We start from the raw sequence: 66,080 nt of genomic DNA on the forward strand, positions 1-66,080 counted from the left end.
TCTCCCACTTGTGCTCTCTTTTTCAAATCAGATAAATAAACTTAATAAATAAAGAAAGCACCAAGGCCCAGTCGGACCTGCACGTGGATTGGTGACCTGAACGTAAAGATTTCCGGTAATTGAAGCAGACGACATCCAGAGGAGACAGCTTTCCCAAGACGAGTGGGCCAGGCCTGTGTGCCCCTGTCTCACTGTTGTGTCTTACTATGTTTTCTCCAGACAGATAACACTCCCATCTGATTTCCCAATCTACTGCAAAAAGGGGAAACCTCTCTGATCGCCGGATTTGTCACCAGAAACCTCCATCTGTTTATGACAACAGCGATCCCTTAGTTCACTCTTTAAGTGAATTCACCAGAATCCCAAGTTCCACTGTGTGCCTAGATTGTTCCTGAGGTCCCTTTTATAAGGTTAGAGTACTGAACCCACCAAACCCCATTCCTTGCTTCAATTTAACCCTCCCCTGGGATGGGAAAGCAAGATCTCTCAAACATATATAAATGTAAATAATATCTGTCTGCCATCTATCTATCATCTATCTATCTATCTCCAACTGTATCTATTGTGGGGCAGCCAATATAAATAGGGCCATTTGTCAGCATACTGACAAACCCATACATCTAGGTACTCTTTAATATGTAATAATGCAGCATCGAAGTCTTGGCTGAAGAGTGCTAATTCTGTATACAGGTCAAGGGGTCCATAGACGGTGCTTGTGAGGGAGCCTTATGCACACCCCCCAGCTACTCCTCTAAATGTGGGGTTTCTCACAATGATGCCCGGGCTGGGGCAACGCCTTGTCTTGACAGCTGGAGGCCAAAAGGGCGACGTGCTCTTGCCGTGTTTACGATTCTCTTTTCTCTTCGTAACAAATCAGAAACCCCTCATTGATCTGTGCCATTTCTTCTCCACGGCTGCCTTGCACAGGAGCTCCCAGGAGACGGACAGGATTCCGAGTTTGCCTCCCCAGGCAACTTTTCTCCCCAGGGTTGGAGTGGGTGCGAATGCGAACGTGATTGGAAATCTCTCCCTAACGTCAAGAGAGCAGGCCAATTCCACAGCAAATACAGGAGCAGCCGGTTAACGAGCACTTAACTCGTTGTCTAAGACGATTGCATAGCCCTTGCTTCTCTATCTCCTTGCCGAACAAGGAAGCAGCTGTGTGATAGCAAACACCATCTCCTGGCTGCATGTAGATACGTGCCTCAGGGGACGTAGAAACCCAATCGCACAAAATTCGGGCTACAGCAAATTGCACCTGATTCTCCGTGGTCCTTTTTTCTTTACTGGCTACCTTTGGCCCTCCCGTCCCGTCTCCCCTGTATTGGGGTGATGGTAGGGTGGTCCAGGGTTGACGGCCAACAGAGAGTCCTTGAAGATGTCTTTGGTGTAAAAAGGTGATTTTATTAAAGCACGGGGTTAGGACCCAGGGACAGGGAGAGCTGCGCTGGGGTCCTGCTGGGTAACTGATTATATCCCCTCAGGTTGGGAGGGGGTCAGGAATAGAATAAGTCTCTAAGGAATTTTGGAAGCAAGGTTTCCAGGGCCTTGAGGGGCTAGCTGTTGCTAGGGAAACACCATTTCTTACCATTTAATAAGACCTCAGTCATGAGACCCTTTAGCTATGTGGGGGGTGGGGGGGGGGCATAAGCTTGGAGTATGATCGTCAGCATATATATTGGGGCAGCTGAGATTTAAAAAAAAAAAGACAGGATCCTGGACGTTAGGATAGTGTTAGACTAGGGTTTTCTCGTGTCCCAGCAAAGTGTCATCACTGAGGCCACTGAGGTCCTAGAGGGAGGTTTCGAGGACTTGTCAATGGGCTGTAGGCAGTAAGGGAATTTAATTTTTCATTTGCCTTAGTTTCCCACATTACCATGGCCAGCACTTAAACCCCTCTCCTTTGTTCTTGGGTAGCCAGGAGTGTCCGAGGAATATCACATATATTCCGCCGGGGTGTGTGTGTGTGTGTGTGTGTGTGTGCGTGCCAGCCTGTGTTTAATCCTCAGATTGCCCCAAGCTCCGTCATCACCTTCAGGCCTAGGGGCACAACTCAGAACCATCACACAATTTAGATTCGTCATGTTGCCTTTAATTACGTTTTATGTTTCATAGCATTACTTTTAAGTTTTGTAGCCGTTGCATGTCAGATCATTGTAGAAATGATGTACCCAATAAGGTGATGCCATTCAATGCTTTGAGATGATCTCCAAGCTGAACGACTTTGAAAAGATACAGACTCCACGGAGGAAATGCCTGAGAGTCCTCCCTTCTGCCCTCCTGGTTACAGATGTGGCGTCAGGGGTTTCCCATCTGTGTACTTGCCCTCCAGTGTGGGACATGCCACCCGGGAAGGGTCCTTCCTGGCAGGAAGGGAAAAAAAAACCCACTGAATTTGGAAAATGGGACTCCTGATCATGGATGCTTTTGGAGTGGGGAGAGGAAGGAGATTTTGATCAAAAGCGTTCCTTCCCCCTTTTGTGAGACTGAATAAAGAAAACCTCATGTAAAACAGGGGAGGGGGGGGGGCGCCTGGGTGGCGCAGTCGGTTAAGCGTCCGACTTCAGCCAGGTCACGATCTCGCGGTCCGTGAGTTCGAGCCCCGTGTCGGGCTCTGGGCTGATGGCTCGGAGCCTGGAGCCTGTTTCCGATTCTGTGTCTCCCTCTCTCTCTGCCCCTCCCCCGTTCATGCTCTGTCTCTCTCTGTCTCAAAAATAAATAAATGTTAAAAAAAAATTAAAAAAAAAAAAAAAACAGGGGAGGGGGGGGGAACCTCTCTGCCGGAACACTCCTCCTCAGTTGCAGACCCCACAGGAAGACTCTTTTTTTTTTTTTTACTCTCCCAGCGGGAGGAAAATAACCATTTTCTCCTCCCCTCCTCCAACAGCCCAGCCAATGAAAATCCATCACCCCCTCCTTTCTTCCAATAGAGTTTCTTTGAAAGCAGCCCCTCTCCGCTCCCTCCTGTTTCTCTAAAAAGTAGAGTTCCTGTCCTTTGTTCCCTGGACTTGCCTATGGTTTTCCCATAGCATGGTTTTCCCATAGCTTGCTTGTCCCGAATAACACTTCTCTGCTGTTCCCGAATAAACCCATTTTGCTGGTAAAATAACCGCCTGTTTTGTTTTTCTGGTCGACAAAGGCTCTGTGCCTCGGAGGTCTGTGAACCAAGCGGGGAAAGCAGCTGCGGTGGGCAAACGCGAAGGGCTCTGGAAGAATCCGGCCGCTGGTGCGCTGGCGCTGGCCGGGGAGTCATCAGCGCCGGAGCGCGGTTGAGCACAGACTTCGGGCCACCTGTAGGGGGCGGCGGGCGGGCTGGCAGGGCCTCCGGCCGGTGTGACGGTGGGCTGGGGGCACCCGCGGGGCTCGGGACCGGGAGCGGGGCTTCCGGGGCGCCGTGAGTCAGCATTGGGGTGGAGCGGGACGGGGTTGGGCGGGACAACCCTTATAAGGCTGGAGGCCGGGCCGGGCCGGAGCTCCGCCGCCGCCACCGCCGCCTGAGCCGCCGCTGTCCGCGCTGCAACCAGTGAGTCCCTCCGCTTGGGCCTCCGGGGGAGGGAGGGGGCGCTTCCAGAGGCCTCGGGGCGCTCCCGGCTGGAGGCCGGACCCTCCCCCCCCCCAGCTTCGGACCAGAGTTCCTGGAAGGCCCTGCACCCCCGCCCCCCTTGCCACCCCCGCGCCGGGATAGGGATCCAGGGGACCCACGACGCCAGCGGCGCGCGGTTGGCTCTCCGGGGCGGGGGCGGGGGGCTCGGCGCCTCCAGCGCAGAGACCTGCTCCCACGGTCCCCGGAGCGCCCAGAGCCGGCAAGGGGACCCCAGGGAGGACGGATTGGCGCTCTTTCCCGTCCGTAATCGCCTCCTCCCAGACCCTAACAGACTTCTCTCCATCCGCTCCAGTGCCGCCCTACACCATTGTCTACTTCCCGGTCCGAGGTAAGCGCCCTGTGACTGGCAGCCGGGGGAGGCAGAGGTTGGGGCTGCAGCCCACGCCCCTCGCCCACCTGGGGAGCACCCCAAGACCCCCACCCCGCCCCTCCATCATGTGGGTACTAGCTGGGGCCTCCTTCCCTGCTCCCCTGCGCTCCCTAGGCCCCAATATCCGCTCTCTCCACCTTGGCCCGTCCCCTCCCTAGTGTCCAGCGGGGTCGTCATCCGAGTCCCTGCCTCCACGGCCCCTCCCCAGGGTGCTCTGAGGCTGGGGTCTCCCCGCATCCCCCCTACCCTGTCCTCCCCTCCCCCAGGGCGCTGCGAGGCCATGCGCATGCTGCTGGCCGACCAGGGCCAGAGCTGGAAGGAAGAGGTGGTGACCAAGGAGACCTGGCTGCAGGGCCCGCTCAAGGCCTCCTGTGTGAGTGGCTGCCGTGCCCAGAGGGGGCCCGGGGGCTGGGCAGCTGGGGAGGGGGGGCAGCCAAGCTCCGCATCTCTGACGGAGCTGTGCCGCACCCCCCCCAGCTGTACGGGCAGCTCCCCAAGTTCCAGGACGGAGACCTCACTCTCTACCAGTCCAACGCCATCCTGCGACACCTGGGGCGCACCCTTGGTGAGTCTTGAGGCTGCAGGTGGCAGGGCGGTGGGGGGGGGGCAAGCATCAGCCAGTGTTTCCACACATCTCCTTGTTACCCCCCTCTGAACCTCCTCCGTTTAAATCAAGCTGCCTGGTGAGCCCTGTGGGATGGTGGAAACAGAGGCACGAGGAGGTTATCTAACTTGCCCCCAGTCAAGCCTGGGTCTGCCTCCTGCTGAGTTCTGAGTGCCTACCGTGCGTCAGGACGGGCCTTCCGTGCGTCAGGACGGGCCTTCTGGCCTGCCTTCTCCACGGCTGTGCCCACAGGCAGCCACATGGCCTGCCAGTGCCATGTCAGACACCCAGTCATGCTTTGGCTGACTTTCTCCCCAGGGCTATATGGGAAGGACCAGCGCGAGGCAGCCCTGGTGGACGTGGTGAATGACGGGGTGGAGGACCTTCGCAGCAAATACATCACCCTTATCTACACCAACTATGTGAGCCCGGGCGCCAGGGCTGGGCACGGTGGAGTACAAAGAAAGGCTTGCCTCCCTCCGGCCTGGGAGGGCTGGGCTTCTTAGTGGTGGGGGAGGGGAAGGACCTGTAGCCAGCTTCTGGAAGCAGGTGCTTGCCCTTTGAGGTGCAGAAAATATCCTGACTTGGAGCACATCTGAGGACCTGGGGCCAATTTTGCAGGGCATGTGTGTGGCCGTGGGGGAGGGAGAGGGAGTGTGGCAGGAGTTGGCACTGGAGGGGCAAGAGGCCCAGATCCTCGGGGCCTCGAACTGGCTGGCTGGATAGTCCCCTGATGGCAGTGGGGAGCCATCGAGGCATCTTAAGCAGGGCCGGGTATGGGTGTGAGATCTAGAAGGATCTTCCAAGACTTCTGGAGTAGATTGGTGGAAGACCATGGCAGAGGCGGAGAGGTGGGGGTGGGGTAAAGAAGAATCCACGGCTGAGCTGGACAGGATGTGGTGCAGCCCTGGGGATGGGAAGCGAGCAGGGGGGCACTGGGGCTCCGGCCTGGGCGGGAGGTGATTCACGAAATAGGGCAAAAAGAAGGGGGCGTCTCAGGGCTGGGGCAGAGGCTGGGGTGGGCGGCAGCGTGGGGGTCAGGAGGGTAACACGCGGTGGTGTCTTTCTGGCAGGAGGCAGGCAAGAACGAATATGTGAAGGCACTGCCGGGGCACCTGAAGCCTTTCGAGACGCTGCTGTCCCAGAACCAGGGGGGCCAGGCCTTCATCATGGGTGACCAGGTGAGCGTCTGGCTCTGTCCTGCCCCTCTGCACCATCCCCTTCTGGCGGAGGGGAAACAGGTGCAGAGGGAACTCAGGAACCCGTGGCTCAGCAGAATGGGGCGGACTTAGGGAAAGGCTCAGACTCCTTGGCTCCCACGCTCCCGCCTGCTGAGTCCCTTGCCCCCTGCCCTGCAGATCTCCTTCGCGGACTACAACCTGCTGGACTTGCTGCTGATTCACCAGGTCCTGGCCCCGGCTGCCTGGACTCCCTCCCCCTGCTCTCGGCCTATGTGGCGCGCCTCAGCGCCCGGCCCAAGCTCAAGGCCTTCCTGGCCTCCCCTGAGCACGTGAACCGTCCCATCAACGGCAACGGGAAGCAGTGAGAGTTTGCAGGATCCTCGGCGGGAGGTGGGGGCTGCCGGCCTCCCTTTCCTGGGGACCGATAAAATTTCCAAGCGAGAAGCATTGCTGTGAGCATTCAGTTTCCTGGGGAGGGGCTCTCACATCCTCAACAGTCAGGTTTGAGGGAGGGATGGGGCAGCCAGCTAGGACGCTTGAGTCCTAAAACACACGGGTGTATCTTCTTAGGGCCTTCAACCCAGTCTGCTGAGCTCCAGGAACAGGAATAAAGAGACCGAAAAAATTTTAAAAAGCCGTAAGAGAAATGAACTACGGTTTCTGCGCCGGAGATGCCCACAGTCTAGAGAGAGAGAAGAGGCTCACTTAATATAAAATGCTTTCTGGTTTCAGCAGGGCCGCCTGCCACAGGGCCTCCCCCCGGGGCGGCGGAGCCCAGGAGCCGAGGGGCCCCTGGGGAAGGGGGCTGAGGGTAGGAGCTGAGTAGCTGTGTGGGGCCCAGGCTGGGTCAGTGGGAGGAGGGGCAGTCACTGCTGTTCCGGGGGTGGCCCTGCCGGCTCCCCGCTGCGTCTCGGACACAGGAGCAACCCAGCGCGATCCGCTGGCTCTCCCACCGCCTTGTCTCACCATCCACACTCCCCGGGCAGAGAGTGACATTCGAAAACGACCCTTGCCAGGGGGCGGGGCCTCTGACGCATTCCAGTCGGCGGTGGGCTGGGCGCAGCGTGGGCAAATCAGTCCCGGGGCCGCCGCTGCCCCTGCGAGATCCCAGCGCTGTCCTCCCCAGCCTCCAGGACAGGTGATGGCAGCCTGGGCCCCGTGTAAGGACGACGTGGAGCAGAGCCCCCGCTAAAGTGTGGCGAACACGTGATGTGATTGAGCAACGACCCTGCGGTTTTACGCTGCTGGCATTTTAGAGCTGTTGTTGCTACAACATAATCTGACCCATCCCGTCTGATCCCTCCTTTGTTCTCAGGCTAAGGGAATCGGGTCAACTCCCAGCGTCATCCTGCCTCTGCAGGGGTTCGGGGAGGGGTTCAGAGAGAGGGCCGTGGGACTACCCCCCCCCGCCCGCCCCACGCTGAGACCAGGCCCCTCTGGCTCCCCCAGACCGGACCCTGAGAGCGGTCAGTGACGGTCAGCTAGCATCTCCTCATTTGGTGGTGGAGGAAGACCCTGAGCTAAGGGAAGCCTCTGGAAGCTGAAGGGCCCAGTCCTCTCCTTGGCACGGACATTCGGCAGCAGGCCGGAAGGTGGCACAGATAGGTGGGCCCTGTCCGAGGACCGTGGGCACACTGATGGCGCTCCTGCGGGGCAGCGCCTGGGCCCGGCCGGGTGATTTGGCCACCGGTCGGGGGAGAGCCCAGGGGGATTTCAGAGCCAGGCCGGGCCCGCTCCTTCCGCCCTTCCTCGGGCAGCACGTTGTCCTCGCACATCTTGTCCTCTGCATCCCGAAGAGCCCTGCCCCGTGGACCGACGGAGACCGGTCTGCCTTCCTCTTTCCTCCACATCAGCACCTTACGTTCCTCTTCTGGGAGCCACGGGCCTGGCTGCCTTCTCGAGCAGCGAATGGGAGTGAGCCGTGCTCTTCGCTCAGACTTGCTGGCGAGGGGGCTGGCTGCTCACTTGTGTTTGGCAGAGGCTCAGCAGGCAGGGGAGAGGGAGGGCTTCGTGCTCGGGGATAAAGGGAGGCTTCGGGTGTGCCCTGAATGGAGGCTGCTGGCCTGGGGAAGCGGTGAGCGGGCTCGGTAGAACTGGTCGGGGGAGAGCAGAGGTGGCTTTTTCTGGTTGGTCTTCAGTAGGAAAACATAAAAACTGGGGAAGCTGTCACTTGTGAATGAAGTCCTGGACATCCCGGGCAATTGTCACCAGGCTGGCTGCCTGGCTTCCTGCGTTGTCCCCTAGAGCTAGCAGTCTGACTTCCCGCAGGCGCGCCCCACGGCCGCCGGCTTCCTGGCTGGTTATTGCAGACGAGAGCTTGGTTTTCTGGGCGGGCTGCGGCGGGCCGCGGGGTCAGAGTTCTGTTTTCCCCTGTGGTCTGGCCACTGTCTGCTGCGTTCCCAGCCTCTCGTCTTTCTGGAGACGGGGGACCCCAGCCAGCTGGAAGCCTCTTCCTCAGGCACTTAAAGCCAAGCGGAGAAGCATCTTGCCGGGAGAAAACAGGAGCCTACACATCCTCCTTTTGAGGAGCCGCTCCTGGCCGTTCTGAGCCCTGGGGGAGCCCGGCCACTTGACCACGAGGACCGGTCTGGGTCGCCCATCGGAACACCAAGACAGAGGTGGTGTGCCAAACGGCACTGTCCCCAGGCACGTGGTTCCTGCAGGACCCGCTGAGATGGCCCTGAGGCCCCGGGAGATCCCAGGAATTTGGAAGAGGCCCAGACTGGGGGCCTGGCACGGGGGGCGTTGGCGAAGAGGTTTAAGAGTGGGTCCGTGGCAATGCCTGTCCGGAGGATCTGGCTGCAGAAAAAGCCACACAGCTGGGGCTGGTGACTTCCATCAGGGGCTGTCGCTGCATCACCCTTCCCCAGCAGACCCAGTGCCCGTTAAGTGGGTTTTCAGGCATCTGTGGCAACTAGCAAAAGCAGTAGGTCTTCACTTGGCCCTATTCAGTGGGTGGGGCTGCGTAGCCTGCAGGCCAGGGGAGGGTCCTCATACTCAAACCTTGAGACCCCCAGCACAGCCCTCCAGCCCAGCTTCTGGAGCGTGGGCAGAGGCCCACAGCCCAGTGGAAGACTGGAGGAATCCTCTGGGAGAAGCGGAAACTGACATTTAGGGGCCCTGGTGACAGGGTCTGTGTTTGATAAACCCTCAGCTTTCCCGCTCACCCCTGACACGACAAATATCAAAGGACAACAGATAATTGCCAGACAGTTGAGAGAACTCTCTCACGTAGAAGAGAGACAGCAATAAACGGGGAAAGAAAAAGAACTCAGAAAAGATAGGGACCGTGCAGGTGGTGTCAGAAAAATTCAAATCAGCTTTAATCATTATCTTCAGGGACATAACCAAAGATGTTACATCCAGGAGGTAAGAAAGGGAGGCTATTGTAATGTTTATTTATTTTTGAGACAGAGAGAGACAGAGCACGAACGGGGGAGGGGCAGAGCGAGAGGGAGACACAGAACCCGAAGCAGGCTCCGGGCTCCGAGCTGACAGCACAGAGCCCGACGCGGGGCTCGAACCCACGGACCGCGAGCTCGTGACCTGAGCCGAAGTCGGACGCTTCACCGACTGAGCCACCCGGGCGCCCCAAAAGGGAGGTTATTATAAAGACTACTCAGGAGCTCTTGGAAATTAAAAATGAGATTGCAGAAATGAAAAATCTCAAGATAGAGTTGAAAAATACGCATGAAAATTAAAAAAAAAAAAGATAAAGGCATGGAAAGATAAGAATAACAGTGTTATTCCAGGAGGTCCAGAGAGAGGGAGAAGGAAGAGGGTAGGAAAAAAAGTAGTAAAATAAAAATAACGCAGTAAGTTTTCCCAGGACGGGAGATGGGCTTTCAAGCTGAAAGGCAATGAGCATGTTGACAAAAGAACCACAAAGCAGATCATAAAATTCCAGAGCCTTCGGGAAGGAAATGAAGACCCTGCCGGCAACCTTCCAGAGGGAGAAACAAACACCACACCCAGGGGATAAGGAATCTGGAACCGCATCAGATAGCTTGTGATTTTGACACGTGTTCACAAGTACTTTATGCTCTGGCGTCTCTATGCCCTCCTTGTGGCTGCCTGGATGAAGACAGTGGAAGAGACATTGTGGGGCTTCTGAGCTTGAGTCAGGAAAGGTCATGCAGCTTTGCAGTTTCCCTCGGGGACAACTGACTTCCGTCGTTGTGTAAAAAACCCAGCTACCCTGAGGCTGCCACAGGGAGAGCCCCACGTGGAGAGACCAGAGAGGGCAGAGGGGGGCGAGTGAAGGAGGGAGAGAGAGACACCCCAGCCAGACAGTGAGCCACAGCTGTTTCAGACTCCGGCTCTTCCTTCAGCCCCACGAGGTGAGGGAAGAAGCCCTCAGAGTGGCCCCAACAACAAGTGCCATCTGACTGTGGTCACGAGACCCTGAGTGAGAACTGGGTAGGCCCATTCAACCCCCGGATTCATACTCTGACAAGGTGTCCTTGGAAGGGGATGCGAGAGAGAGAGAGAGAGAGAGAGAGAGAGAGAGAACATGATGAAGACACACCTGCTCCCTGCTGTCCAGACCTGGAAGTGACACTCTTCCCTTCTGTCCCATTCAGATGCAAGGGGGTTCTGTGCCCAGGAAAAGGAAATAATCTAGTCAGGGTCTACCATATACAATCACAGATGCACGCACGTATAGGATGTGGACATGTAATAGCAGTGGCATCATAAACAAGTTTGAAAAGAAGAATTATTTAATATTAATAAAACTAATACATCGTATTGAGGAAAAGTAATGGATCCTTACCTCACACCATATACAGTAACATCCAAATAGATCAGTGGTTCTCAATGTGTGTGTGTGTGTGTGTGTGTGTGTGTGTGTGTGTGTGTGATTTTGCATCCAGGTTACATTTGACAATGTCTGGAGACATTTTTGTTGTCACAACTTGTGGGGTGCTCCTGGCACTTAGGGATGCTGTCAAATGTCCTATGATGCACACAGGACAGGTGCCCACACCAAAGAATTATCCAGTCCCAAATGTTCAGTGTCAAGAATGAGAAACCCTGAAGTAGGGTTTGTCTACATGTGATGAGAAAAATAAAATATTAACAGAAAAAAAAAAAAGTAAGAGACTCCATGACCTTAGGCTTGCGATGACATTTAAAAAATTTTTTTTAAATGTTTATTTATTATTGAGAGACAGAGAGGGAGATAGAGCATCAGCATGGGAGGGGCAGAGACAGGAGGAGACAAAGAATCTGAAGCAGGCTCCAGGCTCTGAGCTGTCAGCACAGAGCCCGACGCGGGGCTCAAACTCACAAACTGTGAGATCATGACCTGAGCCGAAGTTGGACGCTTCGCCGACCGAGCCACCCGGGCACCCCTATAAATCTCTCTTCAGATGTCTCATGTGAAAGAAGAAATCAAAACCAAAATTGCAAAATTTCTAGCAAACTGTGATAAAGCACCATATTTCAGAAACACTGGGTGGCTCTTCTCGATTCTGCTAGCTTTATAATTAGTCTTGCTGCCTGGTAGGGAAGCTTCCCCCAGCCTTGTTCTCCTAACCTGGCCTGGCCGTTCCCGACCCTGCGTTCTTCTATATAGATTTAAGCATCCGTTTCCCCAGTTCCACGAAAAACTTTGACGGGATTTTGATCGGAATTCAAATGTTTTTATAGATTAATTTGGAGAGGCATGACATCTTCATGATATCAAGTCCCCCCCCCCCCCACCTGGGAAAGCCCCCTGAGCAGCAGGGGTGCCCGCTGGAGGCAAACGTGTGGGATTCACGAAGAAGGAAGAAAGCCCATAAATACTGGCTATGGTGTCACGACCTGTTGCAGCAACAGGGCTCCCCCGCCACAGGTCCTTTGTGGCCGTGAGTTTTGTGTATCGGGAGGAAAAACGTGTAACAGAAGATGAACAGCTCAACCTGTTTCCAATAATAAGCGTCCCGGGGCGCCTGGGTGGCGCAGTCGGTTAAGCGTCCGACTTCAGCCAGGTCACCATCTCGCGGTCCGTGAGTTCGAGCCCCGCGTCGGGCTCTGGGCTGATGGCTCGGAGCCTGGAGCCTGTTTCCGATTCTGTGTCTCCCTCTCTCTCTGCCCCTCCCCCGTTCATGCTCTGTCTCTCTCTGTCCCAAAAATAAATAAACGTTGAAAAAAAAATTAAAAAAATAAATAAATAAATGTCCGGCGGGTTTTTTTTTTTTTTTTTCTCTTTTTGCTGATGAACAAGATAGAGCATTTCTAAAAACCGAACCCTTGAGGGATGGGGAAGACGAGTCTCATGTTTCTAAAAGCTTGGGATCGGTTGAGCGGTGTGTGAACTCTTCCTGGTGTCTGTCACCCCAAATAGCCATCAAGGGCTACACTGGGCAGAGCAGAGACAAGAGCTTTTGTGCGAGGGGACAGAGGGGCTGTAGGCAGGACTCCAAGGGATGATGTGGAGTGGGCAAACGACCAACATGGAGATGTTCCAGACTCCTAGACCTTATGTGCTGGGCATCTGACCGTGGGTGTACTGCGAGGGAGGGGCGGGGAGGGGTGGGCTTGTATTGGTGCTTGAGACCTGGGCCCAACTGAGAGCTGACGGGTCCCCCACGGGGGAGACCGCAGTGTCCAGTGCTTCAGAACCAGCAGAAGCCAAAGAGGGGCCCTGACACACTGGCAGGCTGACAGGGAGTGGTTCTCGCTCACGTCAGGACTAGAGTCTACAGGGTATGCGAGGCATCCTACGCCGGGGCGCAGGGAGGGAGACCCGTGTTAGACGCATCGTCAATTGTGCTGCTTGCCTCAAATGCACTGACCTGGTCCTGTGTGCACCCCCCCGGCCATGACCGATCGACTTTACTTTCTAAAGTTTAAGTGAATGGGAAAAAAATAGGAAGGTAGCCAGTTCAAGGTAGCAGACTACAACCAGAAATCCGTCGTGTCCTTCTCAAACGCATTAAAATCAGAGGAGAAAAAAAATGTTAATAGTTGAATGCCGCACAGATACGAAAAGGGAATTCTGTGTAGGCTTGAAGTAAACCTCTGAAGGAAAAGCAACAAAAACAACAAATGAACAAGAAGAAGCCTGTAGTCTAGCGGGCGGGGGGGGGGGGGGGGGCGGGGGCTGAAGGCTTGTATCTCAGCCAGGAATACAGCAGGCTGAACGCACAGGGCTTGGGGCCAGGTCCTCAGTCTGTACTCAGCCCTGGAGAACAAAGCTTAGAGGTCCCCATGACTGAGGCCAGGTCTCCACTGGCAGCACAAAGCAGGGGACCCGTAACGCCAGGTCACAAATGGGGCCAACCCAGAAAACAGAAGGACAGAATTTGGGAGGGAGGCATGCACAGAGGGAGGCAGTATACTCTGTTTTTGTTTTAGCTTCATACTCAGCAGGAGGATAGACTCTTAATTAGCATTTCCTGAAAAAGAAATTTATGTATGACTGTTAAAAATGCAAGGGGAACTGCTAAAAATAGAAACAAAATGCGTAACTTCCAAAACAAGAGTGGAGAAGGAAATGGCACAAAGAAAACACAGTTAATTCAGCAGAAAACCAAAAAAGAGAGGGAAAAAGAAATAAAGAGAAAGAATGCTAAGTAGAAAACACAATATAATATTGTAATACCAATAAACGTAAATGGGTCAAACTTTTTAAAAGGCAGAGGCTAATTGGGTTAAAATAAAACAAAATGAAATTTAATTAGATGCTTTTAAAAAATGTTTACTTTTGAGAGAGAGAGAAAGAGAGAGCTAGCAGAGGAGGGGCAGAGAAAGAGGGAGGCACGGAATCTGAAGCAGGCTCCAGGCTCTGAGCTGTCAGCACAGAGCCTGACAGGGGACTTGAACCCACGAACTGCAAGATCATGACCTGAGCCAAAGTCGGACACTTAACTAACTGAGCCACCCAGGTGCCCCGAAAGTGATCCACTTTTAAGAGAACTGGACAAGATTTCCTGGAGGAAATGTAACTATAGGCCACCCTCCTTTATGAGCACTGATGTAAAACCCGAGCCAGCATTACAGTGAAAGAACAGAACGCACGACCAAAAGGTTTGTCCCTGGAATAATAAAAGCAGGAGAACAGCAGACACACAGCACTGTGTAAGGTTTTACGGAGATTGAAACATGTAACCATTACAATGATACTCTGAGGTACAGAGATGTCAAGGAACTTGCCCAAGGCCACACAGCTGGTAGGCAGGAGAGCCCAAGATTTATTCCCAATCCTGCCTGATGCGAGGGCAGCCCATTTCCAAGGTGCCCCTGGGCCACAGACCAAGCCACGCCCAGATCTGGGAGGGCAACTCGAATTTTATTGCCTGGACATTCCATACCCTTAGTGTGTGTTAGCAAGCTACTTGGAGGTTAAAGGTCATTCCTCTGCCTGCAGCAGAAAGACCGCTTCCATTGTTTGGAGAAGAAGACGTTCTAAGTAGAAGGCAATACAAATATCAGAGAAAAGCCTAGGCAGATAACTCTTGTGAAGGTTTTGAGCCTCCAGCTTTACCTGAGACTGTTTTTTTTTTTTTTTTCAAAGCTTATTTATTTATTTATTTATTTATTTATTTATTTATTTTAAGAGCAAGAGTGAGGGCGGAGAGAGCACAAGCCAGGGAGGGGGATGAGAGAGGGAGAGAGAGAGAAACCCAAGCAGGCTCCGCATTGTCAGCACGGAACCCGATATGGGGCTTGAACTCACCGACCGTGAGATCGCGACCTGAGCCGAAATCGAGTCGGACACTTAACCGACTGAGCCACCCGGGCGCCCCCGGACAAACTTTTATATAACAGGAGAGTCCATTAAGGGCTCCAGATCGGCACTAATCAGGCAAATGGATGGTGCTCTATTCACACCAAGGAGAAAATGTTATTAAAACGGAGGTCACAAAACGTAAAAGTACATCACATAGAATTCCTATGTTAAAAAACGTGCACCGTTTTTTAAAGAAAAAGTGCCACACGTTTAGCAAGGAACCTACAAGATCTGAGAAAATGAGGAGGGACCTCACACTCCTGGGTGGGGAGACTCGGTATCGTAAGGATGGGGATCTTGTCCAAATGAATCTATAATCCAGGGCATTTAGTTAAACGTTCCTCGGGCATTTGCTGTGTGTCAGGCACTGCTCATTTGCTGTTCCCCATTCCAACAGAGGCTCCTTGAGGGCACAGCTTCTCCTAATTTCCCATTAGGGGAAACTGAGGCACGGGTCATAAAATCACACAGGTAGTAAGTGGCGAAAGCAGGATTTTGAATCCAGGTCCTTAACCTTGAAGCTCTGGTGTTACCTGTAGGTAATCCTGTTTCTACACCTATTTGTATCCATATGGATTAATCTCAAAAACATAGCGTCTTGAATGCAAAAAAGCAAGGTGAAAACCTGTGATCTAGCAAGATGCATGACTACATGCACGAAAGCACGAAACACTCGTATTGTTCCTGTAGGTAAATGCACGTACAAGTAAAGGCATTTTTTTTCTTTTTCTTTTTTTTTTTTAATTTTTCTTTTTTTACATTTTATTTATTTTTGAGAGAGAGAGAGAGAGAGAGAGAGACAGAGCACAAGTGGGGGAGGGGCCGAGAGAGAGGGAGACACAGAATCGGAAGCAGGCTCCAGGCTCCGAGCTGTCAGCACAGAGCCCGATGCGGGGCTTGAACCCATGAACCGTGAGATCATGACCTGAGCCGAAGTCAGTTGCTTAACTGACTGAGCCACCCAGGCGCCCCAAGGCATTTTTTTTCTTTAAAGGATTGGAAGATATTATTGGACTCAAGCATTTAGCTCTGGGGCGGAAGGACTTTTGTGGCTTTTTTTTTTTTTTTTTTTCCTGTTAAGGTCTACATTTTTAAGGATCAAATGCTTGTGAAGTGTTTTCAAATCACCTAGAAAACAGAGTGGGAACAAATAAGGAAAAACGATAGTGGGTTTTAAGTCAGGGTGGTGAAAACATTACTCCTTTCTTTTTGCTTTTCCATCTTAAATTCCTAACAGGAAAGACGTTGATTTTTTTTTTTTTTCATTTTCGAATTACAAAACTGGATTACAATATGGAGTAAGCACCTCCCTTGAGAAGCTCTGCGCTGTGGGGTGGAGAAGAGAGATCTGATCGCGCCGTTGTCACAAAGGGCCTGTGGCAAGGTTACTAGAGATGTTGGGAGGTGACATTCAAAGGGCTCCTCAGGAGGAGAATGGGAGGAAGACGGATCCTCTGGTGGAAATCAGAGAGATCCTCTGTGTGGGGAGAGCCATCTGAGCTGGAGCCGGAGAAGTCAGCACCTGATCTTGAATGGCAGGCCAGGAGGCTTGGGCTGTGTCCTGAGGACACTGGGGAACCACCCCTCGGTGGTCTCAGGCAAAGGAGAGACAACACGGATCTGAGGTTCAATCCCACTCACCCCGTGGTGCAGAGAAGGAATCGGAGGGGTCGAGATGGGAGGCCGGGAGACCTCAAGGAAGCTTTGCAAAATTCCGGCTAAAAGCGAACCCCGCTCATGGCCATGGGATGGGCAGGAGGGCACAGGAACAAGGAGCATTTGGAAGGCAAAGTTAGCCCGACACAGCAATGGCTTCTGGTTTGGAGGCTGGTTGGGGAGGCAGATGCGAGCAAGTGGCATAGGACCGGACAGGTGCGGAGGGAGAGGGGACGGCCGGGGCCCGGGATGCCTCAGAGGAGGGCTCTCTGGGAGGTGACACTGAGGGGAGCCTGGCAAGTAGGTGCTCTGGATGGGTGGGGACTGAGTGGGGGATCTCAGGTCAGGAACCCTCAGGCTGAGTTCTAGCAGCTGTGCTGCCCGGGGCAGGCCACTCTGCGTGGCTAATACATTCTGTCCTCTTTTGAAAACAGGGGTTCATCATTCCTACGCTCTGGGTTGTGGGAGGATTAAGGAGATAACACATGGCAAGTGCTTGGCACAGAGCCCGGTGCTGGATGAACAGGAGACCCTGCTCCTCACTCTCAGTTTCTCATCATCCCATGCCCCACCATCTCCCGTCCACGGCATCCCCAGGCGGCCTTCTCCCCGTGGCCTTGTGTTCCCTTGACCCAGTTAGGGATGAGGCAGGAATCCACCCTCTGGCTCCATCCTGCCCCCCTTCTCCTGCCCCATAGGGAGGGATCCATGGACTCAGGTCGCGGAGGCTGGGATTAGCTGTGTAATCCCCAGCTCTGTCTGGGCAATCTCTTTCCCTGCCCAGGAGTGGGGGTCCCCCGGCTGGGAGCCGGGACCGCTGGGCCCTGGGCCTGGTACTGCCCTAGCCATCTGTGAGACCTCAGACAAGGTGCTGATGCTTTAGTACCTTTCTTGGGAATACCACTGCCATCTTCAATGAAGGTCAAGGTCACACGCGTGTGGTTGTTCTGTGCGTTTGCTGGAGGCGGGGAGGGGGCACTCTGGAAAGGAAGAAAGGCTTTGATTTGATTCCAGCCCTACCACTCGGCACCCTCATGCCCATGGATGAGAGGGAAAACCTGCATGGGCCTCAATTTTTTTCACGTGTAACATTAACTCTCTCCAAGGCTGCTGTGGGGAGTATCTTTGAAAATAAGGGCAAATGAGTTTCTAAACAACAGGAGAGACCAGAAGGGATGATAACAGGAACAGAGAATAGAGGAGCTGGACAGAGCAAAAAGGACATGCTTGTCACAGGAGCAGGGCAAGGTCTCAGAGCCAAAGGGTCCCAGAGAACTGATACAGACAAGAGTTAATCAGGCTTCCGCGACTTCGACGGGAAGGCAAAGGACACGTGACCTCCTCAGGGCGGAGGAGCACAGCCACATAAACGGCCCTAAGGTCCCAAGAAGAAGGGGTCCTGGGCAGGGGGTGCGTGCGTGATGGGGTCTGGGCCTGATGACCCTGCGGAGGGAGGGGCGGAGTCCTTAAATGCTAGGCCAGGGCGTGACTGTGAAGGCACTTAGGGGCCACCCCAAGATTTTGAGCAGGAGTGCCAAGGCCCGGGCTCTACTGACGGGCTGAGGAAGGAATGGCTGCGCGAGCTTAGCAGCGCCGGCAAGAGGACGTGCCACTCACCGGCCCATCTTCACCATTTCCACTCTCTCGGTCTCACCCCAACCTAAGACCTCCGCCAACAATCCCCTGCCTGGCTCCGGAGCTGTCCCTGCTCTCTGCCGCTAATAAGCAATACTTCCCTGAGCCCAGGGGTGCCCAGAGTGGGGTCGGGGAGAGATCATCAGGCTTGGACTAGGGCAGAATAATTCCAACGCGGTCATTAGGGGTCGTCGGGCTGCAACCTGCCTGATTTCTCCTCCTCCCGCCATACACCCAGACATACAAGTGCACACTAAATGCAGAACCTGTAGAAAGTGGGAAACACCAGAACCCAGCAAACGGTGACACGCGACGTTTGGTTACTTAGGGTTTGAAAGTCTCGAGTCCGGAGGCGAATGCGAACAATCGGAGCGCGAGAGTAAGCGCCACCTGCACCGGTGGAAAGGTGGGCTCCGAGGCCCACGGGACTACATCTCCCAGCAGCCTCTCCGCCCTCCTGCGAGGGAGGGCGGCCGAGGGCGGGGCGAGAGCGGCGCAGGGGACCTTGGGCGCGCAGCCCGGGCCAGGGCGCGTGACGTTTTTCCTGTGCGCCGCCCAGCGCCTCGGTCGCGCCGGTTCTTCAGGCTCGGAACCGTGAAGGTGACAGTGGGAGGTGACTGAGCCGTCTCCCGCGATGCTGGCGGCACGGCGGCTGCTCAGCGGGTCGCTCCCTGCGCGGGTGTCTGTGCGTTTCAGCGGCGACACGGTGAGGCCCGGCCTGGCTCGGGCCAAGGGTGTCTGGCGGGCCGGGTCTCTCTGTGCCGCGCCTCTGCGCCGGCCGTCCCTTGGGTCTGTAGTGCCTTCTAGATAGAGAACCCTCCTCATTTCCCCAGCCCGACAGGAAGGTTGCCGCTCCGGCCTGGATATAGAAGGGAACCGGCCCCAGTGGGAGGCTGACTCCCCCAGCCCTCCGGTTCCTTGGCTTGTCTCAGTTAACAGCCGGGCGACACAGCGGGAAATTTTGCAGGTGGCGAAGCATCCCTGTCTCGTTGTTTCCGTGCCCGAGCTTTGTAGAGCTTGAAGGTGCCTCTGCCCCATTTTACAGATGCAGAAAAGCTTTGGAGCGGAGGTGCGTCTCCTGACGCCCCATCTAGCGCTCTGCTCCTTGTAGTGGCTTTTAGGGGGTTGGGAGTCTGGAAGCCTGGTACCCTTAGCTCTCAGCTGAGGTGCTGACCACCTGGGTCCTGTGGAATCCCAGACCCCGCCTTTCATCACTTTTATCCCAAGTGGGTCTCCCATCAGCTGTGTATCCCAGCCCCCGGCGAAACACTTCTTTTGCATCAGTAAACACATTTTGTTCCCAGCAGAGTCAGTTGTACAAGGCCTCGGTTTGACCAAATTTTGGGCCAGCAGGACAGCCGGGCAAATGAATGGACGCTTCACGCCGGGCTCAGGGAGTTCATATGGCGCTGTGGTTCGGGTGTGGGCTTTGACCACCCGCACATCTGAGTTCAGATCCCAGCAGCTTTTGGTTGTGTGCCCTTCCATAAGGGCCGTTTGTTCTTGGCCTCCGTTTCCTCCCTTGTCAAATGGAGGAAATCATTCTTGTCTCGGGGTTATGAGGCCGAAATGGGGTTTGGGTTGGAAAGTGCTCTGCCTGATGCCTGCTAAGCAGGAAGTGCTCACTGAAGTGATGGTGGTAGCTGTGTCGCCACGAAGGGTTCTGAGGCGTAGGCCCTTACCCTGTCTTCAGCCCAGCCCCGTCTAATCACGGGGACCCGAGAATCTGTAACATCTGGCCTGGCCCTTTGTGACCGCAGAACTGGGTCGGGCCTCCTGACCCTTTGCGTCCTCAGACAGCACCCAAGAAAACCTCATTTGGCTCGCTGAAAGATGAAGACCGGATCTTCACCAACCTGTATGGCCGCCATGACTGGAGGTGAGATGCTGCCCTTAGCTCGGTGGTCCTGGAGCAGAGCCTCGCCTTCAATGTCTTCCCCACTCTGTCCAGGCTGAAGGGTGCTCAGAGCCGAGGTGACTGGTACAAGACAAAGGAGATCTTGCTGAAGGGGCCTGACTGGATCCTGGGTGAGGTCAAGACATCCGGCTTGCGGGGCCGTGGCGGTGCTGGCTTCCCCACTGGCCTCAAATGGAGCTTCATGAATAAGCCCTCAGATGGCAGGTGTGTGTAGGGAGGTAGAGATGGGGTTGCAGGAGAAACCTTGGGGGTGGCTGTGGCTTACCCGGGCCTTGGGGCTGTTTCCTTGGAAACTAAGAGTGAAGGAAACATCACCAGAGCTTCAGTAGGTGGGACTCTGGTCTCTCCGGGCTTCCTCGGGGGAGACTTGAGGGGTATCAGAATCGACACAAGATTTTGACTTAAGCAGACTCGTTGGTCAATTCTGCCTTCTAATTATGTAGCCTTGGGCAGTCTCCTGGTTCCTTTGAACCTGAGTTTTCTTTTTTGTAAGTGGACGTTACAGTGTGCAGGGATTAAAGAGAGTGTTCACAAAGCTTTTGCCCCTCACATTGGTCAGCACATAGAAAGCAAATGATAGATGTCAGCTATTTCACCTCCTTTTGGCCCCAGAGATATGGCAGAGGTTCAGGAAGGTTCTTTGTGACCAAGGGCAGGATTTGGGCTCTTAGGAAAGCACAGGGAGACGTTTGGACTGAGCAGAACAAAGACCTTTCCTGTGGTCTTAGCCACCCAAAGGCGTAATAGGCAGTGAGCTCGATGTCATTGACTGTGGGCCAGCAGAGCCGCTAGGAATGTGTTGGGAGAACAGGGAGGGATTGGCTCTCGGAGGAGACATCTTTGAGGCTTCCTTGGGCGGAGTGGGGTGGCATGTAGCTGAAGGCCCAGCCCTGGTGGCCCTGTGGCCTTACGGATCTGCTGGAACCTACAGGCCCAAGTATCTAGTCGTGAACGCAGATGAAGGGGAGCCGGGCACCTGCAAGGACCGGGAGATCATTCGCCACGATCCCCACAAGCTGGTGGAAGGCTGCCTAGTCGGGGGCCGGGCCATGGGCGCCCGTGCTGCCTACATCTACATCCGAGGGGAGTTCTACAACGAGGCCTCCAATCTGCAGGTGGGAAAGGGGAGGAGCCTCAGTAGGGGAGAGGGTGCGCTCACGTGCTTGCTTCCTGGCACGGTTCTTAGATTGTAGCCCCTGATCTGTCTGGGCTCGGCCCGGAAGAGTAGTCACCCCTGCTGCATGCATTGTTAATGGGACGTGGCCCCCAGAGCCTCCTCTGGGCTCTTTGGACACGTTCCGAAGCCTCAACTCGGGAGGCTTTCCGGGCTCTCTGATTCCTGGGGCAGGGGTGGGCTTACAGGCATTTTTCCTGCCGAAGGGCCAAGGGGTCATTTCAGCGGTTCTCAGCTCAGTGATGCCTGTAGTGACTGGTCCAGGGCCAGAGCCTCACACCCCTCTGTGAGGCTCCTGTACGGCAGCGACGAGGGAAACGGAAACAGCACCTGGGACGGCGCCTGGCACATCGTAGCTTTGCGTATAAGTGTTATTACTACGTGTTTAAAAACAAACCCCTAGGGTCTCTTCCTTTCCCGCAGAAATAGGACTTGCTCATTGTGAAGATAGGAAACTGCACACGTACACAACGCGCAGGAAAACCTCCCACAGATCCACCACCTGTAGGAAAGTGCTTATGAAAATTTTCATTATTTCCTTAGTCTTTCTTCTAAAAGTGCATATAGGTGAAGAATTTGTTAAGTGTTGTTATTACAAAAGTAGCATAAACGTTGTAAAAATCCCACCCCTCTCCCAGAGCATCCTCTGGTTATGTCCAAAGGGAGCTTTATCCCTGGGTTTTGGTGAACATGGGCTCAGTGGGCCTGTACCCCTCCCCAGCACACAGTGTTCCCAGGCTGGGGGGATGGTACCCTCACGTTTCTGTCCCACAGGTGGCCATCCGAGAGGCCTATGAGGCTGGTCTGATTGGCAAGAACGCCTGTGGCTCCGGCTACGATTTTGATGTGTTTGTTGTGCGTGGGGCCGGGGCCTACATCTGTGGGGAGGAGACGGCACTCATTGAGTCCATCGAGGGCAAACAGGGCAAGCCCCGCCTGAAGCCGCCCTTCCCTGCTGATGTGGGTGAGACCCGGCCCGGTCCTGGGCCTTGTGCTGCATCCTGTGGAATCTCATCTGGCTTCAGGTCCCCATTGGTCATTCTTAGGGGATTTCTGAGTTCCTTCCGGACTGGGGGCCAGACACAGAGTAGGGTGGGTGACAACGTAGAGGTGCCATCTGTAGTCCCTCTCCCTGTCCCAGTCCCCAGGTCCTCTCTAGCCCCCCAGGGACTAAGAGTAGAGGGGTGAAAAGGCAGTGCAGCGCCTGCTAGAGTTTGGGGTCCAGAGGGGGATGGGAATGACCAAAGGGTGAAGGGGGGCTGTGCCACAGAGCACGACCCTGGGACAGACCCCACTGCTGGGAAACCTGATCTACCCTGTCCCCACCCTCTGGCAGCCACTGGTCTCATCCCATTCCTTTACAGGAGTGTTCGGCTGCCCCACAACCGTGGCCAACGTGGAGACGGTGGCTGTGTCCCCCACCATCTGCCGTCGTGGGGGTGCGTGGTTTGCCAGCTTTGGTCGTGAGCGCAACTCGGGCACCAAACTGTTCAATATCTCTGGCCACGTCAACCACCCTTGTACTGTGGAGGAAGAGATGTCTGTACCACTGAAGGAACTGATTGAAAAGCATGCGGGTGAGCCAAGGGGCCAACCGGGGCCGGAGTGGGGCAGGATGTCCGTGAAGAGAGCCAGGGTGGGAGGCCGCGCTGGGCGGGGGCCGACAGAGGGCCTGGGCTCAGGACTACTCAGGTGTGGCGGTCCCAGCCCTGACCATCCATCCTTTTGGGGATGGACCGGGGCCCCAGGGGGTGTCACAGGTGGCTGGGACAACCTCCTTGCTGTGATCCCCGGCGGCTCATCCACACCACTGATCCCCAAGTCCGTGTGTGAGACGGTGCTGATGGACTTTGACGCGCTGGTGCAGGCGCAGACGGGCCTGGGCACGGCTGCTGTGATTGTCATGGACCGCTCGGTAAGGGCTGCCCACGCTCCCCACCCAGTCCCTGCCTCGTGTCCACCCGGTCCGTACTCCTCCCTGGATCCCGGCTCTTGGATCCCAGTTCATGTGACCTGAGATACAGTCAGGTGGGAGAGAATTCCCCTGGAGAGAATGCCTAGAGAGGGGTCTGGGCAGTGCCGGATGCCCAGGGACAGTGGAGGAGGTGGCCAGAATGCTGCTGGAATTGGGGAGGGGGTTTGCCGGAATTGGGGTGGGGGGACGGGGCGCTGCTCTGGGCGGGCTGAGGCTCTGGCCCCGGGTGACTCCTCACTGTCTCTTGTCACCCCAGACGGATATTGTGAAAGCTATCGCCCGCCTTATTGAGTTCTACAAGCACGAGAGCTGTGGCCAGTGCACCCCATGCCGCGAGGGTACGCACCCTGGGCAGGGCGGGGGCTTCCTCTGAGGCTCACCCTAGGCCTGGGTCAGGCAGAGGACGGAGGTTGGTTGGGCTCCAGACACTCAGTGTGCAGCTGCTGCTTCCCGGCCGGCTCTGGCCTCTCCTGGCCCCACCCTCTCTGTGGCCCGCACCCCTCGAGGGCCACAGGGGTGCACCCTGGCTGGTGTCATCGGGCCCTCTCTTGCTGCCACGGCTGCAGGTGTGGACTGGATGAACAAGGTGATGGCCCGCTTCGTGAAGGGGGATGCCCGGCCGGCCGAGATCGACTCCCTCTGGGAGATCAGCAAGCAGATAGAGGGCCATACCATCTGCGCCCTGGGTGATGGAGCCGCCTGGCCCGTGCAGGTACTCCCTGCCCTGCCGTGGGGCACTCAGGTGGGGGTGCTGAGAGCCTAGGGCGTTGGGATTTTCAGCTCCGCTTCACACCGTGCCCCCTCCCCTCCCCCAGGGCCTGATCCGCCACTTCCGGCCAGAGCTCGAGGAGCGGATGCAGAGGTTCGCCCGGCAGCACCAGGCCAGGCAAGCTGCCTCCTGATCCCGCTGCCCCGGGCTGACGTCTGTCTGTCCAGGTGGCTGGACAATAAAGCGAGTGCTGTCCGGTCTCCTGCTGCGTCTTTTCTGTGGTCTTTCTCGTCGCTCCGCCACTGCGGCCCGTCACTCGGGGAGGTCTATGTCCCAGAGCCCGGGGCTTCCCATACGCCACGTGGGTCTCTTGTGGGGAGGGGGGATAGGTCAGCTCAAGGTCATGTCATGAACCCACAGCTTGGCTTCCGGTGGGTCAGTCTGCCCTAGACCATCCTGAGCGCCCATCCCTCAGTGCCGATAGCAGGGGCGGGGGCGGGGCCTTCCCAGCGTGATGAGGGGGAAGCGGCGGCCTGGGGTCCAGCCCTGGGCCTGGCCCTCTGCGGGCATCTGGAGGATGGGAGCAAGAACGGGGCCCAGTCTGCCCGGTGAGGCGACGGGCAGCGAAGGGAACAGGCTCTGTCTGGCCTGGTTTGGAAGTTTATTCTTCACGGTTGGCAGAGGGGTGAACTTGGACGCGGGGGTAAGGGAGCAAACAGTTTGACGTGGGGCTGGGCACGGTGGGTGAGGCAGCTCCAGGTCCTCCCGGCTCTGTGGGTCAGTTTGGGGGAGGGTGGTGAGCGGGGCCGGGCCGGGTACCCCTTCTAGTCGCTGAGCTGGGGGGGCGCACCGTCCAGCGGGTGCCACAGCTCCAGTCGCCAGTCACTGCGGCCCAGGCACTCGCACCAGTGCCGCTGGCGTTCCCCGCTGGCGTGGCTACTCAGCTGCACCCCGCCTGGGTTGGGGAGCAGAAATCAGGAGCCACGTCGGAACCCGCTGCCCCCCTCCCACCGCCCCCCGCCCCCGCCAGCCCGCTCCCCTGCATTCTCACTCACCAATGAAGTCGTCAGCTGTGCCCAGGTCATAGTCCCATACAGACACTAGCAGTGTCTTCTGGGCCAGCTCCTCCCTTGGGCCTGCATAAAAGAATTCCTGCAGGGGAGGGGGCAGAAATGCAGGAAGGGGGGCGCCTCAGGTCCTTTACAGGTTCAGAAACAGGCTCAGGCAGGTGAGGTCAGGTGGGACCTGCGCTTTCTGACTGAGGCAGAACGCTGACCTTCCCCGCCCCGGGGCAGCCGGGACCGCCTCCACCGGACCCCGGCCTACCTCATTGAACTCGGGGTTCAGGGTCTTTTTCCGAACACTGGTCTTGTATTTACGTCTCTTCCCCACGTTTGGATGCAGGAAACTGGTTGGGAAGGATGGGGTCAGGTTAGGGATGGCCCTGGAGAGGGGCTCCGGGGAGCCCCCACGGCCCACCTACCTGTCCCCCCTTCACTCACAGGCGGACGAAGGGGTCCGAATAGCCATTGGCATCCATGGGGGCAAGGTGGGCACAGCGCAGGACACCCACCAGCAAGCCGCCCTGCCGGGAGCTGTAGCACAGTGACAGCAGGATGCGCCCGCGTTCGTCCCCTGCTGCCTCCGTCTCCTCCTGCGGGGTAGGCTGTGGTCAGCCAACTGCAGCCCAAAGCCCACCCACCCACCGGTGTTAGCCCGGATGTGACAACTCGAGCTGGCCGCAAAGCAATCGAGGACCAACAACTTCATGTCATGAGTTTCCCAAAACAGTCACTGGCCCGGTGCCCTGGAAGGGAACTTTCCGGTCAGCTGTAGCCTCCAGGGCCTGAGAAGGGGAGGGGCTTGCTCAGACCACGTGACTGGTGAGCACAGTGCGTCTTCGTCACGGGAGGGGAAGGGTGCTGGTGTCTGAAGGCCACAAACATGCGAGGAGCTTCCCGAGTGGCGTCTCACTAAGCGCCCATCACCACCCTCCCCCTGTGTCACAGAAGCAGCTCCGAGATGACATACAGATGACATACCTGATGACATACTAAAGGTCACTAAAGCTACAAAAACCACCCTCTTCACCCCCCACCACCCAGGGGACCAGATTCTGAATGTCCTTTGCCACCCTCAGCCCCTGGTGCTTGCAAAGGGCTTCGGAGGATGTTCAGGAAGAACGCGCTTCTCCCATACCTCACGGAGGATTCCGTTTACAGAAAGCCCAGCCACCTTTCTCACCGGCTCCTCAGTAAGGGAGGGTTCGGTAAGCGCCTGCCATGCGCAGCGGTGGGGCCGCGTGTGGGGTCTGGGACAGGAAGTGCCCGTCTCAGGGTGCCTGCCCCACCTGGGTAGGACTTGCCAGCCTGGCCTTGGCTAAGTGGCAGGCGCGGCAACTTGTGGCTCCACCAGGGGACAGGGCAGTAGCATGAGGCCCTTCCATCCCGGGGAGCGGAGCCGGAGGTCTTTGGTCGTTGGCGTGGGGCCCCCGGCAAGCACCTCTGCCTGCTGACAAGAGCTTATCTAGGGCTACAAGCCCCAGGAGTGGCGTCCACAATGCCCCAAGGTCTCTCCTGGACCTTGACCTGCCCTCCCAACTTGGGCTATGGGTGGATCCTATCAGTTTCAGCCTCTGCTTCAAGCCTGGCTTTATCTCTGCCCCCTGAGGGCCTTGATTGTCCCAGTGCCCAATAGCTGCTCTGGGCTGCCTTGGTGGAGAGGGGTGGGAGGCGGGGGGGAGTCGCACCCCTGCCCAGCCACTGGGGCCTGGCTCTTCCCTAGGGCTGCGGGGCCTAGGACCTCCCATCCCTGCTTGGTCCCACCGTCCTACCCACCTCCTCATACAGGGACATGCCACGGGCGGTGTCCAGACTCTTGGGCCTCTTGGTCTGAAAGAGCAGAGAGCTTGGTCACCTTGGCCAGACACCGCCCAGGGTCTCCCTCTTTGTCCCCTTTCCAGCTTCCCCACCACAAGGATGCTGATCCCCACCCCAATCTGTGTTAGCCCCACTCACCAGCTTCCGCTTCTCCAGACACACATCGAAGCTCCTGGCTCGGTTGGGCACCAGCTTCCTCAGGGGCACCCGCAGCTCCCCCAGGGGAGGCGCCCCCCGCCGTCGCCGCAGCCGCGGGTCCTCACACACACACAGCCTGCGGGCCGCCCTGGTCAAACCTGGCCGAGCAAGCCCCGCCCCCTCCACCTCGGCCCTGCCCCCTCGCAGCCCAGGCCCGGCCCTGTCCTCACCGCAGTGTCTTTCGCCCAGCATCCTGGCGGGTGAAGCCGTGATAGGTGAGCGTCTCCTCCCAGACAGGCCCCCTTGTGCCCCGAACTGTGCGAGTCCGCAGCTGGCTGGCCTAGGGGCCAGGGAGGGGGGATCAGGACCTCCTTGGGCCCCAGGGCCCCACCCTGGCTCACCTGCCTGGTGGGCCCCCAGTTGCACATCACTACAATGGGGAGCTCCATGCCTGCTGTCCAGGCTTTGGGGGCCGGGGCACTGCAGGGCCAGGTGGGTGTTCCAGGCTGGGGTGCGGCCAAAGAGCATCGGTAGGGGTCTGGGTCTCACCCTCACCTTGCTGGCTCCTGGCAGCAGATTGGCTTTGACATAGGTGTCCACAGAGCCTGAGGCTGGTGGCTTGAGACCCTAAGAAGAGACCACGAATGTGGGGCAGGTCTGTGGCCCAGGCCCTCCGCCCGCAGACCCTTGCCCTCATCCTCACCTTGGCCCGGTGAGCCGTGCAGTGCAGGGCGCTGTTGTCCGCATCAAAAAGAAGCGTGAACTCGAGGGCGCCCAGGGCAGCTAACAGGAGGTGGTGGGCAGGGTCAGCTCCTGCCTCGTCCCCCTCCCCACCCCCGAAATGGCACTATGCCTCCCGCCCTGCCCCTCCCTGGTCCGATGCCTGGGAGGCCCCAAACCCTACCCTGGCTGGGCTGGGCCAGGAGCGTTCCCCTCGTCCCCTGTCCCCACTCACTGCTGTCATCTGAATCTCCCTCTGGCTCTGGATCGGCCCGCTGCCGGGGTGCAGCGCGAATGGCAGGGATCACTGCAGGGTGTGGGTCTGGGGCGCTTCGAGTGTGCTTAGCAAAGGGATAGAAGTGTGGGAAATAGTCGGAAATGAGGTGGATGGGCCGGATGGGGCCGGGGCTCACGTCGATGGCCATGTGCTCCTGCATGTTCACCCTCTGTGGCCGCCCCCGGCTCCCTGCTGCTGCGCCTGCCATGGGGGCTTGGACGTGGGGGCGGGGACTCAGAGAAGCCCCCACGAACTGGAGACGGGGGGAACGCAGCGGGCCAAGGAGCCAGGGTGAAGAGGCATCCCTGAGGGCATGGGGGGGAATCTTGGGTGGCAGCCAGGACCTGAGGACAGAAGGACAGAATGCAGGGTCCAAGTAGGTGGGGTGGGGGAGAAGTGGGGGGCTCTGGCCCGAAGGAGGACGCCTGTGGGCTGGCAGTCGGGCCGGCTGGGCTACTCACCGCTCCGTGAGCTCGTCCACTTGGTTTGGTTCGCTGAGTATAAGCCAGACTGGGATGACCCTCGAGCAAGACTGTGAGCAAAGAGCCTCCCAGAAGCGGTGAGGGAGGGGGAAGGGGCGGGGTCAGAACCCATCTCCTGGGCTCAGGAGGCTGGCACTTCTCTGCCCTCAACCCCAGGGGTCCCTTGGGGCTCAGCCTCCCTCCTTCCTCATTCCCCCATCACACCATGAGTTATTTTTACCACCATCATGCGCCCTGCTCTCATCTGAGGAGTCTGGAGGGCCAGAGGCGACACAGGGGGTGTGAAGTGGGGGGGCAATGGGAGGGGCTTGTGAAGGAAGGGATAGGTGAGGAGGGAGGGAGGGATGCAGGGGGAGGTGTGTAGGAGTGGGTAGCAGTGTGGGGGACACTTTGGGAGGGGTGGAGTGGGGAGGGGGCCGAGGGGAAGAGGAGGAGGGAGGGGGAGGAGGAGGAGGGGAGGAGGAGGGGGGCACCCGCAGTCTGGTTCTCTGCAGCTCAAGTTCAAGCTTTTTAAGACAGGAATCACATCACTTCACACCTTTCTCCCCTCCCCCCCCCCCCCGTCCCCCTTAGGAACAAAATCCTAAGTCACCACTGAAGCACGTCCCCTTGGCACACCATGGTGGCCCCTGAGTGGCGGGGCCCCTCCCCGACTCTCCGCCTTGTTCATCTTGTTTCCTCCAGGACCCCAAACTTTGTGCATGTGCTGCTCCTTCTGCCCCCACTTCCCCCCTGTGCCCTTTGACGCGGCCTGTTCTTGCTCACCTTTGGTTTCAAGGTCACTCTGTAGGGGAACCTGGCTGCTTTTTTACCTGCTCGACCTTCCCTTCTCTCTCTTCCCAGCAGTCCTGCGGGGACTGCCCTTTCCATAGTCAGTCTGGGAGGCTCATCCTCCTCCCTGGGACTGTGCCCCCAGACCCTGCCGCCTAGGGAATTCCAAAGACAGCAGGCCATGTGACAGGCTCGGGGAGGCCCAACGAAGTACAATTCTGGGTTGGATGGCCAGAGACAGAAGCTCTGTTTTCTGTTGATGGGAGGCTAATGCTGTGCCGTCCGAGAGCCGTTGCCCTCTCCTCACTTCTCATCCCGGCAGAGTAGAGATTCTCTAAAGGTGAGGCCAGCACAGTAGAAAGCACAGTAAGAGGGAGAGCCCCTGAGCCCCTGGATCCAGCCATGCCTGAAGCTAGCCTCTTTTGGCGAAGTCAGCTGGTGAGGGGAGTTTCCTGTCACTTGTCCCGGCTAATATTACTGCCTAGTCCACCGTGACAAGGTCAGACTGCTTTATCCTCTCTCTCTCTGCTCTACATAACTGATGTATAATTAATTCCACTATTACCTGTGATTAATTAATGTACAATCACATGATTATCTCTGTGGCCTGCTCTGAGGTCTTCCCTGGACTGAGTCACCCCCAGAGGGCAGGGCAGCATCTGGCTGGTCCGAAGATATGGCCCCAGCACAGTACCCGGTGCATGGCAGGAGTTCGGCGTGTTGGAACTTTATAGTAACACAGGGCTCCTCTTTGGATTCCTGCGGGCTGGCATGGGGTCAGCTAGACACAGAGCAGAGAACAGGAACTGCAGGGGAGTGGCTGGGTCTGGGCGCTGGAGTCAGGGAGGGCTTGGTTCAAATCCTAGCTCGGGGTGACCTGGGGCAAGGTGTCTCTTCTCTCTGAGCCCCAGTCTCACCAGCCAGGGCCAGCACTGCCCCACCCCAGGGCTGTGGTAAGGGCCAAGTGTTAAGTGCCCACTGTCCAGTGGGTAACACTGTGATTGGACAGAGGCACCCCAGCCAGGAGCCAGCTGTCCCACGGGGTCTGCTCAAGGTCAGTGCACGAGATGCAGTGGCCACGGAATGGGTCAAGGCTCTTTATTCAGTCCCGGAATGGAGCTGGCCTAGCAGGGTGAAGGAAGGGTGAAGGAAGGGCCTTCAGCCCGTGGACCTCTTAGGGAGGGCCAGGCGGGGCTGGTAGGCACCGGGCGCCAGCAGCTGCAGGGTGAACTCTGTGATGATGGCCGTGAGACCCCAGACACGGTGTGGCCCGTGCAGGAAGACGGGCAGAGTGTAGTGGAAGTGGCCACGCTGGCAGAAGTGGGTATAGCCTTGGTTCTGCTCCTGCAGCAGGTGGGCCAGGGGCAGGGCAAACACCTTGTCCACCTGTGGGCGGGAGGCAGCGAGAGGGTAGACACGGGACCTGCTGCCGCAGCCTCCCCTGCGTGGAACAACCTGGCCCCCACCGTCTCTCCCCACTCACCTCCTCAGGGTTGGGCCTGAGGCTCTGGGGATCCAGGGGGCCCACACCGGCAAGCACTGGCACCACGGTGGTCTTTTGCTGGGGCAGGAAGATGGCAGGCAGTCAGGGGAGGCGCGGCCTTGGCGGGGCTCTGGGGCGGGGGAGGGGAGCCCCAGAGGAAGACTCCACCTCCCCATCCAGAGGCCTTCCGTATTGGAGGTCGGGTCCACCTGGCCCCTGCCCTTGAGCTCACTCCAGCCATGCCGACTCGCTACAGGCCCCTCAAACTCACTACAGCCATTCAGTCCTCTGGGCCTTTGCAGACTGTTCCCTCTGCTTAGAATAACCTTCCCTAACCTTTACTACCCTGAAATCTCCCACTTGTCATTCAATCCCTGCCTACCCTGTGAAGCCTTCCCCCACCCTCCTCCACCAAGCTGGGCAGAGCTGGCTTATCCTGGGGCCACCTCCGGCCCAGGACCTGAGCCTCAGTATCTCCCACGAAAGGGGGCTAAGCTACCCCTCTCTGAAAGGTTGTGCGGGGATGGAACATGACCGCCAGGCCGGTGTCTGGAGCTCCACCAGAGGCCAGGACCACTCTCCTTGCCCCTGGCGGTGGCCTCAGGGCCTGGCAGCCTTACCTGGTCATACACAGGCTGCAGGATGCCCCACACATGCTCTTCAGGCACAGTAAGGCCCAGCTCCTCACGGGTCTCCCTCAGGGCTGTGTGTACCACGTCCTGGTCAGTGGGGTCCCACTTGCCACCTGGGAAACTGAACAAGCACAGGTGGCCCGGTCCTTGGTCTGTTGGGGCCATGGCGGGTGAGGGTGACGGCTGTGCGGAGAGCCGATCACCCACCCAAGCATCTTTTGTCTCTGCCCCTAGTTTGTCGTGAGGCCTCCCGCAAGCCACATGACCTCTCCAGGTTCGGTTTACCTCCCTAAACGATAGGGGTAAGGGAGAGGCCCTGGGGCTCACACACGCCAATTTTGCTTATGGTGGCCCCAGCGGCGCTATGACCCTAGCGTGTCCCTCATTCCCGACGGGACAGGGGCGGGGCCGGGGCGGGAAGCCAGGCAGTTCACCCCACCCGCGAGCTTCGTCGGCTCCAGGACCCGAATCTCCCCAGAGTCGCCGGCAGGGGGCGGGGTCCTGCCTTTTTAGAAACACGGGCACAGCTCCGAGAAATGTCCCCGTCCTGAGCTGGTGCGGGACGCGCTTCGAGGGGTCCGGCGTGGCGTCCGGGCTGGCACCCACGGCGCCAGACTCGGGGCGCGGCTCTCCCCAGACCCATTCCATAGAGACGGAAACCCAGACTCGGACAGGCGAAGCGCCTCGCTCAGGTCCCTGCGGTCTCCGGGACTCGGCGGCCTCCTCCCAGAAGAGCGAGGAGCTCCCGGCCGTGTACCTGACGTCGCCCTTGTGCCTCCCGGCCAGGCGGCTGGACCGCAGCGTGTAGAGCAGCGCTGGGATCCCGCGCACCGAGCACAGCGGCACGAGCACGGCGGCCGCCGCGGGCCGCGCGCGGAGTCGGGCAGTGGCCCCTGCCAGCAGCCGCCGGCAGCGCTGCTCGTCCTCCGCTGACAGGCAGTGGGGCGGCATGTCGGGCCAGGCGCACCCGGGACGCCGAGGGCGCCACGCCGGGCGAAGGAAGGGGCGGGGCAGGCAGCACTCGCGCTCGGGGTCTCCGGGGAAGCTGGGCGGGGCCGCGGGAGGAGTCGCCCCGCCCCGCCCCGCCCCGCCCCGCCCCGCGGGGCTCCGAAGCGGCGTCGGCTGTGCCCTTGGGGGCGAGACCCGCTCAAGAGGCGGGGCCTCGGCGGGAGGGGGCGGGGCTCTGGGCCAGAGGGCCGTGGGCGGGGCCCGAGGGAGAGGCCTCGACGCGAGTTGGTGGGGCGGGTCCGGAAGGGGCGGGTCCCCCTGTCTCGGGCTTCCGGCAGAAGGGGCGGGCCTGGGCCGAGGGCGGAGCTGGCTTTGGTGGCTTCGAGGGAGGGTGTCAGAGAGCCTGGAGTCAGTAGCTCGCGGTACTCGAGTCTCGGCGGCTTCCGGACCCAGCTCTGTGACAGCTGGGTTCGAGATTCCGGGCGTCAGGCTTCGAGGCTTCGCCGGACCCCGCGTCCCTCCACGCCCGCGTGTGCCCGTCCCTTTCCTACGCACCTCACGCGCAGTGCTCCAGGATGTTCGGAGTCGGCATTTAGGGGGTCCACGGAGCGCGCCTCCCGGAGGCCGGGGACATCAGGGGCTGCGGGAGGAGTGCCTAGCCCGGCCCCGCTCTGGGCCCCTCTCCTGGTTCTTCTGGGTGGCGCGCGCCGTGCCCTCCCGCTCCAAGGGACCCACTCCAGCCCCAGGCCTTTGCCCTGCTTTTCCCACCGCTGGGAGCTTGCCTTCCCTCCTCCCCTTCGCTCTCGCTCTCAATTTCTACTCCTTTAGGTGTAGGTTTAAATGTCACTCTTCTGTGGAAGCTGTCCTGCGTCGAGTCTTGATTGGATTCTCAAACCCCTCCCCCGACCCCCCCACTTGGCCTGGCCCGTGTGGTCACTGCCCATCACGGTTCTGCCTCCCTCCAGACCCTGGCTTCTCGCGGACCAGACCACCCCAGTTGTGCACAGCACCTATAGTGGAATGGCCGGTGTCGCCAATGCTTTGCATTGACTTTGAGCAGGCGCCTCTTTGAGCTGCAGTTTCAGTCCTCGGCTGGGCGCGTTAAGGCCGGGAGCAGAGCCTGCAGCCTCGCTCACAGCGCTGCCCCTTGGCTGGTGTTGGCATCTTTACCGTCACTGTGCTCCCAGCGATACCACCGGCACCGGGCAGAGCTTTGGAATGTCTGCAGCCGTCTCTGGGGTCTGGGTGTTCCTGAGTCCTTCCACCCCGACCCCCGAGGACAGAAGTGCTCTGACTACTCATGCCAAATGGTTTAATGTTGGGGGAAAAGGAGAGGTAAAGCAGGGTTGAGAGGAGTCACCCCCAAGGCAGAAGGGGACATGTACGGCGGGGGGGGGGGGGGGGCTGGTTCCAAGCCTGGCATCTTCTCCGCCTTGCTGTGACTCTGGGCAGGTAGCCTCCCTCTCTGGGCTTCCACCTGCCCTGCTATCCTTGAGGGAAGAGGGCCTCCGCAGAGGTGAGGCAGCAGGGGTAGTGTACAGGGTAAGAGGAGTCTGTGCACAGGGCCCTCATCATCACTGAGGGTCCTGGACAGTCCCCAAGCACATGGCCGTGGGGGACAGGAGCCCCAGCCTAGCTGGGAGGGGCAGGCTCTCCTGATCTCTGTCGTTCTGGACATTGGGGAGGGGGTATGGTGTTGGTCGGGCCCTTGGGATTCTGAGGGGGCTTGAGGCTCCAGGGTACAGGCCCTGGTAGGCGAGGGGCTGGTAGGTGGCTGGGGCCAGCAGAGCCTCAGGGGGGGCCAGCAGCTGATGTTGCAGCCGGGCGGAGGTCCTGGAGTTGGAGACTGGAGCTTTGTGGGAGTCTGAGGGAGGACATGGTCTGCGTGGGCCCCGGACCTTCCCTCACAGCCTCAGCCTCCCCTCCTCCTCCCCTGCTCCCATTCCAAGCTGCCCCCTCTCAGCCTTCGCTCTTGTTCTCTCTTCGTTCGCTCTTCCCTGCCATCTCTTGCCGTCCAAACCCTTCCCAGTTCTTCAAGGCCCAGCTCAGGAGCCACTTCATCCAGGAAGCCCGTCTGACACCTCCCACCCCTGCTCTTAGCACCTTGTCCCCGTCCTGTTCTCTGTGCCCTTGGCCCCAAACTGCCTCAGAATTCTCTGCCTCCTCCTCTTTGTCCACACAGGTGCCCAGTGGGCTTGCTGGACGTGCTGAAGCCCCCTCCTGGAGGCCGTGTGGCCCTGTCTCCTCGCTTTCCTGCCCATCATGCAGGCTCTGGTCCCACTGTGTCTGTAAGCCTGGAGGCTGACCTGTTCCCTCCTCTGTGGAGCCCTTCAGCAGGCAGGGGCCGAGGCCGCTGTGACTCCGGGTCGGGATGCTGAGCAGGGCTCGCGGAGGGACAGTCCTGGAGACGGGACGAACAGGAATGGAGGCAGAGGGTCACAGGGGAGAGCCCAGGTCAAGGATCATGATCAGTCAGGCCGTGGGACCCCAGGACCAGTCAGTGGGCAGGAAGCAGAGAGAAGGGCAGGACCCGAGGCCTTAGGAGACAGTGCAGATGGGGTGAGGGGCTGGGTTGGGGCAGCTGGGCTCACACAGTACCAGGAGTCTGAGTCACTCTCCCTAAAGCCCTTGGCAAAAGGGTTGCTGGCGATTTTCAGCTGGGTGATCTGCAGAGGAGAAAGTGCAGTTATGGGCCAACCCTGAGCCAGGGCGAGGCTGTGGGGTCCCAGGTTCAGCCACCCTGTCTTCCCTGAACCCCCCAATCAGGAGGCCCTGGGACCCGGGCCCTCAGCCCAGGAGCCACAGAGTCAGTGGGCGTGAAGGCAGGGGAATGGCCGAGGGCAGAAGTCTGCTGAGTCCTAGGGAAGGAGAGAAGGGCAAGGCTCTGAGCTCAGAGCTTTGGGCCTCAGTCTCCATCCCTGTGAAATGGGCTGGCAGCTGCCTCGTGAGCTGTGGTCCCAACCCACCCGGTGGTTCTGATAGGCTGTCACGGCCGTGAACTGGGTCTCCGTGAAGACGAAGGACTTGAAGTTCTCCTGGGCGTAGCGCTCGCTGTCCTTGCGTGGGTCCACAAAGACCACATGGAATCGGGGCTGGTAGCGGTGCATGGAGTTGAGAATGATCTGGGGGAGGGGGATGCAGAAGGCGGTGCTCGGGGGTGTGCGGAGCAGCGGCAAACCTTCCCTTGGGCTAAGCCTTTCTCTCCGGGGCAGAACGGCTGTCTTTCTTGTAACGGGGCGCAGAGTCTGGTCCCGAGGGCCCACGGTTCTGCATCAAAGGCCCTGTGGCCACCGCACAGAGTAAAAGCCGGAACCCTCTCCGCAGCCGACTGGCCCCGCAGATCAGCCCTGGCAGCCTCTAGGGTCTCTCTCCTCCCATCTCCCCTACACACCCCACCTCCGCCACGTGGGGAGCCTCCTTGCACTTCTCCCAACGGGCCTAACATTCTGCAGCCCCAGGGCCTTTGCACCTGTTGCTTCCCCTGCCACGGCGTTCCATACACACTGTCTACGAGGGGGATAGTGTTTGCTGGAACATTCTCACTTCCCGCCCCCTGCTCGGGCAGTCCCCTCTGCTGCCCAACCCCTGGCCGGGTGAACTTGGCCCCCAGCGTTAGCCGCCAGTAGCAGGTGGGGACGCTGGGCGCCAAAGTCACAGCTGGCCCTGGCTCCAGGCTTCGTTATGATCAGGCCCCAGTGTCCCCAGCCCTGCCCTGCCCCCTCCCCGCTGTGGCCGGGGCCTCACGTGGCCATTGTCGTCCAGCAGATTGTTGGTCAGCTTGAGCTTGTCAAAGGACACAATCTGGCGCATCCACTGTGCCCCTTTGGCCGGCGAGTCCGGGTGGAAGTGCACCCGGCCGGGCGTGGCCGGGTCTGCTCTGCCCGCCACCAGCCAGGCTGAGCTGTGAAAGGCGTACCTGGGGACAGAGCGAGTGGGAAGGGCGCCCCGTCCGCTCCCACGGCACCGCATCTGCGGCCCCTGCCCTGAAGACCGGCGGGGCCAAGGGGCTCCCGCCGTCTCCATCGCGGCCCTTGCTCTACCCCCAGCTCACACGCGAGGAACCAGAGACCCCGAGGACGCTGTCTGGCCTCGAGCGCCCGGTGGCCGCAGTGGGCTAGCCGGCTCTCCCTGCCCAGGCTAGCCCACTGCCCGCCTCAGGCTTCCGCTGTTGCCCCAGGGTAGGCCTCCCCGCTCACCCCAGGCCTCCCCGCCTCCCCGCTCACCCCAGGGTGGCTCACCCCAGGGTGCAGGTAGGGGTCCGACTTCCTGGCCCCGCCCCCCCGCGGTCCCAGCTGCCTCCCCTGGCCGGCCCCCAGACCTGTATCTTTTGTCGTCCAGAGGCACGAAGTCCATGAGCAGTGCATAGTCAGCCAGCGTGTCCATGCCCAGAATCTTCACCTGGAAGGTGGGAAACATCCTCCTGCAGGAGGGCGGCGCTCAGCAGCCCAAGGGCGGCCCCACCGTGGCCCCCTGTCCCCCCCACGCACACGCCCGCTGCTCGCACCGGCCTGCCTTGGTGACAATCATCTCCGTGCCCAGCTGGTTGAATTCCTCCCACAGAGCCTTCATCTCCAGCTGAACCGTCACGCTGGACACACGCGGGTTCTTGGGGCCCTGCTTGCCGGGCTCGGCCACGACTTGGGCCCCGGTGGGAGGGTCTGACGGGAATGGGGAGTCCAGCCGGGGCTCCCAGCTGGAGCCGGTCAGGGTGTAGGGCTCCGAGGTTGCGAGTAGCCCGAGGCCGGCAGAGAGGAAGGCTGGGGAGAGAGGAGGAGAGCGTGAGCCTCACCCCCGTGCCACCAAGCCGGCTCTCATCCTTCCGGCTGCACCTAGGTGCCTCTTCCTCCAGGGAGCCCTCCCTGACTGCCAGGCCTGTGTTCCCATAGTATCCCTGACGGGGCATCACTTCATGAGGCAAATGCCGACTTAAGTCTCCTGGAGGCCAGAGACAGGAACTGCCTGGCTCCTCAGGGGATCTTCGAGCCATCAAGTCACGTGGCCTTGTGGCCTTGAGCAACAAAATTGTTCCGTCTCTCGGAGCCTCGGTTTCTATATCTGCCCCAAGGGGTTCTTGATACGCGCTTCGCAGGGCTGATGTGAGGATTTGCGAGGACACACACGGTGCCCGGCACACCCTTCAAAAACGACACCTGTTACGATGGTAGGACATGTGAGGTCGTGGGGGTTCGGGAATGGGCGTCTTCACTCCGCGGAGACCCTGGTGCCTGGTCCTGCTCCGGGAGAGTTGAGCTGAGAGGACATCCTCGAATCACCACCAAGGACTCCCACCCATGTCTGACCTTGCGCCCCATAAACATTCCATTTCTTGGAATGTTGCCACCCTCTACCCTCCTTAAAAAAAAAAAAACCCACAAATCCTGGGGGGCCTGGATGGCTTAGTCGGTTGAACATCCGACTTCGGCTCGGGTCGTGATCTCACGGTTATGGGTTCGAGCCCCGCATCGGGCTCTGTGCTGACAGCTCGGAGCCTGGAGGCGGCTTTGGATTCTACGTCTCCTTCTCTCTCTGCCCCTCCCCCACTCATGCTCTGTCTCTCTCTCTGTCTCAAAAATAAAGAAATATAAAAAATTTTTTTTAATAAAAAATAAAAATAAGCAAATTCTACCTAAAATAAGACACTACCTTACGCCCATGAGGATGGCTATTACGAAAAAGAAAAGAGAAACAAAGGCGTGTGGAAATTGGAACCCTCTGCATCGCTGATGGGGTACAAGACGGAGCCTCTGCTGTGAAAAACACAATGAGTGTAGGATCCAGCCAGGCCACTTCTGGGGAGTTACCTAGAACTGGAGAAATGCACCAAAGGAACCGAGAGCAGGAACCTGAACAGGGACGTGTGCGTGAGTGTTCACAGCAGCACGATTCCCGACAGCCCGAAGGCGACAGCAACCCAAGCGTCTACTGATGGAGGAATGGATAAGCAAGGCGTGGTCTAGCCAGACCATGGAACCGCCTTCAGCTTCAAACAGGAAGCGGCTTCTGCAGCGTGCTGTGACTTGGGTGGACCTTGAGGACGTCACGCTAAGTGAAATAAGCCAGGCAGACACAAAAGGACAAATCCCGTGTGCTTCCGTTTGTGAGAGGTCCCCACGACAGTCAGCTTCAGAGACAGAAAGAAGAACGCTGGGTGCCAGGGATGGAGGGAGGGGGACAGGGGGTGAGCGTCTAATGGAGACAGAGGTTCAGTTTTGCCAGATGCAAAAGTTCTGGAGACGGATGGTGGCGACGGCTGCCTTGTGAATGTCACCGAATTGTACCCTTAAAAATGGCTCGAATGGGGGGGTGGGGGGCCCTGGGTGGCTCAGTTGGTTAGGCATCCGTCTTTGGCTCGGGTCATGATCTCGCGGTTCGTGGGTTCGAGCCCCGCGTTGGGCTCGGAGCCTAGAGATTGCTTCAGATTCTGTGTCTCCTTCTCTCTCTGCCCCTCCCTTGCACGTGCTGTCTGTCTCTCTCTCTCTCAAAAATAGACAAAAAAAAAAAATTTTTTTTAATGGCCCAAATGGTAATTTTTATGTTATGTATGTTTTACAAGTTAAACATTAAAACCAGAAAAAAAAACATCTTGAAAAATGGACTATTAGTTTCTAGCAGCCCCCTAAGTGGCCAAGAGCCTGGTGGAACTGAGATCCCCTGGGCAGAGGTGGATATTGGTGTTGGATGGATGGATGGATGGACGGACGGACGGATAGAGGGATGGGTGGAGGGACGTTCCCGGGGTGGTCTACGTGTAATGAGCTAACAGGTGGGCAGCGCCTGGCCAGAGCTGGCACATAGCAGGTGCTTCATTGGAGTGTGGGGCTCAGGGCCTGCGGTCCCATATTTCTCAGCCCCGAGGGCCACGTATGAACAGCCCCGGGAGTGGGTGGGGGTCTTTCCGAGAGGGATGGACCGCATCAGGTCTGCATCTCCCAGAGGGGCATGAAGTGTAGACGGGCTGATGTCCCCACCACCTGGACCAGGTCACCACATGGGCAACTGTCCGTTGCTCAGCTGCCCTGCTGGGGCAGGTCTATCGTCTGGGTAACTGATGACAACCCCAAGGGTCCATGGGTCCCCAGGGGAGAGGCTCATGGCTTCCCTGGGTCTGGGGCCTTCACGGGCTGGTCACCGGCTCCCAAGTCTTCTATGAGCTCACCCCCTGCCCATCTTGGTCAAAGTGCCACCCCTGAGTGCTCTCAGAAACTCAGGAGGGGCCCCTTCTCTGTCTGGTTCCTCTAAAAGCTGGCATCCCTTGGGGTCAGGAGTTGACAATTTCCCACAAGCATGGAGCCAGGGCTGGAGGGGAAGTTAGACCTTGATACTCAATGGGTGAGGCCCAGAGAGTGGAAGGGACAGGTCCAAGGTCACTCATGCCTGAGAAAGCTCTCCCTTCCCAGAAATGGCTCTGTACCCCGGCCCATCAGCACCCCCATATTTGTACATGGGCGGCTGTGAGCCCATCAACTTGCCCTGGTGGGATCTGAGGCCTTAGCGGGGGGTGCCCCTGCCCCACCCTCTTGCCCAAAACCTGGATCCAGAAGGGTTTCCTTGGTCCCCCCACCCAGTCCCTGCCCCGCCCCATTCACCCTGGAGCCTGAGCCCAGTCACGGGGCCACCTCGGCTGCCTACACCGTACCTGCCATGGGGACGGCCTGGATGTTGGCTCCTGGAGAAGTCCTGCTCAGTGCGGGCCGGCTGCAGCTGTCACCTGAGGAGTCCCTGCCTGCTGGGTTGGTGGTCAGACGCTCCTGGTCTCCCGGCCCATTCAGCGGCACAGCTCAGCTCTGCGGGACCGTCCTTCCCTCCAAGCGATCACTCACGTCTTGGTTCTCCACCGGAGTCAGGCACCTGGTCTCTGCAGGCAGGCTACTCTGGCCCTGTGGTATGCAGGGCCCCGTCTCCAAACCACCCTCAGACTGCACCAGGCTGCTGGCCGGGCTTGTCCAGCTCCAGGAGTGGTGCTGTGTGGGAGGAGGGCAGGTGGGAAGGCTCTGACGTTGCAAAGCCTCCTCCCCCCCTCCCCGGTCCCCCCTCCCGGCTCCCTCCCTTTCCCAGCTAGGAGCCCCTCAGCCACTCCTGATCAATGGACCCAGGCGCAGAGTGGGGGCCCTTTTGGAGGACCCGGCTGGGCGGTCCGCAGGGGCCCAGGCCCGGTGACTGGAGGGCTGGGCACTGAAAAGGCCTGGCGGAGGCCGGGGAGGCCGCAGTAGCCGCAGGAGCGTGAGGGCTGATGGCAGAGGTGATGCCCTCTCACCAGGACCTCGACCCCTGACCTGGGGCTGCTGCTGGTGTGGCATCGCCTGGGAAACTGGGAATCACAAGGGGGCAGCCTCAGCAAGTGCTGGAAGAGGCAGAGCTCCTGGACCGGATGGCAGAAAGCCGGGTCTGGCTGATGGCTGGCGCCCGAGGAGCTGTGCGATGCTGGTGGATTCCCGACAGCCCCCGTGCCTCAGTTTCCCCAACTGCGCGCATAATCTCTTCTCTCTGGGATGGACGGCAGTAAACTGTTCCCATCCTGATTGACGGTGCCTAAGTAGTCCCCACGGGGTGGGAGGCCGGCCCAGGTCACAGGTCTCTGGGGCGGGTGTCTGCTCTGCACGCAGGTCAGCCTGTTCTCTCTAGCCCGACCAGGCGCCTTCTCCAGGCTGCCCACGCCCATCCAGGCCCGGCATTCAGGGACACCTGGATCACCGGTCAGGAAGGCACGGGAAGGCACAAAGCTGGTTGCTGTCAGATGGGAGTGCTGCTTGGCCATCTCGTTGCCGCCCGATTGCCCAGGGAGGGTCATCGGGCTAGACCCCAGGAGAGCTCAGTCTGGGAGGGAGTGTTCCAGGCCAGCCGCCAGGCCGGCACTAGGGGACAGCACCTCAGGCTGGGCTGGGCCCGCTTGACTGGGGTCCCCAAGGCAGACTAGACCCCCCCACCCCAACACACCTCCTCCAGAGCGTGGCACTGGGGACGTGGGGGAGGCGGAGGCCCATGCCTGGCACTGGGCACGGAGGGACCGCGGGTCGGAAGGACAGCTTCTCTCCAAGAATGACACCCAGCTCCTCCCAGAGCCTGATGCCCGGGGGCAGACGTCTCCTCCCTCCGCTTAGGGGTGCCTCCTGCTTTGGTCTCCTGTAACCCAGATCCCTGCCTGCCAAGCTGGGAGAGGTAGGCCCATGCCCAGCTCTGGGGTTTGCTGTGGGGCAGGATGAGGGGGGGGGGTTTCTCCATGCTTGGGAGGGTCCCAGCGGCTATCAGGGGCCACCCAGTGAGGTGTGTGACCGGCCACGCCACGCCGTCCCAGGATCCACAGTGGGGCGGGGGGGTGGGGAGGAGGGAGAGGGGAGAGATGATGGTCTTGGGAGATTCCCACCAATCCTCCTGGCTCCCCCTCAGCCTGGACTCCCAGGAGTGGGCCAGCCCAGGGTCCTGTTGGCCACTGGTGTGTGTGTGTGTGTGTGTGTGCACACGTGCGCGTGCACCTGCACGCAGCTCTGCTCTGTGTGATGGGAAACGCCCCCTCCACGCATGTAGGTGAGGACACTGACGGGCCAGCCCACTTGCACACAGATGAACCCCGGGCCCCATGCCCCACACCCACTCGTGTGCACACGTGCACAAGCTGCCGTGTGCATGGGTGCACGCGCGCTCTCTCTCACACACGCCTCGCACACAGGCGCGCCTCTCTGCACAGCCTCCTCCCCGGCCGGCCTGCCCTTCCCGCCGGAGGCGCCTGCTGGCCCCCCTGCCCCCTCATCCATCTTGCCTGCCAGCCCGTCCCTGGCGCCCCCATATCCTTCACACCTTCTCATCTCGCTGCTCAATAGCAGGAGGGCGCGTGGCAGCTGTGGCCGCGGGGAGATGGATGGGCCAGGCGAGGGTGCAGAGGGGCCGGGGGGGGGGAGACGTCTCCCGAGGATGGCGCTCTGGGCCCCCCGGCCCCGCTGTCAGGCAGGAGCCGCGGCCTGTCAGGCTCAGGTGGGTGCAGAAGCTGAGGGCTGTGTCCAGTCTGGCCTGTGTGGACGCCCCGCAGAGAGGGCCTGGGTCAGGACTGAGGGGACCCAGCAGCAGACCCCGCGCCCGCTCCCTCTTGGGGTGCTGAGGACCTCCAGCCCCCTGGTAGGACTCCCCCTACCCCAGGCCAAGGTACCTCTTCCCTGCGTCCCTGCCCCTGGGCGGCTGTCCTGGGTGGGGACAGCCTTGTCGAACCGCACCCCTTCCCCAGCCCTGACTCCCCCTGAGTCCCCATGGGCACCGGGCTCATTATATATTGGAAATGCACATCTGGGCTGTGTGCCCAGCCACATAAAGACCTCTTCAGAAGGACACCCAAGGTATTGAAGTTCTTGGAAACACATGTGTGTGCAGTCACACACACACACAGTGCCTGGGTAGGCATGTGCATGGGCTTCTGCTCTCTCAGACTGATTCTCCAGCCCCAGGAGCGCAGGCAGGTTGGGAGCCCCCCCCCCCCCCCCGGGTCGTGGCCTCTTCTGGAAGGCCCTTTGTTGACTCCAAGTGGGATCTTCCCCCTGGGCACCGATAGGCTGTACAGAGACAGCCATCACTGGCCCCAGGACACACAGCATGTCCAAGACCACCCTGGGCCAGACCCTGAGGTCACAGAGAGGGACCATGAAGGACAGAGGACATGAACCATCAACCCCTGGACATCTTCCATTTTATAGATGGGAAACTGAGGTACGGAGGCATGGGGGTATGGCCAGAAACATGGTATACAGCAGAAGGCAAAGGGGTGCCCTGGGAGCAAGACTGTGGCTCGGGACCCATTGTTCAGATGGGAGGGCTGAGGCTGTGCGGGTCTGGCCTGGGTCAGGGGCTGGGGTGGGGTTGAAGGCCGGCGCGGCAGGGCAGGCATGGAGAACGTGAGCTTCTCCGCCTGAATGGAGACAATGCCCTTTTCATAGTAGGTGACCTTGTTGATGACCATGGGGTACACGGCAGACCCCCCCCCCCCCCCCCCAGAGCACATCCTCACCACGGGACATCTGGAAGATGGCTCTACCGGGCTGTAGGGTCTGGAAGCCTCAGTCCTGGGAAGAGAGCCTCCGGCCAAGGTTGCTGGGGCCGACCTCTGCCCTGGGCCCTGTGGGGGCAACCCGAGCAGGCAGTGCCCAAGAGATGCCCTTCACCGATGGCCTCATCCAGTCACTGCTTCACTTTCTCAACCAATGTGACAGGGTGTCTGCCGAGATGCCCCTGGCTCTGTGTTTAGAATGGAGACACAAGTTGCCTTAGAAAGACAGTTGTCATTGTGGAAGTGTAGCCTCGTGGTTAAGGGCACAGACAGTAGAGGTTCAAACCCTTGCTAGCTGGGTGACCTTGAGCAAGTCACTTAACCTTTCTGTTCTTCAGCTTCCTCCTCTGTAAAATAGGAATTATGGTGTCTTCTCCTATCCTCCTGAGGTTTAAGGTAAAAGGCTAAGAGTGCTTAACAGCGTCTGACACAGAGTAAACATAATATAATGGCCTATCAAATAAATTTTTAAATTGTGGGAGAAATCACTCAGAATAACTGTCATGGCTCTGCATCTGTAAGGTTGATGGATGGCCCCCCGGCCCTAAACACCGAAAAGATGTTGCCCCTCCACTACGGTGTTTTTATAAGTAAGAGAACACCTCAAAATCAAACACGAAGCTCTAACAACAGCAAAAAACCCCAACCAATGGCGGATTTTTCCTACAATTGTTACTTTGGTTCTTTTAAAAAAAATGTTTTAATGTTTATTTATTTTTGAGCGAGAGAGAGAGAGAGAGCATGAGCAGAGGAGAGGCAGGGAGAGAGGGAGAGACAGAATCTGAAGCAGGCTCCAGGCTCGGAGCTGTCAGCACAGAGCCGGACGTGGGGCTCGAACTCACAAACCGTGAGATCATGACCTGAACTGAAGTCAGACATTCAACTGACTGAGCCACCCAGGTGCCCTGTTACTCTGGTTCTTTAAACAATTTTTGAAATGTCAAATTCTTTCCGATATTTCTTTCTTTTTTGTGCCCAGCCTCTGTTGCGCCCCCAGTGCCTACCAGGTCTGTCTGCTGGGTCACTCCGATTCTGTCCCGCTGGGACTCACCACTGAAGGAGGGGGCTGTGGCTGCTTACTGGGCTGGGGGACAGATCTTTGCCGTGGCAGGGGGAGGGCTGGTGCCAACAGAGCATGTGGCCCCCTCTGAAGCCCGTCCCGCCCCCCGAAGGCCAGTTGGGACACTTGGAGAACGGTTACTAAGGAGGCTAGGGCTGGGCACCCAGCGTGGGGAGGCCTGTGGCCTGGACACGGCAGGACTCGAAGGCCACGGAGGGCGTGCACCTAGTGTGACAGCGACCCCACGTGGCAGCGGGCAGAGCGGTAGCCGGTGGGCGGCGCAATCTTCCCAATCTCCTCCCCGCCAGGCCAGGCTCCTGTGACATTCAGGAAGGGAAGGCCTGCAGAAAGAATGCCGGATTCCCTGCTAACGTGCAGAGGGACGCTCGGGGAAGTACTTGGAAAATAAAGACAGGCTCCATGCTTGCACCCGCAAGCAGGTGGATTGGGTGGTGCCCGCTCCGTATCACCTCCCTCTGCCTTCAGTGGCCAGGCTGCGAGGAGCCCCTCCTGGCCTCTGCAGGCGCCGGGCAGATCACTGTGGCCCCGAATGCCAGGCCTGTCCGTGGGGTTCCAGGGAGGCTGTAGGGGCAGGGCATTGGTGGGGGGAGGGGGCAGCCTCGTGTTCTGATCCTGATTCTGAGGTCCTGATGACCCTGTGGGAGGCACCCGTGGTCCCTGCCTCTGGGCCTCAGTTGCCTCTGCCGCCAAAGCTGTGACCCAGGAATCTCCCCACAACAACACACACGCACCTGCAGCTGAGGATGCCCGGTCCCCAGCCTCCGTGCGTGGCCGGTCCACGCTGCCCGTTCCATGTGCTTAAAGCAGGAGAGGCTGTGCCTGGGCCAAAGGCTGGGTGTGTGAGCCTGTCCCTTCCTCCAGGCCCAGAACACAGTGGGCCGTGGGGGCCACCCAAGGCTGGTCCCCAGCCCACAGGTGAGCCTGGCTCCAGGGTCCCCGGGTCGGGCCCTCGCCTCTCTGGGTCTCAGTTTCCCAGCAAGTCCTTGCAGATCTCACCCTGGGTGAAGAGTCGATGAAGTCCAGGACTTTGGCCACCAGGGTCCTCATCCTGCTCGCAGCTCACCCTGAGGCTGGGGGCCCAGCTCCAGGACTGGGGACCAGGAGGAGAGGGGTCAGGCGGGTGCCCCAGAGAGGAGTGCTCTAACCCCAGGTCCTTGACCCTGCCTATCACGCGGCCCCGCCCTTCCAAGCCCCGCCCCCTCACCCATTTCTCCTGAGGTGGCAGCCTACCCATTCCGTTCTTGGCCAAGGGGTCCAGGCTATAACTCCCCCACCCCGGCAGCTGGTACAGGGCTGGGCAGGCCACCTTGGGGCTCTGCAGTGGGGGTGGAGGGACAGGAGGGATGGGTCAGACCCCCAAGAAGGGGAAACTGAGGCGTGGGGAGAGCATGGAGGGAGCACGGGGCACTACCCACCCCAGCCCAGCCTCCCTCCACCCTCTGGCAGGAAGGGGGGAAGGAAGGGACCAGAGGGCCTGGAGGACTTGCAGGTGGCAGGCCCTGACTGGAGCCCAAGGAGAGGGCCAGGGGAGGCACTGGCACCCTCCCAGCTGTCCCCTTCCCCACTGCCCCTGAGGGGCCAGGGCCACCTGGTGGTGGCACAGGTGCATGGCAAGACCCTCTGTGGGCAGCTTCTGCGATGAGGCAGGTGCCCGTCTTGGCCGTGCTGCTGTGCAGGTCAAGGACAAAGCCGAAGGCCCGGCCTGAGGCCTGGGGCCCCGGCAGCAGGTTCAGTTCTCGGGCCCTTGTCACCTTGCAGGGGTCATCCAGGTTGGCCCTGGCACTGCAGGAGCAGGAATGGGGTGTCAGCCCCCTAAGAGTCTCCGTCAGTGATCAGAGGTTTAATGGGATGACGGCCTCATGCTGCAAGGAGGGGTGAAGCCTCCGAGACCCTGCAGGAGAGACAGAGCAGCTCAAGGCCTCTTCTCTGTGCCACTGTGGCCGTCCCTGCCCTGCTTAGGACCCCCACCGGCTCCCCACTGGCCCCATAAAATCCAAACCCTCAGCCCGGCCTGCCACCTGCTTCATCACTTTTCACTGCAGCCACACCTCCAGGCCTTTGCACCTGCCGGACCCTTTCCCGGAATCTCCTCTCCTCTCTTTTCCCAGTTAACCTCTACTCACCCTCTGGGGCTTGGCTGAGATATAACCTCCTCCAGGAAGCCCTCCATGGCTGCCCTTGGCCATGTTAGATGCTTCATGTTGCCCCCTCCCCTACATTTAGCCTCTTGGGTTGTGGTTGCTGCGGGTTTCCTCTGTGTCCCCCAGTGGGCTAAGGACAACACCTCAGTCTTATTCCCCATTTTTTCACCTGAGCTGATCAAAGCCCGGCTCGGAGATGGGGCCCAGCGAGCATCTGCTGGAGGAGGAAGAGCTGTTGGGGTTCCGGACAGGTAAATGCAGCCTATGGGGCTGGTCGGAGGCAAACCGTGGGTGTGGGGAACTCAGAGGAAGCCCTGATCAGCTTGAAGTCTACCGCGGCCGTCTGAGGCGGGGACTCAGTGCCAGGCCGAGGGGCTGGGCCAGCCTGGAGGACACTTGTGTGAGGAAGTCGCTGGTGAAGGTGCGGTTGGGGTCCCGGTTGGCCAGCCCAGGCGTGGCGGAGAAGCTGGGTCTCTGCAGCTCCCCCAGGGCCCGCAGCCAGTGCTGGGCCAGGTAGACACCAGACGTGTCATGGCACTGGGTGCCCCCAGTCACTGCCGCGTGGCGCAGGGGCCCTCGGGGCACAGGCAGCAAGCACATCCACATGTGGGGTGGAGAACCTGGTGGCGGACCTGCTTAGGTCACCCTGGCACGGACACGGGGCCCAGTGGTCAGAGCTGGAGTGGCAGAGTGGTGAGCTCTCTGAGGCCCGAGGGATCCCAGCTGGGCAAGGAGGTTGTGTGTCAAAAGTTGTGGTGGGACGCAGCTCAGCCCCGCCCCGTTTGTGCCTCTGGGGGTGCAGCTCAGGGCTTCTCCCGCCCGGTGCCTATGTTGGGAAGAGGGGCCTGTTCCCGTGGGGGAGATGGACCCCAAGGCAGGCCCCCTTTAGCAAGAGGACTACGCTCCCATTTTGTAGGTGGGGGAACCAGGGCGCAGCATGGGGAGTGTCACCTGATTAGCTGGGGGGTGTCTGGGTTCCGGGCAGCTCCTGCTGGCCCCTCTGGGCCGGTGCAGAGGCCTCAGGGAGGGGGTGATTTCGTGCAGAGGTGGTCTGGGTTTCCGTGGCCTCCGGGGCTGGGTGTGCACCTGCTGGGCCAGCGGATGTTTATGGGCCCAGAGATCCCCAGGGCAGTGTTTGTGCCGAGCCTGCGGAGAGCTGGCCCAGGTCCCCCCAGGGGTCCCCACCCCACACTCCTACTTGCTGCGGCCACATAGAGCCCAGGTCCTGTGGCCAGGCTCCTGTCCGTGCCCTCTGTCCCTCCTCTGGGAGTGGGGCCAGCCCTCCCTCCCAGGGCCAGGAAGGGAAGCTGCACGCACACTTGGAAAATTACTTGCGAGGACTCTCTAAGGCCTGAGATGAAGACAACCACCCCCCCCCCCCAAGAGGTCTGTGCTTTGGCAGATGCCCAGATGAGGAACACCCCCCCCCCGCCTTTACCCCCTCAGCCACATGCTTCTGTGCTTGTAACCCCAGAGGGCCAGCGTCTCTCCCAGGTCACCTTTACCCTAAAGGGCTATGATCTGTGCGGTCCCACTTTTCCAGCTTTTTGATGCTTTAAACAAAGTTTCGGAATGTTTTGTCCAGTATTTTCGGTCATTTTCAGGGACAGGCGTGACGCAAAGGGATCAGTTTGCTCTGTTTTGGGAAATGACCCTCAGACCCATTTTACGGATGTGGAAACCGAGGCTCAGACAAAATGCCAAGGGAACACAGGGCATTAGGGGCAGAGCTGGAGTCGGAACCCGGGGGGGGGGGTCCGGTCTGAGCCCACCCTTCTTTGCTGCTCTCAAGGGTCAAGGGGGCTAGGATGAGGGGGAAGTTCCCCCACACCCGGCCCTGGAGGCCTCCAGGTCGAGCTGTCAGGGAAGAGCTAAGGACAGTCCGGAGGTCACCGAGGAGGGAGGCAGAACCAGGCAGTGAGTCACCTACGCTGGGCGAGACTCCAGGGCCCTGAGTTTGGGCCTCCCACACCCCGGTTTGGAAGGTGGGGGAGGGACAGTAAAGTATCCCCCGGGCTGAGAAGGCCCTTTCAGACCGGGAAGCGAAGGAGGTCACTCTATAAGCTTTACGCAGCTCTGCTCAGGGCGACCCACTGACGGCGGGTGGAGCTGACGATGACCTAACTGGGTGGTTATTCTCCGTGAAGTCGGGAACTTTCGTCTGCAGACCTTACTTACACAGCGAGGTGACCAGTGCCATCAAAGGGCTTGCGTGCACCTGACAGCTGACCTTTTCTTTTTTTTTCATGTTTATTTATTTTGAGAGAGAGAGAGAGAGCAGAAGCAGGGGAGGGGCAGAGAGAGAGAGAGAAGGAGAGAATCCCAAGCAGGCTCTGCACCTCGGGGCCCCAGCCTGCGAACCACGAGGTCACGACCTGAGCTGAAATCAAGAGCCCGACCCCCACTGAGCCACCGGGCGCCCCGACAGCTAGCCTTTAATTAGATCTTGTGGCTCAGTCGCCTGTGCGTCAGGAGGGGGAAGGCTGTGTTATCTCTGACAGGTTCCCGGGAGGCCGGGGCAAGTCTCCCCGGGGATCCGGGCCTTGGTGGGTATCTCTCAGGCACCCATACTGGTCTCCAAGGGGCCCCGAACGCGCGACCCCATGAGGGGTCGTCGAGCGAACGCGAGCGAGACGGAGGGCCACAGCTGGATCCGTGTCGTGTGCACTCCTACACCGGGGCCACACCCAAGCCTCAGGGCAGCAGGACAAAGAGAGGCTCCTCACGGTTGTGACAGAGCCCCGGGAAGCTCTGGGAGGGCACAGCTTCTGTAGGAGTCTGGGGGCCCCTGCGCCTCGCACACGCGTGGTCCCTTTTAACCCCGACAGCGATTCTAAGACAGAAGTGGGAGCCCCGTTCTGCAAGATAAGGGAGCGGAGGCCCAGACACGCTGAGGGACCCGGTACCGGTGTGGCGGGCAGCGAGGGGACCCACTCGTCTTGCTGCTGCCCAAGACGGGCCCCGTGTGTAAGTCCCTTTGGCTTATTAACACTGCCACCTACCAACCTAGAATGACCTGCCTCTTCCTTGATCAGTCCCCACCCTCCGCAGATGGGGGCCGGTTTTAGGTAACACCTGGGAAGCTCCCGAGAGGGGTTCAGACCAACCCCTGGTGAGCCAGCCAGGAGACCAAAGAAATGGACCTTGGGAAGGAGGCATCTTCGGGGTGGGGGGGGGGTGCGGATATCCCAACTTGGCCATCAGCCTCCGTGCGAGGAGCGGCGGCCTGTGTCAGATGACTGCGGACTGCCGTGTGAACACAGGGGACCCCCAAAGACTCCAGCCGTCGTCCGTGCTCCTGGGCAGAGCGGCACGTGGTGCCCTGCGGAAGAGGAGGGAAGCCACGGGGGCCCCGGTGGGCCGCCGACCTCTGCCGCGAGCAGTTCCGCGGGCCCCGAGGCTGCAGTTAGAAAGTTAGAATGGCCTGGGCGCCTGGGTGGCTCAGTCGGTTAAAGCGTCAGACTCTTGACTTCGGCTCAGGTCTTGATCGCCGGGGCGTGGGATCGAGCCCCGCGTGGGGCTCTGCGCGAAGCGTGGAGCCTGCTTCGGATTCTCGATCTCTTTCTCTCTTGCTCCCCGCCCCTCCCCTGCTCATACTGTCTCACACTCAAATAAGTAAACTAAAGAAAAAAAAAAAGGGAAGCAAGTTAGAATTGCCGAGGTTAGAGAAAGACGCGTGGTGTCCATTGCTCTGTTGGCCTCAGGCTGGCAGACGAGCTGGGAGGGAGACCAGGGTGATGAACTAGAGGCCTCGGCCTGGGGCCTGCCGTCTGCAACCCAGGGAGGGTGCAAGCTGGTTAAGGTTAAGACCCCAGCACTGTGACACAGCCGGACTGGGACACTAAGAGGCGGAACCTCCGAGAAACCGATGAAGTTGGAGAGGGTGATGCTGCAGCAAATGATGAGGAAACAGACAAAACGCGCCCTGCTTTCTTGACCCCTAACTTACGGAAAATTTTTATTTTTTATTTTTATTTTTTGATTTATTTTATTTTATTTTTCAAACATTTATTTATTTTTGAGACAGAGAGAGACAAAGCACGAACAGGGGAGGGTCAGAGAGAGAGGGAGACACAGAATCCGAAGCAGGCTCCAGTCTCTGAGCGGTCAGCACAGAGCCCGACGCGGGGCTCGAACTCACAGACCGCGAGATCGTGACCTGAGCTGAAGTCGGCCGCTTTACCGACTGAGCCCCCCAGGTGCCCCTTTACGGAAAATTTTTAAATAGCAGTTACCCCAAAAGTCCTAAGAGACAACTTGCGTTCTGTCTTTGTCCCTGGAGGTTAAGTCTGGTCTGTAAATGTAAAACATCCCGGGAGATAACCCAAACGTTGCCCACAGAGACTGAAGGCAAAAAGGAGGCAAGAGACTTTTAAAATACAGACTGGCGGGGGCGCCTGGGTGGCTCGGTCAGTTGAGTGACCGGCTCAGGTCATGATTTCACGGCTCGTGGGTTCGAGCCCACGTCAGGCTCTGAGCTGACAGCTTGGGATTCTCTGCCTCTCTCTCTCTCTCTCTCTCTCTCTCTCTCCCTCTCTCTCCCTCCTTCCCTCTCAGAATAAATAAATAAACTTAAAAAAAATAAAAACAAATAAAATACAGACTGCCGGAGAGGCTCCCTTGCCCTGTGTGCTATAACAAACTGTCATCAGATTTCTAACCCTGACCGTTGTCAAGTCTATTGTCATTTACAGAGAGTTACTGTTTTACCCTAGTGGTTTGGCAAAAATGCATGCCTACAAAAGCGCCTCATCGCCAGGAGATTCGAAGAAAAGACCGACAATGCGGGTTTCTGACAGCTAAGATCGATTTGCCTTCGCGTGGGAGGGACGGCGATGAACGTGTCAAGGGCTCCCGCAAAGCTACCTGCGCAGCCCCGCCCTCCCTCTGTCGTGGGGTGGTGGCTGGGGACCTGTCCCCGTTCTCCTTCCCCACATCAGTGACCCGGACCCAAGGCATTGCTGATACAATGGTAACGAGCAAAGGTCTGCCTCTGCTGCAGGGACTTCCCTGACGCACCTGCAAAGGAAAAGACGGATTTATCTACAGAAAACCCAAAGCCCAGGCGCCGTTGGGAGGTTGGGGGGATTGTCTGGTAAGACTCGTGCTGTCCCCAAAGCCGTGATTGATAAGGTGCAACCCTTAAGAAGGTGAGAGAAGTGTGAGCCTTTGTAGGGATTTGGGGGTTTGGGATGACTTCTTTTTTTTTTTTTTTTTTAATTTTTTTTTTCAATGTTTATTTATTTTTGGGACAGAGCATGAACGGGGGAGGGGTAGAGAGAGAGGGAGACACAGAATCGGAAACAGGCTCCAGGCTCTGAGCCATCAGCCCAGAGCCCGACGCGGGGCTCGAACTCCCGGACCGCGAGATCGTGACCTGGCTGAAGTCGGACGCTTAACCGACTGCGCCACCCAGGCGCCCCTGGGGGTTTGGGATGACTTCTAATACTCACCTGGCATAGTCCGGGTACGGCCTCTCGCACGGCGGCCAGTGCAGCAACCAGCGGGCTGAGCTCTAAGTCATCTGGCCAGTGATTGCTCGTGAGCGAGCCGTGGCCTTTAACCCTTGGCAACGACAGCTGGGCTGTTTTAAAGGGATTAACCTGGCAGCTCTGAGCAGGGGAAGCTGAGGGGTGGAAGCTCGTGCCCACGCCTCTGTGGGGGCAGCGGATGTGGAAAGACCTTTGGATTCACCTGCAAGAGCCTAAGATACTCCTCCCTCCCCGGTTTTCATCTCCCTTCACATGGCACAACCCCGGGCAGTTGGGAAGCTGATGCCCTCGCTGGAGCCCGAGCCCGAGATACGGACTAGATCGGGTGCGTAGAGAGCGGGGCCACCCCAGTGCCCCAGCAGGATGGCATGTTGCCAAGGAGGCCGGACTGCCCTCCGAGTACAGTGACTCGGTCAGTGACGTAATCGCACGTCCTGTGTGTTCTAAACAATACCCGAGACAATTGCGAAAGAAGCTGGGGCCACCCACCGGAGCTCCCGGCCGCGGAGGGACCAGCAGCTTGATTGTATCAGTCCCTTCCTCTGGGCGAGGCTTCTAAATATGTGTGGACACGGCGTGTGGCCTAAGCCAGGCTGTCCCCCGTCACCGTGCAGACCAGGCTGCCGTCATCAGGGGACTAGAGGATGTGAACACCATGGATAGATGCCCTCATTGACTAGATGGTCACCGGGGGCCACATTTCAGAGACCGTGGTGTGCAAGACGGCCATCCTCCTTTTCCCTCAACCAGAGGCCACACCCCCAGTCTGCCCATGGCTCTGAGGGGTGAGGAGCCCCATGAAGAGTGGGGGGGGGGTGGAAGTGAGCTCCCAGGATGAGGATTGGGGGAAGAGTAAGAGGCAGGTCACGATGCACTAGATATATTCTGTTTACTGATGCCCCCCCCCCTCCAAATTTCTCCAGAAACCCGCCATCAGTCAGCTCTGCCCTGCTTTCCTGTATAAACTCGGTTCGGCCCCCTGCTGTCTCTAGACCTCAGTTTCCCCATATGTCGGATGGAGTGGCTAGGTTTAGACTCTGCCGACCACGATCTCCTCCTGCGAGTCTGCGGCCGGATGATAGACATGTCCAGAATGTGCACACCCCCTCCTGTGCCCAGAGGAGATGTGACTAATCACTCTTGTACTCTTTCCTGTCGATTCCACCTACCCACAGCATCAGAGTCCTTGCCAGGGACACCCTTTCGGGTGACTTCGGCAACTGGCCAGGTCCGGGCTCAAGATCAGATTATGCCAGCTCCCCAAACCAGGTGTGAGTGGCGCTGTTAGAAACCGCCCTGCATTTGGGGGGCCTAATTATAGATCTGATACAAGGGAGTCCTTTCTAACCACAAGAATTCCATCACCAGGCATAGCCAAGCTGAATCAGGAGACCACAGGCAAGGACTTTGGCCCTGAAAACAGTGGACCAAAGGCCCAGAGGTCCTGCCCAGCCAGGGGTCTGTTGAGACAAAGGCCCAAAAAGACGATCTTTGCACTCCTGGACAGGATCCCCTCCTTCCGAGCCCCACACTGAACACCTGGGCAGCGGCAGGACACAGGGATCGTGGGGGTAGGGCACTGGAGGGGCACAGGGTGTTCACAGAAGGGTGCAGCTTTGGGACCCCAAGGCCCAGCTGACCAGCTGCTCTTTGCTGTTAGTGTAGGGAGGGTAGCGGATTTCATTGAGCTTCTCCAGGCCGGGGTGGGAGAGCAGACAGGCGCGGTGGTGGGAGAAGGTGTCGAAGGAGAACTTGCCGTGGTATCGTCCCATCCCGCTGTTCCCTGCGTGGGCGTGGAGGGGAGGGGCTGAGGCCGGCAGCCCTCCCAGCCTCAGCAGCAGTCTCCTGCCCAAGTGGGAGCCCAGAGCTGGCAAGGAGCTCAGGGGAAGCTGAGCCACTCAAAAAGCCATTGTGCGGATAGGGAAACTGAGGCCTTGAGAGACCCGGGGCCAGGAGCAAGAGAGTGAAGGCGAAACTGGGCCTTCCGGGGATCGGAGTACCAACCCGGGCTTCCCTGGGAGTGGGGGCTGGAGGGTAGAGGAGGGCAGGGCTCACCGACTCCCCCCAGCGGCAGGGACGTCAGAGTCAGGTAGATGAAGCCCTCATTGCCTCCGAAACTCCCGCTGCTGGTCCGATCCAGTATCTGGTTCACTACCTGCGGGGAGGAGGGGAGCGGCCGGTGGTGGGCTTGTGATCCGGGAAGAGGGCTTGGGCCCTCAACCGTTCCACTGGGAGCAGAGGAGCCCCCTTTGTTCCCGTCCTCTGCTGAGACATCTCCCCTCTGAGCCTCTGAGCCCCTTCCACATGGAGGGAGCCCGTGACCGTGAGGGGCGACAGGAAGGGTAGGAAGCACCAGCCATGCACTGGCAGGCATGTCCCTCTGCCTGTCAGGTCCCCCGGAGCTCTGCCCTGTTCCCCCTTCAGGGCCTGTGCTTGCCCACACAGAGCCTTCATGCACTTTAGGAAGAAGGGGGTCTCTGAGCAGGCCAGATAGAAAAAGGCACCTCATCGTCTAGCTGGAGGCTAACCCGGCTGGGGCAGACGGCTGGCCAGCCACGCATCTGGCAGGTTTTCGGCCCTGCCCAAGCCGTCCCTGCCAGGAGCCTTGTGCAGGGAACCGTTGGCCAAGTGGTGCTGCCCTAACCCTCCCAGGGTGGGCTGTGATGGGGGGAGGTCACCAGTCTGCACCTTTTTTAAACCCCTTTCTTGTCCCAGCCCCACCCGAGCCCCCACCTGTTTGTTGTTGGAGAAGGCGTACAGGGCCAGGGGCTTCTCCCGACGGTTGATGAAGTCGATGGCCTCGTCCAGGCTCCTCACGTTCACGATGGGCAGGATGGGTCCGAAGATCTCCTCCTGCATCACGGGTTCCGTCTCCTCCACGTCCACCAGCACCGTGGGGGCTGCGGGCACAGGGCGCGGCTCAGCCCTGGGGAGGGGGGCCTCGGGCAGGGCTCAGGGACCTTCTGGGGAAGACAGTGTCCCCACGGCCCCCAGGAAGGACCGTGAGGGGTTCTCCAGCCTGGCCGGGGCTGAGGCAGAGCGCCCGTGCCTCCCAACGGTCTTCCCAGAGCCGGGGTCCAGGCTGGGCGCGGCCAGTGCAGCCGTGGGAGACTCGCGGCCCAGACTCGCGGCCCAGGTGGGAGCCTCTTGGCCCAGACTCGCAGCCCAGACTCACGGCCCAGGTGGCAGCCTCGCGGCCCAGACTCGCGGCCCAGGCAGGACCCGCCTCATGGACGGGCCTTCCCACGGGGGTTGTGGCAGGACGGCAGGCTCACCGATGTAGCGCTCGCTCTCGTCGCTCTGGCCGCCAATGGCCACGCGGCCACAGCCCAGCAGGCCTCGGAGCCGCTGGAAGTGCTTCTGGTTGATGATGCGGCCCAGGCTCGGGGAGCTCCGGGGGTCCTCGCCGTAGAAGCGGGTGATGGCGCTCTGCAGGGCGGGCAGCAGCCGCTCCTGCGTGTCGGGGCTGCACAGGACGTAGTCGGGGGCCACGCAGGTCTGGCCGGTGTTGAAGTAGCGGAACCAGGTCACGCGGTTGGCCACGGTCTGGGGGTCACAGTCGTCGTCCACGTAGCAGGGGTTCTTGCCCCCCAGCTCCAGCGTGACGGGCGTCAGGTGCTTGGCGGCGGCAGACATGACGATCCTGCCCACCCGAGGGCTCCCTGGGGACACGGGAGTTGACGAGGGTCCAGGCCCCCCCTCTCCTGGCCCATTTGTACCTTGTCGGCTGGCAGGTGCCCCAGGCCTTGCTCCCCCCAGATTCCACCTTCCAAGGCCCAGGGGCTGATCGCCATCTGGATGCTCCCCCTCCTGGCCACCACCTCCTCCCTCCGCAGCCTTCCCCCCGGGACACTGGTTGAGGCCACCCTCACCCGTGAAGAAGATGTAGTCGAACTTGTGCTCCAGCAGCCGCCCCGTCTCCTGGGGCCCGCCCAGCACCACGGCAAAGCAGCTCTGTAGGGCGGGACAGGCGGCTCAGGAGATACTGCAGCCCTGGGGACGGCTGGACCCCTCCCAGCTGACAGAGGCGGGGGGTGGGCCACCGGGTGCTGATGTGGGGGGGCCATCCCCACCTGGTCCAGGTACTGGGGCAGGACCTCAGCCAGGACCTTCTCTGTGCTCTTGCTTATTTCTGACGGCTTCAGCACCACACAGTTCCCTGCAGGGACAGAGGTGGAAGACGTGGGGAGAGTCCAGGGCCCCGACAGCCACCCAGGGCAGAGATGCAAGGAACAGGCCAGAGGCCGGGGGCCCTCTTAGGGAAGGGCTATTGGGCTGGGTGGGGAGGGGGCCTCAGGACGCTCTCCTCACCTGCGGCGAGGGCACCCACCAGGGGCACCAGGGTCAGGTTCACGGGATAGTTCCAGGGGCCGATGATGAGTGCCAGGCCGAAGGGCTCCTTCCGGATGAAGGCAGAGCCCATCTGCGTGAGCTGGAGTGCAGGGGTGGGGGGCATAGTGAGGCGCTGCAGGGGGCGGGGAGCACCCCAAAGCCACCCCCAGTGTCCCCGAGGTGCCTGTGCAAAGGAGTCCTCATGAAGACTCGAGAGCATCAGTGGCTCGCCGTGGGACGAGGGTGGGGGAGAGGCCTGTGCTGGAACTGCCCGACCGGGCCAGCTGGCTCACCAGGTTCTTGGCCACAGGCTCGTCCTTCATCCAGGTGGGCAGGTTCTTGAGCGCGAGGTCGACCTCGTTCTGGCACATGATGAGCTCGGATATGTCTGCCTCGAAAGCTGCCTGCCGTGGAGATGGAACTCAGGGATCGGGCCTGGGGCAGGGCGGGGAGGGGATCTAGGGCGTGGGGTCCCCACGAATCCTCACCCCGGGATGTGGAGACGGTTCCCGAGGAACGGCACGGTGAGCGGCGAGCAGCGTGGACCCCAGGACAGGTGGCCCGGGCTCCAGCTCCCGCCCTGCCGCTTCCAGGGTGTGGGAGTTTGGGCAGGTGTCTTCACCCCCATGCACCTCAGTTTCCCCATGGGTACCATGGGGACCACGCCCCACAGGTTTGGGTGAGTTAATGTCGTAGAGCGCCTACCCCACACTGCACGCCCGGGAAGGGTCTGTGCAACAAACAGGAACGAGTGGGGGGCACAGCCAGCCTTGCCCCCCCGGCCCCGCCCCCGCGCCCCCACCTTGCGCAGGTCCTGCGCCAGCGCCTCCTGCAGAAGCTGCTTGTGTTCCTGCAGGAAGCGGCCCAGGCCCCTGAGCTGCGCCGCCCGGAACTCGGCCGGCCGCGTCCGCCCTGCGCTGAACGCCTCCCGCAGCCGCCTCAGCGTGTCCGCGAAGGGGTCCATCCTGCAGGGAGGGGGCGGCGTGGGCCGGGGCTCCCCCACCCTCACGGCCAGTCCCCCCGCCCCCGGCCCTGGCCGCAGCCACGAGGGCTCAGGACACTCCCGCAGGGGCACACGTGTAGCCCCGGAGGGCCCGGGCTGCCCCCGCGCACGCACCCAATGTGTGTGCCCCACCCACACTCGCGCCTGGGTCCCCTCCAGCCCTGGCACCAGGCCGCAAGCAAAGCTGAGAAGCAGGGATCCAACGGGTGACACGGAGGGCCCCCTCTGGGCCTGAAGCAGGGACTCTGAGGGTTCTTAACGGAATGCTTGCAGGGGCTCACGGGGAAAGCGAGGCCGGGCGTGCCATCCACAGGTGCCCGCAGCGGAAGGAGGGCCCCGTGTCTGCTCTGGGGAGGTGGTCCTGGAAGGAGGGTCTCAGCGCAAGGAGCAGAGGAACATTCTGGTGGGCGAGCATGCGCGGAAAGGCAGAGGCGGAGGGCCAGGTTGAGAGCTGAGAGAGCCTGGGGCCTCGAATCCCTCTGGGCCGTAGCCAGACGGCCCAAGGGAACCCCCGAAGGGCTGAGGGTGGGGGGGGTTGCAGGGGGCCAGGGAGCAGGGGCCCAGCAGAGGGGGTGCATTCCTTAGACCTAGAGCAAAAGGGGGTTCTGAGCACCCCAACCCAGAGGCTACCTGTGTGCCTCCCTGTCTTTCTGTGTCTGTCCGTGTGCATATTTCTGTCTCTCTGTGTGCCTGTGTGTGTCTGTGTGTGCGTCTGTGTGTGTGTGTCTGTCTGTCCGTGTGGTCTTGGGCTGTCCTCTGTCCTCAGCCGCATCTTGCAGGCCGGAGCCCAGGACCTCAGCGCGCTGGCCGTGGAGGAGATGGGGCTCAGCCTCTCCCCTGGGCACCTGCAGGCCGGCGGCCCCATCCGTGCCTCCACCACTCCCAGGGCCTCAGGCCGGTCACTCCTTCTCTCCGAGCCTCAGTCTCCTCATCTGGGAAGTGGGAACAGCCCGCCTCTGTGGAGCACACAGCACAGGCCTGGCCGTGCAGCCCTCAGCGCACGTCGGCGGCCGCGGTTACTATTCTTGGAAGCCATAACACAAGGAAAGCAGCTAGTGCCCAGCTCAGGGGGTTGTCCCAGCGGGGGAATTCGGGGCGACGGGACAGATGCTGCACACACTCCCAGGCGGTCTGCAGATGCCTCCCTCCCCCTGGCGGTGAGGCCGTCACTCCCGGCACTGTGCACTCCCTTCCGTGGGGACAGGGGCTCTGGACCCCAGGGTCCAGAGGATACAGTCCACAGTAGTTGCTCAGTAAAGACTTGTTCTTGTCACGGGCTGGAAGGGGGCCCCGGTCATGCCCTCCCACAGCCAGGCCCGGTGGGGGGAGGGGACTGCGTCCCACCTAGACCGCTGTCCCAGACAGCAGAGCCCCATTTCCTTCTGAGCGCTTCCTGGAGGAGTGAGGCCTGAGTGGACCACGGCACCGCCCACCCTCAGTCCCAGAGCTCTGCCTGGAATGCCAGCATCACCCTCCCTCACCCAGCTTTCCCTGCCTGGGGTTCAAACAGCTCCTGGTCCTATCAGCCCTGCTCTAACTTTGTCCATGGCTCCCTAGTACCTCTCTAGGGTCAAAAGCCTCAGCCCTGAATCGAGGCCCAGAGCGGAGGAGTCTGGGATGAGTTATGGCACCTGGGTGTCCTGATGTCCACCCCAAGATCCTGGCCCCAGCCCATCGTACCTTTTCCAGGTAAGGCTGGCAGGGCAGGAGCTCCCTGCCTTTCTCAGCCGTCATTGTCTGTGTCCCCATTGTGCCCACCTGGGGTGCCTGGGGACAATCTCAGACTCAGCTTAAGGGTGGCCAGATCCCCAGCCCCATCCCCACTGTTGCCCAGTAAGTGAGGAAACAGACAGCTGGGTGGGGGGTGAGGTCAGCAGCAAGGCCAGGGGTGGGGCTGGAGCTGACCAGCTGGTTCCTGCTTCTCATCCAAGGTGCCTCCCCGTCTGCCTTCCCTGCTGCAGGGGAGCAAGGCCTCAGGGGTTGCTGACAAGAAACTCCGGGCTGCTTGTCAGGGAGGCTTTGGCCGGGCCCGGGCCATGTGGGTGACTGCAGAAGACTCGGTCGGCCCTTCGGGACCTCGCAGTCTAAACACAGAAGAACAGGGGCGCCTGGGTGGCCCCAGTCGGTGGCCCAGATCTTGATCTCACGGTTCGTGAGTTCGAACACCCGCATCGGGCTCTGTGCTGACAGCTCGGAGCCTGGAGCCTGCTTCGGGTTCTGGGTCTCCCCTTCTCTCTCTGCCCCTCCCTTGCTCGCGCTCTCCGTCTCTCTCTCTCTCTCTCTCAAAAATGAACATTAAAAAAAATCAAACACAGAACGGTGGCACCGAAAGCAATTCCCAAGCGTGAAAGGGTGTGCCGCAGGCTCCAAGAGGCCGGCGACAGGCCCCACCAGCGGGAGCCAGCTGCAGCGGGGAAGGGGCAGGGGCGGAGGCTCTCGGGGGGGCACGCGTTCTGGGCAGAGGGACGCGCGTGTGCCCGGGGTTTGAGAAACAAGACACAGCTGGGCAGGGCCCTGCAGTGTATCCCGCGGCCAGTGGGCACGTCACAGAACACAGGCTACATGGGGAGCACAGCCGGTGCCCCGGAGCTGAGTGCTTGGTGTGCGACGTCTCTTTTGAGCCTCGCGGGTTTCGTTACTGCGCCGTCGGAAGGATGAGGAAACCGGGGCTCCGAGAGGCGACCCGATTTGCCCTCCTCGAGGCTGCTGTGTGGCGGCTTCAGTCCCAGTCTGTGTGGCCCTAGCCCCTCACCCCACCGGCACTGAGACCCTGCACCAAGGTGCACCCTGGGCTTTTTTCTTGACTTCCTAGCATCTCTCCGCCTCTCGCAGATGTTGCGTAGTCAGCTTGTGATACTTCCAGAAGCGGAAAGAAGTGTCAGTAAGCGTCGCTTTTACAACCCTACACCAAAGACAGCTCTGGCCTCGCCTCCCAAGGAGCTCCCCCCTTTTCGTCTCCCGACTCCCCAGCCATCCCCATCCCAGCCCCGGTGACACCTGGCTGGTCCCAGTCTGTCCACACGCTGCCTCCTCCCCCAGCCTGGGAGCTCCTCCGGGAAGGAAGGATGGGATCTGTCCCCCCACCCCCACCCCCCGGGGCCAGACCAGCACAGGTCTGGAGGGACGGTTCCTCCAAGGGTGCTCCCAGGAACCTGCCTGGGGGGGGTGGAGGGGGGGTGGAGGGGGGGGGTGGAAAGTGAGATCCAGTCAGAAGGCACAGCCGGAGCAGGGCAGTGACACCTGCCTGAGCTGAGCCCGCTCCCGACCCCTGGCCCTGTGGCCCCACGTTTCACTCCCTCGCGCGGCTGGCTCCCGACCGCAGGGCCCCACGTACCCCAGCGTGGGCTCCGACTCTGGATCCTTCGCTGTACCTTTGCCCTCTTTGCCTGACATTCTGCCTCCAGGTGTGCTGATTCTGCTCCTCGGCCCGGTCTCACCCCTGCTGCTGCCGTCTGCCAATCCTCCCAGGAGCCCCAGCAGCCTGTCGGCTTCTACCGGACTCCTGTGCCCAAGCCCCGCAGTGGAGCGGCTGTGGGGGAGACCTAGCAGAAGCTGCCTCTTAATTCATAGACCTACACCCCTCCCCAGGCTGGGCTGGGAGTTGGCTGCATTTGTTTAGAGAACAGGTCTGGCAACTCCGGGCCACTCTGAGTGTGCTGGCAGGGAGTTGCCTGAGAAGGAGACAAATCCCCCAGGGGGCTTCAGGATGAAAAGATCAGTGGGACCCTGGTGGGAAATGCTGCCTCCTCCAGGAAGCCCTCAGCCAGCAGGGTTTTATGGCCCACCCAGCTCCCTGCACACCCCCCCCAACCTCATGCCATTGAGCCCCTTTATTTCCCCTCTCCTAATGTGTCTGACTGGCATCCTCAGGGCAGAGGAAGGGGCTGTGAGCCGAGAGAGCCTGGACTGGGGGTGAGGGGGACACCTGTAGAGCTGCGGGTGGTTACCTCGTTCTTTTGTTCACTTACTCTCTTATTCACTGTGGGACCCTGGGTAAGTTACTTAACCTCTCTGAGCCTCTCCAGGTCGCAAGAGTGCTTGTCATGGTCCTTGAGAGGATCACCTGGGAAGATTAGACCAAGACCCCCCACGGCGGAGGGCTGCCGAGAGCGGTTCCAGGCAGAGCGTGTGAGAACCCCTCGTGTACCCTGAGATCATCCCCTGGCTCTGATTGGAGTCAGCCAAGCAGGAGCCACAGCCTGCCGAAACCCCAGACCGGAGTCTGGGCCCGAGCCTCGGATGTCAGTGCTGTTATGAGCCCGGGAGGGGGACCTGTGGGCTGGCGAGGCTCACTGTAGAGCGGAGGGGGAGCGTGGCAGCTGAGGACGCCCACTGACCCCGAACCATTGGCTCATGCCTTCGGGTGGGTGAATTGTATCTTAATGAAGCTGTTAAAAGAAAAGAAAACAAAAGCAAGCAAACCTGAACCATGAAGGCTGAACAGCCCATAAGCGAATAACAAAACGCTCCACCCCAGCAGCGGTTGGCAAAACGTAAGATAAAACCTTCGTAAGACACCTTTGCCGCCCCATGTTGTCAGTTTCCTGCGGCTGCTCTAACAAATGACCACAAACACGGTGGCTGCGGGCAGCAGAACTTTATTGTCTCACCGTCCTGGAGGCCAGAAGGCCCAAATCAGGGCCATGCTTCCCCCCGGGGTTCTAGAAACAGTCCTTTCCTGCCTCCCCCGGCTTCTGTGGCTTCCCGCATCCCTGGGCTTGTGGCCACGTACCTCCTACCTTCGTGGGGTCTTCTCAGTGTTGAATCTCTCCCTGCCTCTCTCTTACTGGGACACTTGTGATTGAGTTCGGGGTCTATCAGACATTCCAGGATGGTTTCCTCCTCTCAAGATCCTTATCTTAATCACATATGCAAAGTTGTTTTTTTTTTAATTTTTAAAAAATGTTTATTTATTTTTGAGACAGAGAGAGACAGAGCATGAATGGGGGAGGGTCAGAGAGAGAGGGAGACACAGAATCCGAAGCAGGCTCCAGGCTCCAAGGCATCAGCACAGAGCCCGACGCAGGGCTCGAACTCATGGACCGTGAGATCATGGCCTGAGCCGAAGTCAGACGCTTAACGGACTGAGCCACCCAGGCGCCCCTGCAAAGATATTTTTTTTAAGTTTATTTACTTATTTTGGGAGTGAGGAGGGGCAGAAAAAGAGAGAATGAGAATGTGTTGGGCACAGAGCCCAACGTGAGGCTCAATCCCACGAACTGTGAGCTCATGACCTGAGCTGAAATCAAGAGTTGGATGCTCAACTCACTGAGCCGCCCAGGCACCCTCAAAGCCACTTTTTTGAAAGTAACGTCTCACTCACAGAGGAGGTGGACACGTCTTTGGGAGCCATCGTCAGCCTCCCGTAGGAAGCAAAAGCCACTTGCTTTATCATCCTGGAAAATGATGGATCATGACTCCCAGGAAAACGTAGTGAAATCATCAACAAACATTTGCTGAGCATTTAAGGAGAGAGCCTCACATGGGACCTGGCTTTGAACTAGCCCTGCACAGGGCAGTAGTCTCAAAGTTGGAGAGGGACGCTAGACGGAACAGTGTTGGGCAGACAGAGGCTGTGCCGGCCAGGGGCACCTCTCGGACGAGGCTGTATCTGAGCTGACCCCTCAGTGAGATGAGCCGGGCACTCAGACGCCTGCAGCTGGGAGGGAAGAGTGTCCGTTCCAGGCAGACGGACGCAAGCATAAACATCTGAGGACAAGGGGAGGATCAACGTGGCTGTGCATCAGTGAGACCGAGCAGAGGGAAGGCAGGGGACATGGAAGGAGCACCTTGGAGTCGGTGCGTCCACTGAGGGATGCCATCACCCCCAGCTGACAGCCACCACCCTAGATGATTCTTTCAAGGAGTTCTGCGGCCACGGGGAAGCCAAGAATGGGTGATGGCTGAGGGGTGGGATGGGTTGAGAGTGGGGAGATCCAGGGGCGCATATAGGGACGGTCCAGGTGGGGAAGATAGAAGGGACAGGGCACGTGGTTGTGGGGTGAGGGCTGGCAGAGTCGGGGGTGGAGAATGAGGGACGGATTTCCTCTGGACTTTTCTGTGCTTCCCCGTGACGTGACATCGGCCGGAGTGGGGGAGCGAGGAGGTCGGGTGTGACGACCCTGAGGACAGAACAGCAGCTCTGGTTGAGGCCTCTGAGGTTTGGCCCTGACCTTCCTTCCATTGAGATCTGACAGCCTCCTGTGGCCCGAATTGCAACCTTTCAAAATCAATATGGTGGACGTTTAGAGAGTGCCCCCTTTTTGGCGATTCCAGACATTGCTGTGAGTAACACTGGGTGTATCTCTTTGTAAAGTTTCTCTGGGTGTGTATGTGGGAGTAAGACTTGTAGATGGTATGTGCATCTTCGACTAGCCCAGGTATTGCCACACATGACCTAGATGTTGCCTCCAAAGAGACTGACTGATGGAAATTCCCCTAACACTGTACCCAAGTTCCCCTTGCCCCCCATCCTCTCCAACAGTTGCCATTTTGCTTTTGGCCAATGAGCGCAGTGGGGTTGAATGGTGCCCTCCCCACCCCCAAATCACGTATGTCCGTGCCCTAACCTTGGGAGTCTGTGAATGTAGCCTTATGTGGAAAAAGGGTCTTTACCGATGGAATTAAGGGTCTCAAGAGAAGACCATCCCGGATTGTCCAAGGGAGCCCTAAATCCCATGACACATCCCCGTAAGAGGAAGAAAGAGATTTGAAATAGAAGAGGAGGAGGCCATACAACGATGAGGCAGAGATTGGGGTGACGCAGCCATGAGCCAAGGAGCGCCTGGAGCCCCAAAGTTGGAAGAGGTAAGGAAGGACCCTCCCCCTAGAGACGGTGCAGGGAGCGTGGTCCTGGCACAGCTGGATTTCAGATTTCTGACCTCCAGAGCTGTGAGAGAATCAATATCTGGTTTCTAAGCTTCCGAGTTTGTGTGATTGGTTATACCGGTTCTAGGAAACTGACACAATGAGCATGGTTTTCTGTTGTGTTACTTTTCTTTGGTCTTACTGGCTTGTAGGATTCTGAATATTCCCGGTAATAATCGTGCGCTGTGTACCTAGTTTTTTTTTTAATTAACGAACGTCATTTTCTAGAACGGTTCACAGCAAAACTGAGCGAGAAATACACACGGTTCCCATCCATCCCTTTGTCCCCCCCACCCCCGGCCACGCACTCAACACAATTTCACTCTGCTTTCTTCTTGCTTACGTGGTTTCTGAGAGGTCAGATATGATTCTTATGTTTGTCCTTGTTTGTAGGTCAGATATAGATAAGGTTTCCCCTCTCTGATTTCTTCCAAGATGTTTGTTTTATCTTAGATTTTCTTAAGTTTAAATGTAATGTGCCTAGATGTAACTGTTTATTATTATTATTATTATTATATTATTATAATATTATATTATAATATATTATATATAATATAATATATAATATAATATTATATTATTATAATATTATATAATATATATAATATATATTATATAATATTATATATTATTATTATTATTATTATTATTATTATTATTTTGCATTTATCTTGCTTGGTGTTCTCTGGGACTCCTGGATCTGTGGCTTGGTGTCTAGTGTTAATTTGGGGGAAACTCTCAGTCATCACTGCTTCAAATATTGCCTCTGTTCCATTTCTCTTCTGGTTAGGGTTTTCCTATTACATGTATGCTATGCCTTTTGTTATTGTCACACAATTCTGGGACAGCCTGTACTTTTTTTCTCTCTCTCAATCTGTTTTTCTCTTTGCTCTTCCATTATGGAAGTTTCTAGTGTCATATCTTCAAGCTCAGAAATTCTTTCCTCAGCCGTGTCCAGGCTACTAGTGAGCCCATCAGAGGCATCCTTCGTTTCCGTTCCGGTGTTTTTGATCTCTAGCGTTTCATTTCGATTCTTCCTCCAAATGTCCATCGCTCTGCTTCCGTTGTCTCTCCGTTACCTCATGTTGTCTGCCTTTGCCATTAATGTGCTTGGCACGTTAGTCATAGGTCTTTTTTAATTCCTGGGCTGATGATTCCAACGTCCTTGTATCTGACTCTGGTTCTGATGCTTGTTCAGTCTCTTCAGACTGTTTTTTGTCTTTTAGTATGGTTTGAAATCTTTTTTTATATTCAATTTTTCAAAATGGAAATCCAAGTTAGTTAACATGTAGTGTAATAATGATTTCGGGAATAGAATCCAGTGATTCATCCCCTACATATAACACCCCGTGCTCATCCCATCAAGTGTCCTCCTTACTGACCCTTGCCCATTTAGCCCATCCCCCACCCAATACGCCTTGAGCAACCCTCAGTTTGTTCTCTGTATTTAAGAGTCTCTTATGATTTGTCTCCTCTCTGTTTCTATCTTATGTTTGCTTCCCTTCCCTTATGTTCATCTGTTTTGTATCTTAGATTCCACATATGAGTGAAATCATATATTTGCCTTTCTCTGACTGATTTATTTCGCTTAGCATAACACACTCCAGTTCCATCCATGTTGTTGCAAATGGCAAGATTTCATTCTTTCTGATTGCCAAGTTATATTCCATTGTGTGTATATCCCACATCTTCTTTAGCCATTCATCCATCGATGGACATTGGGGCTCTTGCCGTACTTTGGCTATTGTTGATGGTGCTGCTATAGACATTGGGGGCAGGTGCCCCTTCGAATAAGTAGTTTTGCATCCTTTGGATAAATTCCTAGTGGTGCAATTGCTGGGTCATAGGGTAGTTCTATTTTTAATTTTTTGAGGAACCTCCATACTGTTTTCCAGAGTGGCTGCATCAGTTTGCATTCCCGCCAACAATGCAAAAGAGACCCTCTCTCTCCGAATCCTCGCCAACATCTGTTGTTGCCTGAGTTGTTAATGTTAGCCATTCTGACAGGTGTGAGGTGGTATCTCATTGTGGTTTTGATTTGTCTTTCCCTGATGATGGGTGATGTTGAGCATTTTTTCACGTGTCTATTAGCCATCTGGATGTCTTCTTTGGAAGAGTGTCTCTTCATCCCATTTCTTTACTGGATTATTTGTTTTTGGGTGTTGAGTTTGATAAGTTCTCTATAGATTTTGGTTACCAACTCTTTATCTGATATGTCGTCAGCACATATCTTCTCCCATTCCATCAGTTGACATTTAGTTTT

At 58.7% G+C, this 66,080-nt stretch overlaps 7 protein-coding genes across 8 annotated transcripts; 2 read left to right on the forward strand and 5 right to left on the reverse strand.

Moving 5' to 3' along the window:
- The first annotated feature begins 3,421 nt into the window (after positions 1-3,421).
- Positions 3,422-6,386, forward strand: GSTP1 (glutathione S-transferase pi 1). Its single transcript, XM_043581812.1, is given in 9 exon segments — positions 3,422-3,523; positions 3,897-3,932; positions 4,241-4,347; positions 4,452-4,539; positions 4,897-5,000; positions 5,652-5,759; positions 5,937-5,988; positions 5,991-6,169; positions 6,224-6,386. Coding segments are annotated over 8 exon segments (630 nt in total). The 5' UTR covers positions 3,422-3,522; the 3' UTR covers positions 6,125-6,169; positions 6,224-6,386.
- Positions 6,387-18,266: 11,880 nt separating this feature from the next.
- Positions 18,267-23,805, forward strand: NDUFV1 (NADH:ubiquinone oxidoreductase core subunit V1). Its single transcript, XM_043581815.1, has 10 exons — positions 18,267-18,475; positions 19,566-19,648; positions 19,721-19,891; positions 20,619-20,802; positions 21,636-21,825; positions 22,226-22,438; positions 22,610-22,776; positions 23,093-23,174; positions 23,403-23,548; positions 23,652-23,805. The coding sequence occupies exons 1-10, from the start codon at positions 18,404-18,406 to the stop codon at positions 23,736-23,738; spliced, it is 1,395 nt and encodes a 464-aa protein (XP_043437750.1). The 5' UTR covers positions 18,267-18,403; the 3' UTR covers positions 23,739-23,805.
- Positions 23,806-24,187: 382 nt separating this feature from the next.
- On the reverse strand, positions 24,188-29,783 carry LOC122484068 (double C2-like domain-containing protein gamma). Its single transcript, XM_043581814.1, has 13 exons — positions 29,378-29,783; positions 28,807-29,146; positions 28,021-28,091; positions 27,518-27,903; positions 27,266-27,345; positions 27,118-27,189; positions 26,793-26,902; positions 26,563-26,698; positions 26,383-26,436; positions 25,048-25,199; positions 24,872-24,953; positions 24,601-24,697; positions 24,188-24,500 (listed from the first exon to the last, which is right to left on the reverse strand). Exons 2-13 carry the CDS (start codon positions 28,993-28,995, stop codon positions 24,370-24,372), a joined length of 1,560 nt encoding a protein of 519 aa, XP_043437749.1. The 5' UTR covers positions 28,996-29,146; positions 29,378-29,783; the 3' UTR covers positions 24,188-24,369.
- A 112-nt stretch (positions 29,784-29,895) lies between these two features.
- Positions 29,896-32,089, reverse strand: NUDT8 (nudix hydrolase 8). 2 transcript variants are annotated; one of them, XM_043581816.1, is made up of 4 exons: positions 31,433-32,089; positions 30,916-31,048; positions 30,296-30,373; positions 29,896-30,198 (listed from the first exon to the last, which is right to left on the reverse strand). In XM_043581816.1, the coding sequence occupies exons 1-4, from the start codon at positions 31,876-31,878 to the stop codon at positions 29,971-29,973; spliced, it is 885 nt and encodes a 294-aa protein (XP_043437751.1). In that variant the 5' UTR covers positions 31,879-32,089; the 3' UTR covers positions 29,896-29,970. The 2 variants fall into 2 exon arrangements, with proteins under 2 accessions (XP_043437751.1, XP_043437752.1); XM_043581817.1 differs by having other exon boundaries at positions 31,685-32,085.
- A 1,360-nt stretch (positions 32,090-33,449) lies between these two features.
- Positions 33,450-40,663, reverse strand: TBX10 (T-box transcription factor 10). The gene is made up of 9 exons (XM_043582329.1): positions 40,504-40,663; positions 40,130-40,183; positions 36,380-36,632; positions 36,194-36,295; positions 35,620-35,791; positions 34,842-34,997; positions 34,474-34,541; positions 34,182-34,276; positions 33,450-33,739 (listed from the first exon to the last, which is right to left on the reverse strand). The coding sequence occupies exons 1-9, from the start codon at positions 40,661-40,663 to the stop codon at positions 33,450-33,452; spliced, it is 1,350 nt and encodes a 449-aa protein (XP_043438264.1).
- A 998-nt stretch (positions 40,664-41,661) lies between these two features.
- Positions 41,662-46,723, reverse strand: ACY3 (aminoacylase 3). Its single transcript, XM_043582330.1, is given in 10 exon segments — positions 41,662-41,877; positions 42,692-42,838; positions 42,840-42,902; positions 44,979-45,034; positions 45,037-45,072; positions 45,213-45,297; positions 45,571-45,603; positions 45,605-45,764; positions 46,293-46,337; positions 46,458-46,723. Coding segments are annotated over 10 exon segments (1,107 nt in total).
- Positions 46,724-52,490: 5,767 nt separating this feature from the next.
- On the reverse strand, positions 52,491-60,509 carry LOC122484071 (aldehyde dehydrogenase family 3 member B2-like). The gene is made up of 10 exons (XM_043581818.1): positions 60,285-60,509; positions 56,750-56,912; positions 56,241-56,351; positions 55,927-56,047; positions 55,689-55,774; positions 55,488-55,569; positions 54,891-55,277; positions 54,349-54,515; positions 53,671-53,770; positions 52,491-53,398 (listed from the first exon to the last, which is right to left on the reverse strand). Exons 1-10 carry the CDS (start codon positions 60,341-60,343, stop codon positions 53,214-53,216), a joined length of 1,461 nt encoding a protein of 486 aa, XP_043437753.1. The 5' UTR covers positions 60,344-60,509; the 3' UTR covers positions 52,491-53,213.
- Between the last annotated feature and the right edge of the window lie 5,571 nt (positions 60,510-66,080).

This window comes from Prionailurus bengalensis, chromosome D1, assembly GCF_016509475.1.
Source record: "Prionailurus bengalensis isolate Pbe53 chromosome D1, Fcat_Pben_1.1_paternal_pri, whole genome shotgun sequence".
NCBI lineage: Eukaryota > Metazoa > Chordata > Mammalia > Carnivora > Felidae > Prionailurus > Prionailurus bengalensis.

Coding starts and splice junctions, on each gene's coding strand:
- LOC122484068 (XM_043581814.1), bottom strand. CDS start 28,995: ATGGCCTGCTGTCTTTGGAATTCCCTAGGCGGCAGGGTCTGGGGGCAC. Junction 27,904..28,020: donor GTGGACGAGCTCACGGAGCG/GTGAGTAGCCCA, acceptor TTCTGTCCTCAG/GTCCTGGCTGCCACCCAAGA. Junction 27,190..27,265: donor GCACGGCTCACCGGGCCAAG/GTGAGGATGAGG, acceptor GTCTCTTCTTAG/GGTCTCAAGCCACCAGCCTC.
- NUDT8 (XM_043581816.1), bottom strand. CDS start 31,878: ATGCCGCCCCACTGCCTGTCAGCGGAGGACGAGCAGCGCTGCCGGCGG. Junction 31,049..31,432: donor GTGCCCGTGTTTCTAAAAAG/GCAGGACCCCGC, acceptor GTGCTTGTTCAG/TTTCCCAGGTGGCAAGTGGG. Junction 30,374..30,915: donor TGCAGCCTGTGTATGACCAG/GTAAGGCTGCCA, acceptor TTCCTGCCCCAG/CAAAAGACCACCGTGGTGCC.
- NDUFV1 (XM_043581815.1), top strand. CDS start 18,404: ATGCTGGCGGCACGGCGGCTGCTCAGCGGGTCGCTCCCTGCGCGGGTG. Junction 21,826..22,225: donor GCCCTTCCCTGCTGATGTGG/GTGAGACCCGGC, acceptor ATTCCTTTACAG/GAGTGTTCGGCTGCCCCACA. Junction 23,175..23,402: donor GTGCACCCCATGCCGCGAGG/GTACGCACCCTG, acceptor CCACGGCTGCAG/GTGTGGACTGGATGAACAAG.
- TBX10 (XM_043582329.1), bottom strand. CDS start 40,663: ATGACCCTCCCTGGGCAATCGGGCGGCAACGAGATGGCCAAGCAGCAC. Junction 35,792..36,193: donor CTGGACGACAAAAGATACAG/GTCTGGGGGCCG, acceptor CTCTGTCCCCAG/GTACGCCTTTCACAGCTCAG. Junction 34,277..34,473: donor GAGAGTGACTCAGACTCCTG/GTACTGTGTGAG, acceptor TCCCGTCTCCAG/GACTGTCCCTCCGCGAGCCC.
- LOC122484071 (XM_043581818.1), bottom strand. CDS start 60,343: ATGTCAGGCAAAGAGGGCAAAGGTACAGCGAAGGATCCAGAGTCGGAG. Junction 56,048..56,240: donor AGCCTGTGGCCAAGAACCTG/GTGAGCCAGCTG, acceptor CCTGCACTCCAG/CTCACGCAGATGGGCTCTGC. Junction 55,775..55,926: donor GGTGGGTGCCCTCGCCGCAG/GTGAGGAGAGCG, acceptor CTGTCCCTGCAG/GGAACTGTGTGGTGCTGAAG.